The sequence below is a fragment of the Vigna umbellata genome, chromosome 4 (genome assembly GCF_029865625.1).
Source record: "Vigna umbellata cultivar VRB3 chromosome 4, Vumbellata_1.0, whole genome shotgun sequence".
Taxonomy (NCBI): domain Eukaryota; kingdom Viridiplantae; phylum Streptophyta; class Magnoliopsida; order Fabales; family Fabaceae; genus Vigna; species Vigna umbellata.
The window spans coordinates 46,394,785-46,466,873 of record NC_142168.1 but is presented as its reverse complement, the minus strand read 5'-3'; the positions used below and the strand labels follow the sequence as shown (position 1 = coordinate 46,466,873).

The 72,089-nt window shown below is 33.9% G+C and overlaps 2 protein-coding genes and 1 pseudogene across 3 annotated transcripts; 2 read left to right on the top strand and 1 right to left on the bottom strand.

Annotated features, from left to right (window-relative positions):
* Nucleotides 1-15,032: 15,032 nt before the first annotated feature.
* Nucleotides 15,033-15,317, top strand: LOC124844365 (mitogen-activated protein kinase kinase kinase 20-like). Its single transcript, XM_088112925.1, has one exon. It carries the CDS (start codon nucleotides 15,033-15,035, stop codon nucleotides 15,315-15,317), a length of 285 nt encoding a protein of 94 aa, XP_087969051.1.
* A 35,062-nt stretch (nucleotides 15,318-50,379) lies between these two features.
* Nucleotides 50,380-56,001, top strand: LOC148200389 (uncharacterized; annotated as a pseudogene). The gene is made up of 7 exons (XR_015785920.1): nucleotides 50,380-50,434; nucleotides 52,412-52,459; nucleotides 52,567-52,682; nucleotides 52,821-52,934; nucleotides 55,162-55,433; nucleotides 55,512-55,649; nucleotides 55,754-56,001. The product of XR_015785920.1 is annotated as an uncharacterized LOC148200389 (transcript).
* A 10,578-nt stretch (nucleotides 56,002-66,579) lies between these two features.
* LOC124847408 (LOB domain-containing protein 41-like) lies at nucleotides 66,580-68,300 on the bottom strand. Its single transcript, XM_047324895.2, has 2 exons — nucleotides 67,898-68,300; nucleotides 66,580-67,392 (listed from the first exon to the last, which is right to left on the bottom strand). Exons 1-2 carry the CDS (start codon nucleotides 68,085-68,087, stop codon nucleotides 66,755-66,757), a joined length of 828 nt encoding a protein of 275 aa, XP_047180851.1. The 5' UTR covers nucleotides 68,088-68,300; the 3' UTR covers nucleotides 66,580-66,754.
* Between the last annotated feature and the right edge of the window lie 3,789 nt (nucleotides 68,301-72,089).

Here is a 72,089-nt window from a genome sequence, read left to right as displayed (position 1 = left end):
CCATTACCACTCATGATATGCCATTCGCATTGTACAAACCTTCATTCCTTTCATATCCATTTTGATATAAGTTATGTATTTAAAAATTAATGTATATATATAAGTCCATATTCTATCACAAAAACAAAAGTAGGGAAGCGTTGTGCAGGTTGATGAGGTATTTCAACAAACTCATTTTTGAAAGGGATATGACTAGTTTGTTGATGAAAGGTATCGAAGGATACATGTAAGCAAACATTTTTACCAACTTCAAACTTGTACCATTATCTTTCTTTTAGTGCTATCCTTTTTTGATTTAAAAAATTATTCATTTTTATAGGTATTAAATTTTGATTCTAGTAATAATTGAAAGTGGTCCTATCTAATTTAAAATCTTTTTAATTTTAAAAATATTAAGTTTTAGTTATTTCGAAATCCCAAACCTAATATTTCTTTAAAATTAAACAATTTTTTAAATAAAAAAATTAAACTTCAATTATTAACACAACCTAAACCTAATCTCTCTAGTTATTATTTTTCATTATTTATTTACAGTTTCATACTTATTTGTAACAATCTTTATAACATTAGTTTAGGGTTTTAAACTATTATACACTATTTATTCAACCCATATGACTACATATGGTACACAGAAAATGATGAAATATATAATATATTTAATTATAACCAAAATCCATCTTATTAAGACCATAAAAAGTCTGTTAAAAGCCGTTGCAAAAATATAATATAGTCTGTTAAAAGCCGTGCCAGTACTTCGTTTAATTAAAAAACGTACCATCTGAAAATTCCATATATATGCTTAATTAAAATTCTTTTCCAATTAACGTTTTGAGAGATTAATACACATAAACAGAAGGTCAAGATGTTTCATTTTCACCAACTGAAAACTTTTGTCTTTTTCACGTTTTAGACATTCAAAGAGATTATTAACAAATGATTGATTGAGGTCACGGGTAACGAAAATCTATAATACTGCTAAAATTGACAAAGTTACATTGACCAGTTCAAAAGCGTGAATCAAATATAAACAATAATAGTGAGATACCCTTTCAATTTGTCGTTTTTTGTTTGCATAAATAATTATGCCCTCTTACTTAATTCAAAGGGATAAGGACTTTGTCTAATATTTGAGGTGCCATTAGTGTCTCATTTTGACTGCAGTCTGCACAAGAAGATTGTGTATATATATATATATATATATATATATATATATATATATATATATATATAAAGTATTATTAGTATAGTATGCACGGTCTTAATTCCAACTATATATGGGATTCTTTAAGAAATTTTGGTGGTAAAGTTTAAATGTTTAAATTTGTAAAAGCTTTCGGTAGTTTGAGTTAGTAAGAATGTAAAATTACAATAATAATAAATGACGAATCTTAAGTAAACATTTTGAATAAGATTACATATAAAAGTTCCAGAAGTATTAAATATATAAAATGTACTAAAATTAAAATTAGTTTAGAATTCACCTCAGCTAGATAAGATTAAACTCAATAAGGAACTTAAAACTTAACTACATCTAATGCTAACAAATGTAATGTGAAACTATGAAAACGGTAAATAACTATTAGTCTAATAATATCTATTCTAATCTTAATTTTTGAAATTAAAATAAAATTAAACAACTAACAACTAAACTATGCTACTGTCCAAAGTAATTCAAGACTTACTTTAAAACTGATTAAAAAATGGCCTAATTAAGCCATATTCATAAAAAATCAATTAAAAGACTCTCTAAACTAAATATAATATCTAATACAAAAGCAATGCAAATAGCATGAAAATTTTTAAGGGACTTATCGAGCTCTTCTATCATATCAGAACACTCTTTGGTTATGTGTCCTTGAATAATGATAAATGTAACACCCTAATTTCCAATGAGCTTATGGGATAACTTCCATATGAATAACATATACATATAAAAATCTTCTCGTATACTAGTTCAAAATTATACAAAAATTGAAACAATATTTATTTACATAAAAAACTTTCTTTATTTCAATGGAACCTATAACAATAATCACCTAAAAGAAACCTCTCCTAGACTCAAACCATTTTCCCAACTCTTCATTGTCGTGGATCTTTACGTGAACTATCATTTGTTCTCATGATAAAATTATGATCATCAAACACAACAAACAAAAGGGTAAACAACAAAAGGGTAACCTGATGAGTGTATATTTATGTTCTCATTTAACCTTTAATATTATATATTAATATTTTTTTGTACTTTAATATAATATTTTAATTCAGATATGTATAATTGGATTTATTGAACATGAGATACAAAAACATGATAAAAATAATTTTTTAATTGCATAAATGCTCTTTGGATATTTTGAGGTGTGTTATCGTAGGTTCAGCTAAGTTGAGCTCATGGAGGTATGAATATAAATTTTTTAAAGTGTCATGACACCATAAAGATAAATTCAAGAATAGAAAATATTCAAGACCACAAGAAGTTAATCTAAGCATAGCATGAAAAAGTGAAGAAATTTGGCTAAGTCAACAATAGGGAATATTCAACAAAAATTGGATCTTGCGGTTTTCTCTATGTTTTTTACTAAAAGGGTTTTGATAGTTGATAAATGTTTATGATTAAAGATAATTTAGGGAAAATGTATCTTAAGATATTTTATTTGATATTCTTAAATAATTACCTTATTTTACTATATCAATAAATATCAAAAGATAATATTTTCCAAATCTTTTTTAATCTAGCAAATATCTTTTCAAATATTTTTAGATCTCCACAACAATCAAATATATATAATGAAGATATTGGATTATTTAGAAGATAATTAGAGGAGATTACATTATCATAAAGAAGATTACAACAACAAAAAAGCCTGAAACAAAACTCAATCCAATTTATATATAAAGAGACTATGTGAAACACATTACGGGAGCTGAGGAACCTTTTGGCGATTTAAATTTCGCCCCCTCTCTCTTCTCTCATGTTCTCCACCCTCTCTTCTTTTTGTTTTCATGTTATTTCTACATTCCATGGAGTGCTAAGCCTCTAGGGTTGATTGTAGTGTAATTTCTTAATTGGATTATGAGGTTAGATGAATAGTTTTGTTTGTTCTTTTTTATTCTTGTTGTGATTTATTTTTATCTATGTCTTTTGCTTCTTAATCAGTAAAAGTAATAATTTTTAAATTATAGCAATTTTGCATAGTGTCAGATCTACATAACATATCAATCATATGAGGGGCTTTTAATTTTAATTGAGAATCTACTTTGATTAAAGTTAGAAACTTTCATATAATTGAATGTGTTTTTGCTAATAATTGAGAATGTACTTTGATTAATGGTAAAAGCTTTAACAAGAATTAATCAAGACTGTACTTTGGTTAATTAGATTTTTACCTTATATAAGAGGTAAAATAATAGACATGATTAGGCATAATAATATTTAATTGAGAATGTACTTTGGTTAAATTTACTATAATTAATCTACAAAGTTCTTGTTTTTAATTGAAAATGTACTTTGGTTAAGAGTGAAAATGCCAATAAATTAATTGAGAATTTACATTGATTAATGTGAGAATCTAAGAAAATAATTAATTGAACAAAAATCTTTAGATAACTAATGATGAATCCTATTTTGAAAAAGCAATGAAATACACCTATTTTCTTTATCATTGTTTTATTTTTTTAAATCTTTTTATTAATATATTTCTTTCTATCTTTTGTTATTTTGTTCTTTAATCTTTTATTGATCTTTATCTTCTTTATCGTTTTTGTTTTACTAACCTTTTTGTATAATTTTTATAAGAACTAATTTGTTAAGAATAAATTTTGTGTTCCTTAGGAGACGACTTAGGTTTGAATTTACCTTTTCTATTTTGTTGGCTACTATCTTAGCAATACTGAAGTTGCTATAGTTTAGTAGCATTAATTTGATCAGGTTAACGACAACGTTATCACTAGCATTAAAATAAATCAATAATATTAGTCTCAAGCATATTAGGTAACACTATTCCATAATACAAATTAATAACCACTCCAAAGAAAACTAAATACCAGGCCACTTGTGTCCTCTAAACTAACCACTCTAAGAACTCAACATATAAAGCCAAACATCAATCAACATTTGTCCTCCATTCTATTTACTACAAACAAGCCTTAGTTGGTAGGATTCTCAGTATAGAGACATTTGTCCTTTGACCTTGACACTCAAGAACTTAGTATCAAACACCAGCCAATAGACTTCTATGAAAACATGCATCGATCTATCCTTTGACATTTATCCTTTATTGTAGCAAAACTCACATAACTATAATATTGACTCTATTCATGTAAGACCTAGGATAAACAAATAAATTTCAAAAAGGGTGGTAGAAGTGAACGTAATTAATTAATGTAATAAACAATAAACTATACTAAAGTAAAATGTATCACAATTGGTTAAAGTTCTTTGTTATTGCTTGAGGGTCATGTGTTTGATTTTTCTGTGTGCATTAGATGTGATTTATATGTTTTTTTTATTATTTTTGGATGTGTACATTAGATGTGTTTCCTCCAAGATATATGACTCAAGCAAGGTGGAAACTTTCAAATGGGATGGTTATTGTAGAAGCGTGATAGTGGTGGGTTTGATGTAGTGAGATGGTGGCTCTTCCTCTAAGTTATATGACTCAAGCAAGAGAAGAGACAATGGTGGTATTAGGTGTTCTCAAGAGAGGTTGGGTCAACTCAAGAAGAACGGTGGCTAGAGGAAACCTAGAAGGGGTGCTCTAGCCTTCGTGACCTAAGTTGAGTAGTATTATACAAGTTTGGTAACATAACAATAATCAATTCAAATGTGAATTTATATTGGGGGAGAATGATCGTCGATGTCGCACTTGACTCAAATTAATATTGTAGATTAAATGCAGTGACTAGGGAGTGACACCTAGGTCGTCTCTCAAGGACCAATTTTTTGTTCTGTCATAAGATCAAACACGTAGTGAGGGGTTTGAGCAAATTAACCACATATTAAAAACAAGTTGCCCACTAGTTCGATTGCAATGATTCCAATCCCATATTAATAAAAAATTACTCACTTCTCTCTTTCCTAATCCAACACGAATTAACCAACTAAGCGAAGATTAATTGGGTTTTCATAAAAATGAATTAAGCAAACGTAATGTATAAATCTAATCAATTCTGCACTGCATAGATTAATCAACGAAGTGGAGATTAAACACCAATTAGAAAACTAAGTGTGTACCTAATTGCAAGCAAATAACATATTTAATATGATGCAAGGCAAGACAACAGAATCATAATGAATGACCAATAATCTCATGGAAATGTTGCAATCTCACTAATCACCAACCCAATAGATTTAAGAAGGCATTAGAACGACACGGAAACAACTAGACAAATTTGAGAACATTAGAATCAAGAACAACAAAATGTAGAATAACAAAACGAAGTGAAAGAGCAAAATGCAAGAGCAAGACGAAATGAAAACGTAAATTGGAATACAAAATCGAAACTGGAAACGAAATGCAGAGTCAAGAACAATAAACTAAATTAAAAGAGAAAACGAATTAACAATTATGAAGTGCAAAACGAATTAGAATCAAGAACCCAACATAAGCTAAAACAACAAAATGAAATTGGAAAGAAAATGAAATTGTATTCAAACTAGAAAATGGAAAAATGAATAACCTTTAAAAAGGAAAAACTATTCACGTTCCTAAGAGCACAAAAACGGAAAATACAATGAATAAGAGTATAATGAGTCATTGGGCACTCAACCCTAGGTCCAAAGTCAGCCCCCACAATTGGGCTTCTCCTGATTTACCAAAAATTGGCCCAAAGTCATAATGTCTGACCCAATTTTCATTAAAAATGAAATAAAAAACGAAATTAAAATATAATGTTGATGTGGATAATAGAAAATGACATGGCAACTCTCTTGAAGTCTCAATTATAATTCCAAAATTTACCCTGAGAATAAGAATGAGAATAATTAAGCTCAGATGTTAAAATATACTGGCTAAATTTCTCACACTAAGAGGGGGGTGAATTGGTGAAGTATAAAAATTAAAACTTTCAAAATAGTTTTCACCAAAAGAGATGCCTTTATACTTTTCTTGAAACGCAAGTTAAAAGATTTTCAATGCAACGAAAATTTAATCGAATGCATAAAAGGAATAATCGATTGAATGTAACAGAGTAGGGATAAGAAAGATCAAACGCTGAGTTTTTATACTGGTTCAACCAAGCCTACATCTAGTGTCCTTCCAATCACAGGAAACCAATGCACTATAATGATCAAGGTTTTTACAACAAGGTTTTTATAGAGACCTAACGTCAGAAATATAAAACACCTCTCTAACTCTCTAATAAAAATATAGGCAGTATACAAACAGACTAGCAGCAAGAATCCCCTCTCCTGCAGTCCAATCCCTTTGAGGCACCCTCAAAGTCAAGAACGCAACACGTCCTTCTTCCTGTAATCACAAGAGGGAACTCAACCCAATCTTCAGCAGATTGTAGAACCTGATCTTGCATTAGACACCCAAATGTGCAGATAGATCAGGCTTTGAAAACTCAGCAATCTTGCTCTTCAAGAAATCACACCTAGTTGATTACCACGGTCAAACTAGTTTTTTGGAGCTCGTTCTCTTTTTGTAAAGTTTGCACTTTTCTGCAAAAGAATATGAAAATGTTAGAATCACGAAAGTCCCGTACATAAATCAAATTCGCGTCAATATATAGATGAACTCGTATCAGACGCAACATAATCGACTTTACTACTAATGTAGTCGAATACACCAATTCATTTATAACATATAGTAGCAGTCAAAACACTTAATTGAATTCACAATTAATAATAACAGTTAATGCTTGGTCAACATATTTAAAAATATAGTCGTTGTAACAGTTATATCAAGCATTAACAGATTTCAAAATAGTAACAAACTTAATCAAATACATATCGCATGCAATCGATTATGCAACTGTGTTATGCAAAGTTTTGAAAACTTTTCTCTTTGAAAAACTCTCATAGCACACTTGAAAAAGTTTGTTCAAATACACGAGTTATAATCGATTCACCCCATAATGTAATTGATTTCAAACTGTTGTTTTGCCACACATTTTAAAGTTCAAGATTAGTGCTTGTGGTTTTTCATCCAAAAACATGTGTCATGCATTCATGTATAAAATCACATATATAACTCAGTGAAATGCAATGAACAACACACAATCAACACAATCATGTTCTCATTTACTCATATAACATGTAAGCATAGAACATGTAACACAAAATACACATGTGTTATTAATTATGTGTTGTCATCATAAAAAACTCAGATATTATTGAGATTGTGGGTTCAGTTAAAACAGTGCTCCCCTATCAACAATCTCAACATCAGATAATTCAAATTAGTTAAAATATGAATTATTGGTCAAATTAAACTCAAAGAGAAAAACTGAGGAAATATTGGACAATTAAGCACAATTCACTAATTAAATTCAGTGTGGAAAGGTAAGTGAATATGACAAAATATTGATTCATCAAAGACACCTCTTTTTATAGGGTTAAGATTGTAGAAGAAAAACCCTAAAAAGCTCAACTTGGCTAACTTGGAACCAAGGTGAAAATCCTCTCCATTAGGAGGAGGACATGTGGCCACTAACATAGGATAATCCTCTCAATTCCTAGAATGACACAAGACCATTACCTATGGGAAATCCTCTCCATTCATGACATGTGGCCACTCTCTCCCAAAGGTGGGACACCCTTCTCCCTTGCTCACCAAGGTAAAGACAAAAAATTGACCTATTTGGTAAACTCTAGAATGTGGGCCTTTCTTGGGTCAACCTTGGGTGTTGACCTTTGTTGACCCAAGTTTACCAAAACTCTACACTACTTGACCTATTAAGCCCCAAAAAGGAAATTCTATACTACTTGGACCATAATACAAGGCCTAAAATAAACCTAATCTTCTAAGAACTCACTAATAGGCCATGATGATAAGAGCTTAGGACAACCTTCTGAAGTACTTGAAAAACACTGATAGGGGGTTTGAATATTGTTAATGAAAAACGTTTTCGCAACCTTTCTTGAAATATTCTTTTTGAAAGCTTAGATGCTCGACTTGATATACATATATAAATGCTGATAAGTTTGTCGTGCATAGAATCAGGGGGAGTTTCTCCAAATTCTTAGAGTTCATCTTAGGAGTTCATGTTTGCATTCATGTAATCTTTTTTGTGTTTTAATAAGAGTTATTTTTTTTATTTACTTTATTTATTTGTTGTTTATTCGTTCACTTTATCTATTGTATAAATTTATATCTTGGTTTATTCGTTTATCATCTTTACCTCTATACGCAATATTGTTTCTCGATTGTGTCCAGTAACAACATGCAAAAGATAAAAACAATAAAATATGTAAAACACATAACAAGCTAAAGCACAAGACTTAAAACAAAATGATGAACTAAGAATGATTACATTGTTTAAATGTGTATTTGTTAAACATAAAAAAGAGGGATATTGTTAAAGACAAAATCGTCTATGTGTCTAAAAGCTCTCATGTTTTGAAGTTTATAATCAAGTAACATTAAAACGGGATAATAATAAGAAAATAACTTAGGGTGAAAACACAAGACTGAGAGCTTGAACTCCAAACATACACAACCTAAAACCAGAATCCCCAAACATAGAAAAACTTAGGCAAACAATTAGGTCTTAGGAAATAGAAAAACATCTAGGTTAGAACACCAAGACGCATGGCTAAACGCTGTTATGTCTAAAGCGTTTAAGAGAGATTGAGTTAAACACTCAATGGTTATAATACCTAGAATAGATATTTAGCTTCTCTCGAAAACAAAATAGGTCAAGACAATGTCTTTGACAAAACTTATTAAAATACCTAATTGTTAAAATATGAAAGAAAGCTTAAGCAAGTTAAACATTATCTGTCCAAAAAGAGACAAAAGCTAAAGAAGTGTTTACTTGACTAAACGATACCATGAGCTTAACAAGTACCTCATCTTATGAGGAAGTATATATATTTATGCCTGGTATCCTTAAACAAAAGAACTTAATTGTAAAATTCTGTCTAACGGTAGAAAATCAAAAGCACTTTATTATTTTGAACAAGCATTAAATGACATTAAATGCTTAACATTCAAAATCAACAAAAGTGATAAGAAAAGACGTATCTGTTGCATGCACAGTTTACTCTAATCTTGCAGATAAGCTATTCTACGCGCATCCACAGTGCTATAGATCAAATATATAAAGAGATATTCACAGAATGTTTCTCACTTGAAGCAAAGTCTAAAAAGATCGTACAACCTACTTCAAGCAAAGGACTAAAAAAGTATGCCCACTTTAATAAGTTGACTTACCTAACGACTATTGTGCAAAGAAGAAAGAGAACACACAAGTATCAAGGCTACAAGCTCAATCTAACAGAAAAATATCCATGAAGCCTATAAATAGAAGATCTCTCAAGAAGAAAATCAAGAGGATAACTTAAGAGGATAAGAAAATAGAAAATCAAAGCTTATAATGATACATTCATCCTAAAAAGAAGAGAAAGAGCTAAAGAAAAACAATACATCTGAGCCGAAGAAAAGAGAAGAGAAGAGAAAATGAGAAAGAGATACTCTCAAGCTTCATTATAATATTTCTTATTATTGTAAGAGAGAAGAGAGAAACACCTGCCTGCGAGTGTTTAGACTGTTTTGTATTATAATAAAATACTTTATGCAAGAGATATAGTCTAAACTACTTGTAAGAAATCGTTGATTGCAATTCTATAGAGAATTAAAACACTTACAACTAAAATCTATTTGATTTAAGGAATCTTGGCAAGGTTGCTAAGTACCAGGAGTGGTTCAAATACTTAAAGGAAATCTCTGCTAAGGTTGTTGAGTACCAGGAGTGGTGCTAATACTCAAAGGAAATATCGATGGGGTTACTGAGTATCAGGTTTGGTGCTAATACTCAAAGGAAATCTCGGCCGGATTGCTGAGTACAAAGAGTGGTGCTAATACTCATTTGTAATCATGTGAAGATTATAGTGGAACCCTTTGTGAAGGAAACTTGACGTAGCTCAGTCGGAGCAAACCAATATAAAATCTCTTGTGTAATTATCTCTTCTCTTACCTAAAAGATCCTCTTGTGAAAACCTACAGTCGCGCTCTATTTCTAAACATAAGAATCTTCCAAGCAAAACGATCTTTTTCATAAAGAAAGTTCTTAGCAAAACGCTGCAGTATTTACATTCTGAATAGCACTCTCAAATATGTTATTATACAAATGTATTAAGTCGAGCTTACAATCATTTAAAGTAAAATTCCTAAAGCTCGATAATATGCTATATCAGAAGGATTGCTAAAAGCTTTCCATTAACACCAAAAGTTTTTCAAGTACTTCACTGATGTAAACGTTTTTTAGAATATTTCCTTTAAGGGCATGAGCGTTTAACATTTATCTTTTCTTTCTTAACATATTTTAGGCTTATAGAGGATTTGGTCAAAGACATTGTCTCCACACCTTTTTCCTTCTCGAGAGTTTAACTGAATACCCTTGGGTATAGATAGCTTACGCGTTTAGCATAACTCTCTTTCGATGCTTTGACTTGTGGGTTTTTTAACACTGTGCCTGGAAGCTTTTATCCTACTTGTTTTCCTAAATGTTTATCTAAGACTTTTCTATGCTGATCGTTGATTTGGGAATTTTTTTTGTAACGTTGGTTTCTATCTATCCAATTCTTTGGGCTTAGGTACTTTCATATTCTCATCTCGTTTAATTTTATTTCGTTAAACTTCAAAACTTGAGAGCGTTTGGACGTGTAGACGATTTTGTCTTAACACAGAACGTGAAAGACAGAACCCTCCTAGGGAGATTAGGGTGGATCTTCCCCATTTCCATGGAAAGGAAGATGTAGAGGTCTATTTAGATTGTGAGATGAAGGTAGAACAAGTCTTTGAATGTCACCAAGTTAGTAAGAAAATAAAAGTCTCCTTAACCAATCTAAGTTTTCAAGTGAGAGAAAAAAGACTGTCTAACCAGTGGCTACGTGAGATATAAAGACAACCTTAACCTATCTTCAAAAACAACAATAAGGAGCGTGTGCGTGAGAGAAAGATCTAACACTCTCGATGCGTGTGAGAGAAAAAGATCTAATGATTATTCGTAAAATCGTCACTAAAAAGTTTTGATTTATTACAATATTATCACCTTTTCGTTTATTATTACGCCAAAAACAAAAATATTGTTAGTTATTATTATCGGTTTTTACACTAGTGAGTTAATTGAGAAACAAAAATAAATTTAATTGATAAAAATAACACTTATATAACTTTTAGAAAATAAATAGAAATAATATAAAATAAAGTAGTAATTTAAATTTTTAAAATACAATTTTAATTTCATAATGATATATTTTCATTTTAAACATCCAAATTTTATTTACAATGAAACTTGTGTATATGTATCCTTTCATCTCCTTTATATCTATCAACTAAATTATCAACAATACCAACTAAATTAACAAATACAAGCATGAAAAGTATATTTAGTTTAGGTTTAATAGGTTCGGAGGTCCTTATATTTGCGGGTTCGTTTCACTTGGGTCCTCCAATTTTAGAAGTGATCAATTAGGTCCCTAATTTAACAAAATTGAGTCAATAATACCCTTTTCGTTAAATGCAAGGGAATCTGAATGCAAATTAAACAGGTGGCATGCTGAGGCATCATTTTATTTGCAGGTGGCAGAGTTTGAGCTTAATCCGTGACAATTTCTGCAATTTTTAATTTGCATTCAGATTCCCTTGCATTTAACGGAAAGGGTATTATTGACTCAATTTTGTTAAATTAGGGACCTAATTGATCACTTCTAAAATTGGAGGACCCAAGTGAAACGAACCCGCAAATATAGGGACCTCCGAACCTATTAAACCTTTAGTTTATTCATGTGTGTTTCCTAACTCTGTCATAGAAGCTTCAATTTCGATTAACTTAGGAACAGATAAGAACATAAAATATTATATTTATATACGTATATATAAATATATATCTCGGTAATTATGTGGTTGCGTAAAATGACCAGACACAGTGGATTTAGGGTTTCAAAAGTCTTGGTATCGTTGTCAGAACTGAATATTGTGTCCAAATTTTCAACGAGAGGCACATTATATAATGAGATACTGAGAACGCTAGAAGCCCCCAGAGAAAACTTTTGGGACCCTCATGCCTTTAAATTAATTTTGTTTTCCACTTTGATCTGCAGATAAAACTTTTGGGAGTGTTAATGTCTTCACAAGTGCTGCAGATGTTTTACTTTTCAATTTTTATTAAATTACAATTTTGATCTTTCAATTCAATAAATACGAATTTAGTTTCTATATTTCTTTTCATATATATATATATATATATATATATATATATATATGGGGTTTGCTAACGCGTGTACGTCTGTTTTTCAGTTGGTACATTTTAACAATGTGTATCGGATTTTAGTAGACAAAAATACCCTTATATATCATGGATTCTAAGTTTTAAGGTTAAGGGTATTCTAATAATTTTCATTCTCAAAACTTAAAAAAAAAAAAAAAGAAATCCCGCAAATCTTTACTCACCTCTCTCATTCCTCTCAATCCTTTCTCTTTCATCTCTCTCACTCCAACCTTTTCTCTGTCATGTCTACAATTGAAAAAATCAGAAACACTTGTCTTTAAACAATTTGCCTTATTGACATATTCACCTTGAGGCAAAGGTTCATTCAAGATCTCTTCAATTTCACCATCTTCACTAACCTCTCTAATTTTATCATCTGCATATGTTGAATCATCATCTCTAAAAAAACACCCTCCAAGCCAATTACCAATTCTTTCGATGTCATTATGCTTGTGAAAATTAGATAAAATTATATACGACAAAAATTATAAAATGAAAACTCATTATAAAGTCATTTTTTGTAAGAAATTATTTAACAACGAGTGTTTCTTATTTTTTCCAGGCCAATTACCAATTCCTTTGATGTCATTATGCTTGTGAAAATTAGATAAGACAAAAATTATAAAATAAGAACTCATTATAAAATCATTTTTTGTAAGAAATTGTTTAACAGCTAGTATTTCTGATTTTTTCCAAGTCAATTATCATTTCCTTTATGCCTGTAAAAATTGGATAAAATTAGATAAGACAAAAATTATAAGATGAAAACTCATTATAAAATCATTTTTTTGTAAGATTATTTAAGGGCAAGTGTTTCTGATTTTTTCAATTCGGGCTACAGTAGGGATGACAGAGAAAAGATTGGAGTCAGAAAGATGAAAGAGAAAGGGTTGAGAGGAATGAGAGAGGTGAGTAAGGATTTGGGTTTTTTTTTTATTTTGAGAATAAAAATTATTAAAATAACCTTAACCTTAAAACTTAGAATCCATGATATATATATATATATATATATATATATATATATATATATATATATATATATATATATATATATTACATCTTAAAATACAAAAATAAAAAATATTTTTAAATTATTTCAAACATACAAGCTTCCTTCAAGATAAAAGTTGTTTGATAAATTTTTAAAAGAATTACCTTTTTATTATTTAAAAATATTTTTCCTAATGAAAAAAGTTATTTTTCCAAACATTTTCTCATTTCACTTTCTATTTTTTCATAAAGAGGTACAGTAATATAATCGTATTGTTGCATTAATTTTAATTTGAAATTTGGTAGCAAAAATTATGCTCATTACTTGTCTCTAATATAAAAATAAATAAATGTATTAAATTATGCCTATTTACAACCATGACGTTTTTTTAAACTATCTTTAATTAATAACATCTTATTTTGATGATAATATGCAAATAATAACATATGACCTCGAATAAAGAAATTTAAAATATGTTGCTGTGTATATATTTTTGTTCACTAATATTTGTATATAAATAAAAAATTAGAAAAATTAAATAATGTTTTGCATTTAATGTAAAATATTATTTAGCTTTTCTAATTTTTTTTAGTGACGGCAATACATTGGAAAATAAGCTCAGTAGAAGTTCAGAATCAAACGAATTGATTTTAAGCTCTGTATGTATAACTTTTTCTGCCGTATAAAAAAATAATTTTTATTTGAAGAAGAAATCCAAGAAAGGAAACAATAATTCGAAGAAACAAAATCCTTTTTCAAGTAAAGGGACTTTACAAAAGATGATAACTAATATGGAGCAATTAACTATGACCTCGTACTTAATTATGACTCACTTAACAACTAAGGTATATTTAGAGATGACAATTTTATCCGCGGACATGGATATCTGTGGGTAAAATCCGCGGCGGATAATAACTATCTGCGAATATTTACTATCCGCGGGTAACGGGTAATGGTTATTTTAATACCCGCTTCTAAACGGGTCGGGTACGGATAGTATACTACCCGTCCTGAGGGTACCCGCTACCCGTGAAAAATTAAAAAAAAAAAATTTATATATATTTTAATTAAAGTAATTAAAAATAAAATAAAATTATATTTTATTAGATTAAATTTAATTAAAATTAAATTTTAATTTATATTTAATTTATATTATATTATATTATAGGTTTAATGTCTCCTTACGTCCTTATTTTCGCCCAGAATCTCAAATAGGTCCCTTTCTTTTTCAGCCTCTCAATTGAGTCCTTATTTTTGTAAAATTGAATCAAATAAAGACTTTTCGTTAAAGTGATCAAACGACGTTAAAGAAGATGTTAGGTGGCATGCTGATAGTGTGTAATTTTTTATTACGTGGCATTAAAAACGTGAGTGAATTATATTTTTTTTAATTTTTAAATTAAAAAATGAAGTATACATAGTAGAAACACGTTTTTAACAAGGGCAAAGTTGGAAATGAATTAGGGAAGTTGAGGTTTAGGGTTGGGAAGAAACAAAAGTGCGATCTTCTTTCGAACAAGCCACCGAAGGGTCCTTCACCGACAGGGTCAAGAAACATGGTGGAAGCCTCCCGGAGCCTTTCGTTCGACGATACACAAGGTCTATCATGGAAGGGCTCAAACATATTCACGAGCAGGGTTTCGTTCACTGCGACGTGAAGCTTCAGAACGTTCTCGTTTTCGACGGCGAGGTGAAAATCGCGAACTACGAGCTCGCCAAGGAGAAGGGGGAGAAACAAGGGAAGTGCGAGTTCAGGGGAACGCCGTTGTTTATGTCGTCGGAATCGGTGAACGATAATGAATATGAGCCGCCGGCGGATATTTGGGCGTTGGGATGCGCCGTCATGGAGATGGTGACCGGAAAACCCGCGTGGGATGTTAGCAACGGTTGAATATTTGATCATTGATGATTCAGATTGGAGTGCAAGAAGAATTGCCAAAGATTCCAGAAGTCACCAGGGAGGGAGGGAGAGGAAGGAGGATCATCTTTCTCCTGATACTGATCTGATTAAAAATAAACCAGAGGGGGGCTTTTTCATGATTCTTCACTTAAGAAAGGGAATGTTCCCCTACTCCAGAGGCCTTTCGCAATTCGTAATGCGGGAAAACCATCACTCACAACCTTGGGGAAAAATTTTACTCTTAAATCACAATTGTTCATTCCTATAACCCATTCCAATATTGTCTCCCATCCTCCGTTGGCACACCAGGACCTTCATCCTCTACCTGCACTACACAACGAGCCACAAAGAAATAGAAACCAGTCATCAATAAAAGAGGTGAATTTCCATAGCAAAAGGCACATAGAAGACATATTCATGACCTCAGATTCGAAATTTCTCCTCAATTATTCTCCCAATACAGCTTCATGACAGATATTTTAAGTTCACCTTCATCATCCTAACATCGGCCATCTTCACCAAGGTACCATTCATCTTCTTCAAGCAATATTCAATGACCATCCAAACCTTCCCTCCCACTATCCCTAAACCTTAACTTCCCCAATTTCATTTCGATTTCGCAATTCCAGAAGACAATGGGCTTTTCAGTACTTAATTTTATTTCATTTTCAACTTTACCCTTACTTAAAAACGTGTTTCGACTGTGTATACTTCATTTTTTAATTCAAAAATTAAAAAAATATAATTCAATCACGTTTTTAATGCGACCTAATAAAAAATTACACGGTCATCATGCCACCTAACACCCTCTTTTAACGGTGTTTGATTAATTTAACGGAAAGTCTTTATTTGATTCAATTTTACAAAAATAAGGACTCAATTGAGACGCTGAAAAAGAAAGGGACCTATTTGAGATTCTAGGCGAAAATAAGGAGCTAAGGAGACATTAAACCTATATTATATATATATATATATTTTGTAATTTTACTTAAATTTTATTTTAAATATGTATTAAATATTTCTTTTTTATTTTTTACGGGTATCCGCGGGTTTAAAAATACCCGCGGGTATTTTTTAAACAGGTACCCGATGGGTAGCGAGTCAGGTAGTGGGTACGATTTTATCCGGCGGGTCGGGTTGCGGGTAGGCACTACCCGTGCCCGACCCGTTGCCATCCCTAGGTATACTAGTTATGCTTGCAATGCGAAGATATTATAATTTTCCTTTATACACTTCCAAGCTAAGACAAATCAATTGAATAAATCATTTGAGAATGAATTAACTTAGTGTTTAATTATTAATTGAACTGGTGTAACTTGTCTGTTAAGTTTTTTGTTTTAACCATTTGATCTTATAAAATATTTCTTAATTCGTATAGTAATCTAAAAATTTATAAAATGTTATTGTTTATGACGACTATATTTATGTTATTTTTTTTCTAATGGTAATACTAGAATCTCTATTGGTAAAGTTTACAAATTTTAGGATTATTTGGTGTTATTATATTACAACTTTGGAATTTGTTTAAGTTATAAATCAAGTTTTACGATATCTTTTTGGTTTAATACCTATTTCGATCTTTTAGTTTGTTAGTTTTGTTCAAAGTGGACCTCCGTTGTTTAGAGTGGTCCTATGTTTTGTAAACATGGTTCAATTTGGTTCTTTTTGTTGATGGCGTTTAAAACGCTAATGGTGTAATGTCTACCTTATAGCCAATGTTGACTAACTTGTGCAGTTTTACAATATGTGGCAACATAAGCCCAATTGACGTAATAAGGTTAAAAGCTAAAGTTAAATTTAAGCTGAGGAGAGTTAAGGTTTTGAGTTTCATGTCCTTCTCACGATGAAGGACGAGGTTGTTCCAAGGTGTGGAAGACGAATATGGTGGACTAATGGTGCTATTTAGGTTTTTCATATTAAGGGTTTTCTGATTTGGGATTTTAGGGTTTTTTGTGCAGGTTGTGTGATTGAGGTTGAAGAAGGAGGAGATTGAGGTCGCGATTTCGCGATTCGTGACAAAGGTGAAAGTGGAGCAAGGCGTTTCACAGTGGTAGCAATATTGTCGCTTGGTTGTTGTTCTTGAGAAGAGGATGATTGGAATTGGGGTTTTGTGGTGGTTTCTTACAGGTTGAATCGTGCCCATGGAGGTTTGAACGAAGGCTTCTCTCGTTCTTGTAGATCGTGAGGAGAAGGGAATTCGGGGTGGTGGTTCTAAAATGAGGTTACTAGTGGTTGCGATTTGAGTGTGGTTTGTTGTTTCAGATTCATGGTTACATGAGAGAGAGGAATGAAGAAGCTTTCGCGGTCGGGGCGTGGTGGTGGCCCAAAGGAGATGGTGGTTCTGCGGTGGTGGTGGTGGCCCGAACGAAGAAGAAGATGAGAATCGATTAAGAATAACATAAAATAAAATAAGAAGAAAAATATAAAAAGTGAAATAAAAAATTTTAACATGTCAACACACAATTTTGTCCGGATAAATAAACTTCATCACAAAAATAAATAAATAAAAAAAGAATAAAAAAAAAAAAAATAATATTATTTGTTTTATTGTTTGCACCCCCAAATTGAATTTTTAACTCTTAACCCAATGATCCAAAATAATCCTACACTTTTTTACTACCTCACCACTTTTTTTTCTTATCACACCCACTCTCCACGTCACCCTCCACATCACATACATTTTTCATTTACTATTACATTTTTTATATATTTATTTTTATTTAATTTTTTCTAACTTTTCTAATTTTTCCACTTACCTTTATTATATTTTATTTCACCTTATTTTTCCACTCACTTTTTATACTATTTCTTTCACTTATTTTTCACATTAACTTTTAATATTTAATATATTTTATTTCACCTACTTTCTCTACCAACTTTTTATATTATTTTTTTCACTTATTTTCCGCATTAACTTTTACTATTTACTATATTTTATTTCACCTATTTTCTCCACCCACTTTTTATATTATTTCTTTCACTTATTTTCCACATTAACTTTTACTATTTCCTATATTTTATTCCACTTACTTTCTCCACCAACTTTTTATATTATTTCTCTCACTTATTTTCCACTTTAAGTTTTGCTATTTACTATATTTTATTTCACCTACTTTCTCCACCCACTTTTTATATTATTTATCTCACTTATTTTTCACATTAACTTTTACTATTTACTGTATTTTATTTCACTTACTTTCTCCATCCACTTTTATATTATTTCTCTCACTTAATTTCCACATTAACTTTTATTATTTACTATATTTTATTTCACCTATTTTTTCCACCAACTTTTTGATTATTTCTTTTACTTATTTTCCACCTTAACTTTTTCTATTTTTCCACTCATTTTTTTAAAAAATTATATTTTATTTAACACTTTCTCCATCCTTAACTCTATAAATACCCACATTCTCTTCACTCCATTTTACACACACAATTACATAAAATCAATCTATTGTCTCTCACACTAAACCTCTTCATTTCCATTCCAAAACTCTACTTCATTTTTCCCTTACACAATACATCTCTTTTCCATACTCTACCATCATCCAACACTTCAACATCTCTTCCCCTCCATATCAACTTCTTCATATCCTAAAGCTTCCATTTTTCACTTCCATCTTGATCGGACTATCATTGTCTTCTCCATCCAGGTTCTTTTCATTCATCTCCTTTTTTTCTTTAGTTTTAATTATTTTATTAAAGTTTGTTTTTTTGCTTAAGTTTTACATTTTCATAATTGTTTTACTGTTTTTTATTCTACATGTTCATTTATAATTCCTTTTATTTTTTTTATAAAATCTTAAAAATATATTGATTATCATGTCAAGTCTCGGATTTGCTTGATAATTGAATTTTTCATAATAATAATTATTGTCATGTCAAGTCTCGGACTTACTTGATAATTACAATTTTCATAATAATAATTTTGATTGTCAAGTCAAGTCTCGGAGTTGCTTGATAATTATGTTTTTCACAATTATTTTGATTTCGCAGTAACCGACTCTCGAATTCAAAACTCTGATTTTGCAAACCAAGTCTTACTTTTATGGTTTTTCTATAGTTTTCGAGAATAAGCTATGGTGGCGACTCCAAACTCTGATTTTCGAACTCCTTTAAATATTTTAAAAGAGTCTCGCTATCCTTCCCGTCGTTATCCCGGTTGCGACAGATTGTGACTTCATTGGGGACCAATTTTAAGAGAGTAAAGCCATTTAATTAAATATGCACAATTGATGTGGTTTTCATTATGTTTTTCTTTCCCCTTTTCTCATTGAGCTGTATATTATTGTGTTTTGTAATATTTGGAATAATTATATATGTGTCTTTCTATATAAGTGTATTTCGTTTTATAATTGTTGAATATTGAACCCTAGGGTAGAAGACATGTTATATATGCCTGGGATGTTTTTGATTGTTTTGTATGTGTGATTTTGAGTGGTCTTAGGTTTCTCCCTTCACACACTTCACATAATAGGTTGTTACATTTATTTTGATACTAGGACCTATACCCAGGTCTGAGTGAACCTTAAGGAGTGGAGGTCCGACGATTGTCATGTTAGATCTCGGATCTACTTGGCTATTGGAAGACTTCATGTAGAGTTTGCTTCCTCTTGGCATGCCACATCTTTTAGATCGTCTATCGTTGTGATTATGTCCTAAGGTTGACTTAAGCTCTAGAGGCCTATGAGATGATTTAGAGCTATCATTGAATTATCATGTAAAAAGCTCATAGACCAAAACAAGTTTTCCATACCAAGTAGGACACAAAAGGGAGATTAGTTTCAATATTTACTATTCACATTTTTGTTATACTTGAAATTAAAAATTTTCATGATATTAAAAAAATAAAAATAAAAAAGGTATAAAAAACACAATGTTATACTTCAATTCATATTTAATTATTTTTCATTTTGCTTGTTACCAAGTTTCTCATAATTTCTTTAAAAAATAAAAAAATGCAAAAAAAAACTTATTTTAACACTTTGTCAAATTCATAATTTTCTCATTTTTGTAAAAACATTTTGAACATACAATTAATTTTTTATCATTTTCTGCATTGTAATTAAAAAATTTCATAACATGTGCATAAATTTGTTTTCTTGCTTCGGATTGATGTTCAATTTCAGCGACATGTATATTCATTAAAAAAATTTCATTATGACACTAAGAAACATTTTTTTAACCCAATGCCCTTCAAATTCCCGGTTTTTCTGTTCTTAAAAAAAATTCTTCCAAATTTTTAAAAAAATGCCTTTCTAATCTTTAAAAAACAAAAAAAAAATAGAAAATGAAAATTTGTAGGATTTTCATCATTTTTCACTTCAATAAATGCAAGAACCATTTTTGAGTTCATTTTGACCCATTTGCATACGTGTGTGATTTCCGAGTAAGTTACATCAATTTTCCTTGATAGTACATTTCTTCATTCTTAAAAATACAAAAAAAAAGAGAATTTTCTTTAATATACTTGCATCATTTTCACTTCATATTGCATTTCTTCATTCATAAAATTTAAAAATAAAAATAAAAAAGGGGCATAATGTATCACATGTTGAATCAGTTGCTTTCATTGCAAATCATCAAAATAAAGACAAAATTAAAATTAAAAAAAATTAATTATAATAATGGATGTCATAATTTCCTATGGTCAAATGACTAAATCACATTTTCTGACAAAATATGTGTGTGCATTGCTTGCAAACATCCATCCTCCAGCCTTCACTGAAAAAAAGTGTAATCCTCAATCATGCTATTTGAGCCCAAATGATGAACACAAGTTTTACACTGGGGAAGATTTTCCATGTCAAAATTACCCTGTATATCATTTAGGAGATCCTTGAATTTGTTAGGACAAAAAAAATGATGACTTGTGTTGAGGTCATCTAGTTTTGTCTCATAATTAATCTTGTGAAAATAAAGCAATCCAAATTTGAAATGATGTGTGGCCATCTTTCTTCATCCAAAAAAGTAAAAAAAAATATATCCATTGATACCCTATTTGAGTCGAAAAATAAATTCTTTTTCAAAATTTACCCAAACTAGGTTTATCATCACGCTATAAGTTAGCTCATCAACAAACCAAAAAAAAAAACACTTGGTGATCAAAGGAAAATAATCTGCCAACAAAAAAAATCATAAAGTGATGACAAATAAAGACTAAAATAGCAAGTAGTCAAAAAGTTTGACGAATAACTTATACAAGGTGTAGATGATAACTCTTGTTTCAAATAACCCACAAACATTGATTTGAGCCTTTATATTTTTTCTTTCAATACCTTTCAACCCCAGCCACATTATAAGCCCAATAAAAGTCCACACAAATTGAATAATGGCTGTTCATATTTTCATAAAGCTTAATTTTGAGACAAGACAAAATGACTAACAATGCGGTTAAAAAAATGAAAGAATAAAAATTGTCCTCGGAAGAATGGAACTCCCTATTGATTAAGATCATGGAAAAGAAAATCAAACAAATAAGGGCAATCCGTTTAGCCAATCACCTCCATATCTCTTACCGCTTTTTGAACAAAATTCATATCTCATTCAAACTCTTCCTCTGATCCCCAAACTAGGGGCAACCTTTTGGGTTTTAATGACTTTTTCGCCCATTATCCAAAACTAGGGCAACTTTGTGAGTTTCATATGTTTTTACCCATTCAATAAAATTAAGCTAGCTTTACAAGTCTTTCAATAAATTTTCATCTAGACATAAAAAAAAAAACCTCCCCAAAGTTGGGGCACCTTGTTGGTCCTCACATGATCTTGGTTTGCCCTGACTTTTATAAACCCATATCCCCAAAATAGAGACAATTTTCTAAGTCTCAAATGAATTTTTCACTCACACATTCATGACCCAAACCCCAATATTCATTTCCCTCAAACACCAAATTGGGACAGCTTTGTTAGGTATCACATATTTCACATCGACATTCACATGTTACATGTCCATTGAGAAATGTATGAGGAATGATGAGCCCAAATAGTAATCCCAATCTCCTTCAAACCCTTCCAAACATTTCTTTTATACTTTTGACCAGTCTCCAATATCAAGCAAACATACACTAGTATTTCAATATAAAATGTCAAACACACACGCTTCATTTTGAACATTTGACTTTAGAATTTGTGACATTCATTGTAAAAGAAAAAAATGAAGGTCTAAATCTTCATAAAATTTGATGATTTCAAAGAAAACAAATTGACTCACCAAAAACAAAAATGTCAAATAGTTTCACAGTCTTGCATCATGCATAAAAAAAGCGTTAGCATAAAACAAGCATCATATACATATCTTCATAAATTATGAACTTGTTATCAAATCTCCTTCCTTCAAAAAGACAAAAAAAAATCAACATAAAACAAAGTTTTCAATTTAAAATACAAAATTCACATCAATAATTTTTCTTACATATTGGGGTTTCTACACCCTGATCCTTGTACAAAGTTTCAACACCATGTCAAGATTTTCTTATTTCTCATATCCTCATCCATGACAATTCCTTAGAAATTCTCATTGATATTCTTTTTTTCAAAAGCAAAACAAAAAAAAATTCAAAATCAAAACAACCAAGCCATTTTAAATTTCTGCCATTGGTGTCTCGGCCCTCTACAAAGCATTGGTCGAGCCCAATTTTAAATTTCCGCCGTTGGTATCTCGACCCTCTGCAAAGCATTGGTCGAGCCCAATTTTAAATTTCTGCCATTGGTGTCTCGACCCTCTACAAAGCATTGGTCGAACCATATTTTAAATTTTTGTCATTGGTATCTCGACCCTCTGCAAAGCATTGGTCGAGTCCAAATTTCTGTCATTAGTGTCTCGGCCCTCTGCAAAGCATTGGTTGAGCCCAATTTTAAATTTCTTCCATTATTTTCTCGGTCCTCTATAAAGCATAGGCCGAACCCAATCTTAAATTTTTGCCATTGGTATCTCGGCCCTTTACAAAGCATCGATCGAGCCCAATTTAAAATTTTTGTCATTGGTGTCTCGGCCCTCTGCAAAGCATTGGTTGAGCCCGATTTTAAATTTTTGCAATTGGTGTCTCAGCCCTCTACAAAGCATTAGTCGAGCCCAATTTTAAGTTTCTACCATTAGTGTCTTGGCCCTCTGCAAAGCATTGGTTGAACCCAATTTTAAATTTCTGCAATTGGTGTTTTGACCTTCTGTTAGGCAATGGTCGAACCCAATAATCAAACTCAATCTTCATCCTTACTTCATTCATCCATAAGGGTTATGACACCCTTTACGAGGTTGTGACACCTCACTTCATTCATCCATAAGGGTTATGACACCTTCCACGAGGTCGCGACACCTCACTTCATTCATCCATAGGGTTATGACACCCTCCACGAGGTTACAACACCTCACTTCACTCTTCCATAGGGTTATGACACCCTCCACGAGGTTGCGACACCTCAACAAATTCATCGATAGGGTTAGGACACCCTTCACGAGGTTACGACACCTCACTTCACTCTTCCATAGGGTTATGACATCCTCCACGAGGTTACGACACCTCACTTCATTCATTCATAAGGTTACGACACCCTTACCTTTTATTACGATAATATGTAAATAGTAAATTTTTCATATCATCCAGTAAAATCTAAGTAAAGAGGGTCAGCTGTCAACACCCAATTTTGTCCGGATAAATAAACTTCATCACAAAAATAAAAAAAAGAATAAAAAGAAAATAATAATACTATTTGTTTTACTGTTTGCACCCTCAAATTGAATTTTTAACTCTTAACCCAATGACCCAAAATAATCCTACACTTTTTTACTTCCTCACCACTTTTTTCCTTATCACATCCACTCTCCACTTCACCCTCCACATCACCTTCCACATCACATACATTTTTTCAATTACTATTACATTTTGTATATATTTATTTTTATTTAACTTTTTTCTAACATTTCTAATTTTTCCACTTACCTTTCTTTATTATATTTTATTTCACCTTATTTTTCTACCCGCTTTTTATATTATTTCTTTTACTTATTTTCCACATTAACTTTTACTATTTGCTATATTTTATTTCACCTACTTTCTCCACCAATTTTTTATATTATATTTTTCACTTATTTTCCACATTAACTTTTACTATTTAATTTATTTTATTTCACCTACTTTCTCCATCCACTTTTTATATTATTTCTTTCACTTATTTTCCAAATTAAATTTTACAATTTTCTATATTTTATTCCACTTACTTTCTCCACCAACTTTTTATATTATTTCTCTCACTTATTTTCCACTTTAAGTTTTGCTATTTACTATATTTTATTTCACCTACTTTCTCCACCCACTTTTTATATTATTTATCTCACTTATTTTTCACATTATCTTTTACTATTTACTATATTTTATTTCACTTACTTTCTCCACCCACTTTTATATTATTTCTTTCACTTAATTTCCACATTAACTTTTACTATTTACTATATTTTATTTCACCTAATTTCTCCACCAACCTTTTATATTATTTCTTTTACTTATTTTCCAAATTAACTTTTTCTATTTTTCCACTCATTTTTTTAAAAAATTATATTTTATTTAACACCTTCTCCATCCTTAACTCTATAAATACCCACATTCTCTTCCCTCAATTTTACATACTGATCTCCAGAAACGAAACCAAAAACTTGTTGATGGATCGACAAGTGTACCGAATCATACAAGTAATATAAAATGGTAAGACCAAGTATCGTATCCCTGAAGACTCTCGGCACTAAACAGTTGTGTGATAACTCATTTAATTAAGACTTAAATAAAATGAGATTGTTGGTTTCAAATGCAAAGACATAAAATTAAATATGAATGCAAATTGATCAATAGTAGAGTAACACAAAGATGAACGAAGATTGTTTATAAAATGAGATGATTATGTTGTTAGGGTTTGATTTCACCAAGTTTACTCTCATGTATATAAGAATTATTCTTTTTACATTAATATTACCGTCACTCACTAAATTAGTTAGAAGCCGGTCCCTCGACGCAATAAGCCTGCCTTAATTCCTAGTTCGTGCAATTCCTAACATTCCTAGAAAATTAAGTCTGAAGATCAAGAGCTTAAGACGAACAAGTAGTCATACCCTTATCCCTGAGAAATATTACCCTTGGGAGAATTCAACAAGAATCTGAATTGTAAGGAACCTTGATAACAGTTGAAAAACTGTTATTTTCATGCTTAAAATTGATACTAAAAGCAACCTTTAACACTTAGAAACTAGTTTGAAATCATGCTTTTGGGTATATGTTTAGAAATAAGAGAGCTGGACAGGTTTATGCTTGATTTTAGTGTTTTATGCAGGTTTTAAGGTGAAATTGGTGAAAGAAGTGAAGAAGGATAGAGATGGAATCAGAAAAGAGATAAAAAAGTGCAAAAGGAGAAGCCGCAACTGCCGCTCAGCGGCAGTTTACCGCTGAGCGGCACTCAGGCAATCACGGTGGATCCGCTGAGGGGTGAAAAGGTCGTTGAGGGGAGGAAAACAACTCACGCACTTACCGTTGAGTGGTAGTTTATCGCTGAGCGGCACTATTTTGGGCTTGGGCCTAATTTTCTGTATATTTTATAATAGTATATAAGCTTTAGGTCGTCCTAGGGTTTGTATCTTTGGCAGAGACGAAGCAAACACTCTCTTTTCCACCCCTTGAAGGAAGATCTTGGATGCTCAGGCTACCTTCTCCTCTTTCTAGGGTTCTATCTTTCTTTCATTCATTATTGTTCATGTAGTTTCACCATGAATATGGTGAACTAAACCTTGTATTGTTGTTGGGGAATCAATGTAGTCTTGTGAAACTCTCATATATGGAATTTGAGTTTTAACATCTTATATTAAGATACATGCTTTCTTTCATCTTTAGTTAGGGATTTTCCTCTTTGCTTAATACTTGCTTTGTTTAACTCATTCATTGCCATGATTATTGATTTTGTCGATGTGGGAACGTACGGAGAAATCTAGATCCGGGGAATTTCTCCTAATAGCATATTGGTTGCCTTTAAGCTCCTGCACTTCAGAACTAATTATTAGGAATGCTAGGAATTGTATGAACTCGTAATTAAGGATAGGCCTTCTTGCAAGGTGATTTAGAGAGTGACATTAGCAATTGATGAAAAGAATGATGAATTCCTAAAGTATATGAGAGTGAACAAGATGAAATTGATAACCCCAACAACATACTCATCCATTTAATTCATTAAAGTGTTTGTTTTCCTCTTTTCCATTGATCAACATTCATGCATACATGTTTAATTACTGTCTTTTGCATTTAAACCTACAATCAATTGTTTACAAGTCTCAAATAATCAACAAATCATATAACTAACTAGGCCGTGAGTCCTTTGGGAAAACGATACTTGGTCTTACCTAGTTTTATTACTTGATACGATTCAGTCACACTTGCCGATTGTTAAACAAGTTTGTGGCGCCGTTTTTCGGTGTTCATAAATTTTTCATCAAACCTCCCGGCACTCATGCAATTTATAAATCATGCTACTAAATGAGTTAAATAGAGCAAGCATTGAAACAAATGAATTCTCTAATAATTAATGAAAAAACATATAAATTAAGAATCAATTCAAATACATGAGAGTTCACAAGGTTACATCATTCCCCAACAACAAATAGAGTTTAGTTCCCCATGGACATGGAGAAACTCTATGAAATGGAAAAACATGAGATAGTGAAACCTTAAGAGTAGAAGAGGAAGAGTGTGTTGTTGTGTTTCTCCAGCCATAGATACAAAACCTAGAGCGCCTAGGTCCTTTAAATAAAGTTGGAAAAGAGTAGAAATAGGGCCCGGTCCAAAAGAGTCGAAATAGAGCAAAAACTGGGTCGGATCTGCAACGCACGACGCTCGGGCACCCCATTTAGGGCGCTCGGGCGGTGGACGTCGATTTTCGTAGGGCTTGAGCCTTCAATTGGACGCCCGGACTTCGGGGGCCGATGCTCGGGCGACGGACGTCGATTTTTCTGCGCTCAAGCTTCCTGCAAGGCACCCAAGCTTCGTGCGGTTCCCCCTTTTGGTGCTTTTCCAGGCCTTTTTGAGCTCTATCTCCTTACCACTTCATCTCTGCTTCATGTATTAACTCATTTTCTATCAAAACAAAGGGAATTAGTCATAAAATCATCAAATTCAACCTCAACTCTCTTATTCACACAACTTATTGAAAAAGCATGAGTCCAAGCAAGTTTCTAAGTCAAAAAGTGTGTATTTAGTATCAAAATTCCATCACAAATAATGGTATCTTAAACCGTTATTACACACACAATTACATAATATCAATCTCTTCTCTCTCACACTAAACCTCTTCATTTCCATTCCAAAACTTTACTTCATTTTTCCCTTACACAATACATCTCTTCTCCATACTCCACCATCATCCAACACTTCAACATCTCTTCTCCTCCAATGAACTTCTTCATATCCTAAAGCTTCCATTTTCACTTCCATCTTGACCGGACTATCCTTGTCTTCTCCATTCAGGTTCTTATTCATTCATCTCCTTTTTTTTCTTTAGTTTGAATTATGTTTTTAAAGTTTGTTTTTTTGTTTAAGTTTTACATTTTCATAATTATTTTACGGTTTTTTATTCTACATTTTCATTTATAATTCCTTTTATTTTTTTATAAAATCTTAAAAATATATATATTATCATGTCAAGTCTCGGATTTTCTTGATAATTGAATTTTTCATAATAATAATTATTGTCATGTCAACTCTCGGACTTGCTTGATAATTACAATTTTCACAATAATAATTTTGATTGTCATGTCAAGTCTCGGACTTGCTTGATAATTATGTTTTTCATAATTATTTTGATTATCATGTCAAGTCTCGAATTTGCTTGTTAATTAAATCAAAAATTAAAAAAAATATTTTTCTTGCAATTAAATGTAAACATTTGTGTGATTTCTTTTATCGTCTTATTTTCTTTCTCAATCATACCAATTATAATAAAAATAATAAAAAATACAAAACTTTCAAATTCACAAAAATAATTTTAGCTTCCACTTGTTTTGTATTTAACTTGTTGTCCATGTTGTAACATATTTTTACATTATTTAAAAATACCAAAAAAATCATACAATCCCAAAATAAAAAAATATCAACAAATTTCCAAATGAAAAGAAAGCCAGAAATACGTGATCCTTGATCTCCATAAAAAATGGAGATACATAGGAGTAAGGAGCTCCTACACACCAACGAAGGAGCTCGCTCAACCCTTAAAACTCAGTGCCAGAATCCTTATTTACTCGCCTAGCGAGCATATTGTTTGCCCAACCTCTCTTCATAAACCAGCAACACTCCAAATCTGCCAAAAACATCACTTCTGCCAACTTCTAACACTCCTAAAAGTAATTCTACACTACAACCAACATTTCTATATGCATGTAACACAATCTAAACAAATTTTGAATAATTTTACCATTAATTTCTCATATAATTTCAACTCAACTTTCCATTTTATGCACTAGTGGAAAATATACTTTTTATAGCGATTTTTATACCTGTTAAAATCCACTAGGTATAGAAAGTGGCGCGATGGCAGTTTTGTAAATAAGAGAAACTTTTTACACCGGATACAATAAAAACAGCTATAAAAAGTGATGTGGTGGCATTATGGTAATAAAATACAAATATTTTATACCAGTTGCAATCCGAATAGGTATAAAAAAAATCCTTTTTTTATATGTGAACCCTAGAACAGGTATAGATTATTGATCTATACCCGTTAAATATTATAAGTGGTATGAATTATTTTACATATTCAATTTCTTTTTCCGCAATACTTTCTCTTTTATGCAAAAATTCATTTTTATTGCCATTGTTCTCCATTCGGTGAAGATGTTGTTCGGCGTTTGAAGTTGTTCGTCACATCTTTTATCTTACATTCACTCACTCGCAAAGTAGCATCAACATCTTCTTTTCCTTTTTCTCTCTCTCTCTCGCACATCAAAGAGCATTTCTCATTGTGCGCGTCGTCTTCCTCGAGATTTCAGTGGCTCAAGAGCTCATCCTTCACCATCACAAAACATCTTCCTTACCTTCAAGTTAGGGTTTCTTCTGCATTTCCTCATTTCCTCATCTTTGACCGATTGCAACTTCATTTAAACACCATTTCACCTTCGATCTACATCTTTCACTGATTATAATCACATTCTACCAATTATAATATCTTTCCACCCTTTAAAACCCCTTTTCCACCGATCAATCGGTCTATTATAGGGTTCCTTGGTTCCTTTAGAGTTTTGCACTGATTAAACCATCAAGCTCTCTTGAGCGTCTAAGGCAAACATTTTGTATTTTAGTTTCTTTTATGATTTGCTTGGTGGCATAATATCTATGTTTGATTTTCAAACTCAAAAGTAAAAATAATAAATAAACTGTTCAGCAAAATAGTATTTCTGAATGCGTGCGTGATTTATGTTTGTCATTTATAAGATCACACCATGCCAATAACACATTCAACCGATGATTTCATTTAATTAGTTCATTAACATTTGGTGTTGTAAATTCTTCATTTAAAAGAGTGTCTAAGCAAATATGAAGGAACTGATGATCGGAGCACACCACATGTAATAATTACCAGATAAGAAACCTTCCTCGTGTTTACCATAATTTTTAATTTATAAATTCTCATATTTTGTCACTTTCAAGTTACAACGGACATGTGTCGTGGTTGTGTGTCGGTATAATATTCAATATAGTATTTTTTTTATAATAGAGATTAGCAAATTATGCAATAAGAAATATCTTTACTGATTAAGTACAGTTGAAGTTCAATCTGGATTGTTATTGAGATGTAAACCAGTAGTATCCTGTCAATACCTATTTAATTCTAGAGTCTTCAACCTTAAATTAGAGCTTTCTTATGATGGTGTACCTCATCTTAATTTTCCTTAGCCCATGCTTCCTGTTCAAATTGATTCCTAAGATATTATCAGGCTTGTACATTTTATTTTGAAACAAAGTCAGAGTGCATCCCTTTATTTATCTTAGAATATGCTTTGCAAATCTTAATTTTAAATACTTTAGATCATAGCCATGATTCTCGGATCCTTATTTTAATTCTTTTAAACTTTTGAGTGCATGTTTTCTTCCTTCGCCGTGGAGCACTATTTTTAGAGAAACTTGGTACAAAGTCTGCCATTCTAATTTTTATATAACATGGATAGATGATTCTATTTTATAAAATAAGTTTGGGGCAGCTTTTCTTTTATTTTTTTTCAGTCTTGATAGGCTAAACATTCTCAACAAGGCATGGGGGCATGCTTGATAAGAACCATTTTTCTACTTCTCTTTGCTGCAGCCCTTTCACAAGTACTGAATATTAGTGGAAAGACCATCTTACCTTGTTTTGTTATGCTTTTTCTACAAGTTACTAAAGTGTTTTATTTAAGTTAAGAACCTGATAAATTAGTTAACAACCGGATCTATACTAGGAGCCAAATTTGACTCCTTTCAAAAGATGAATTAACCTTTGTCCTTATATGAAATTGGTGGACCAAAATTCTGATGTTGGATGCACTAAATTCTGAACATGACAGCCAAATAATATAAGCCACTGTGGACTTCAATGATTCAATTAAAATCTGTATTCCTAGCATCCAAGTGCTTCTCATGTAGACACTTTCATGTAAATTGGTTTACTATTAGATGGTTAATTTAAATCCTTAAAAGAAGGTACAAAACTTAAAAAAAAACTATCGGTTTTTATGTAAAAATTTCATCTACGTGAAAAAGCCTTGGAACCGTGACACACTTTCTTCTTAAGAGATTCATACCTTACCTTCTTAATCTCTTTTGGCCGTGAACAATCTCACTTAGTACCAAAATTATAAACCAAAATTATAAGGAAAATATTATTTGACACACCTACATTCACTACAAAAAATACGCATATTATCGACGGACTTTTACTGAAGGCCTTTGGGCCTTTGGTAATGATTTGATGATTTTAAATACCAAAGGACTTAGGCCGTCGGTAAGGGGCTCGATGAATTGAGATAAAAATTTGGGATTTCCCCACTTCGTCCAATCCAAAAAACCTATTTGCGCTCTTTCTTCCCTCCCAAAGTCGGTCGGGGTTCTTCCCTAGCAAAGCTGATCTCGTGTTTTTCGTCGGCGAAGGTGCAATAGGGTCATTTGGTCATCGTGGTGAGGTGAGGTGCGTGGGCCATTGACGCTGTGATTTGGACGTTGGTGTCGTGAGCAAAGGCGATTGGTGTTGTGGTTGGTGCTGCGGTTGGGGGATTGTGGTTGAAGACTCTTAGTGGACGACGATTCCTGCACATTCTTTGCCTATCGTGGTGTAGGGAGGCCGTTGTGGAGGTAGGTGTCGAGAATCATCCCTTTCGTGCAAGTCAAATCTCTGATGTTGTTAATGGGTTGTTGTTTATGATGCAGGTCAATTCTTTTGGCGTGTATTTAAGGTTTTTCGTGAAGGTTTGGTCCTTCGGTTGAGGGTTTTTTGTTGAAGGCTGGTGGAAGGGCATTGGTGCATTCTTTGATGCTGCCTTGATGTAGGGAAGTTCTTCTGGTGTAGGGAAGCTCTTGTGGAGGGAGGGTTCGATAATCCCTGTATCATGGAGGTCAGTTAAGGGAAAATTTTGCACCACTAATATGTGCATTTGATTTATGTTTCAGACTTATAGCTGACCCTTTAAAGTGCGTGTAATTTTTGATTGTTATAACTGTTGTTTTATAAAGAAAGTTGGGCTGATCAGTGGTGAACCTTACGTTCTCAATGTATTTCCATTATATTGATTGTTTTGTTTGTTGAAGCATGGATTGGAAGCTGGCAAAGGGTTGTGGAATCTGATGCGTGTTTTGAGTAAATGCTTGTAATAGTGCAATGTGTGTTTTGATGTAGTAGTCATTAGATAGCTATTTGAATTATTTTAAGTCTTAAAGAACCTTACTTCAAGAGCGAACACATGAGGAAGAGTGGTGAGACAGTGTTAATTGGTTGGACAGTTGGTGAGAATTCAGTTTCCTTTTACTTTACTTGGTTGCATACTTTATTTTCTTGAGTGATTGAGAGGGGAAGGGAAGTGTGGTCAGGTCCTTCAAAAATTGAAAACAATATCTATCTGTAGGAGACAGAGACAGACACCCATTTAAGAAATAGGGTTAGTGAGAAAAAGAGAAAACATGTACATAACAAATCTTGAACATCTAAAAAGATATTAGGATTTGAAAGTATTGACTTACACACACCCTCCATAAACTGATGCAATGTCAACTGTGCAAGTCTTGTTACAGAATAACAAGAATTTGTATACACAAAAATAACTCACAAGCTACATGTACATTGTAAGGAACGACTTAAGAATATAGGAGAGAAGCATTGAATTGGAACAAGCCTTATTGAAGTGTTGCAATGTCCGTGGTGTTTGTGCTTCGCAGATAAAAACATTTCTATATTGAACAAGACTTGAACACTAATCATTTCTCTCCACCTTTTTTTCCTATCACATTGTATCAACTATCATAGCTATATTTCTCTTTGTAGATGTTGATGGATGATTTTTTATTATTGTATTTTAGGAAAACAACAATGATGAGAATATAAGTGTAGGGCATAGTTCTTTAATCTCTTGGTTTCTCTCATCTCCCTCTTTTTATCATGTGTTTTGCTCTTATTCCCTCTCTTTTTTCTGTTTCTTTCTCTTTCAATCAATATCCTACATTAGTGATATGTAGAGCCTACTTTTCTCGTCACTAGACCAGAACCTATAGGTATGTAAACACAACTACACAAAATGAAAGAATGCTTCGTTCAAATTTAACAAAGGCTTGAAAAGGTTGATACACTATTAGGCATGGGGGAGGACATTTCAGATTAGCTTTAGAGGTTTATAGTCTTAGGCTTCGTTCAATTTCAATTTTTGTTGTGGTGTATTTTCCACATGTGTTGTTATTAGCCTTACACTGCTATTTCTTTCTCCTACAAATCTGAGTGAACTTGTTTTGACACAAAATTAGAATATATGTGGGCTAGCTAATCTCACATTCAAGTTTAGTTGGAACAATATAAATGTGTATGTTTGAATCTTGTGGAATAACTTTTGTTGGTCTAATCAAATCATAGTCAATTGTTTACATTTAAACTAGTTAGTTTCACTATTAAATTTGTGCTATAAACATTAACTTGAGTAAGTACTAGGTGCATACCATATAAGCAATGATTTGTTGAAGCAAAAGCTTGATTGCACCTTGAGAAAACTCCCAAAACTCCCAAAAAGATTGAACGTCTTTAAGTGTGATTGTAGTATCTTTCTCAAGTCTTATTTGCTGATTCTAAGTCCATTTCAGTGTCCAAAATTCATTTGACTCTTTGTAACCAAAAATAGGTTGATGGAGTTGTTTAATTTGGCACATAAATAGGGTTGAATAAGTGAATTTAATAAATACTACTGTTTAGCATCAATTAAATGTGCTCACAAGTTTATTTCATTGATTTAAACATGTTAATGGCAAAGAATTTCGAGTTTTAACAGCCTTGTGTGTTTTCACCCTCCAAACCACCTATTTTAGACCCTTTTTTTTATAACAAGTTATTGGTTTAGTTGCCTAATTCTATTATCTGTATGGTGCATCTGTGTTTGCGTGAATTTGCAGTAAAAGTTTGGTTCATTTGTCATATATGAAATAAAGAATTCAAAATCAACATTCAAATCATTCTAAAAAGCTAAAGACCAATGTAAGTTAAAATATGAAATCTGATGCACCATAATCTGATTTTCTCCTAGGCATCTTGTCAAACAGTTTTAACACATTTGATAAGTTCATTCTGTTTTCGATTTAATTGCAACTTGTTTTGGTTTCTTGCTTTCTTAATCCACTCTAAAGCAATTCTTAGGATTCTTTGGAGTGCTTCCCTGATTGCTAGCCCATTTAATTGCTTAATTTTGAGTTTTTGGCCATGTTGCCTGCAACCTGTTTGATAAAAGGATTTGTTGTCTTGTCAGTCTGATTGTATTTCCGGTAGCATATATGAAATATTGAGGTCATTTTCACTCCACTAGCAAGTTTCTTTTGGATGATATACACTCAATCTCACCATCACTCAACTGTTAGGCTTGTATCTTAAAATTTGGCTACAGGAGTTGCCAATTTTCACATTTTTGCTTGCTGGACATCCCCTTTGAATACACAAATTCTACTCCTTGTCCACTTCCAAAGATGCCACCTTAGTTGGAAAAGATTTCTAAAACTGGACTGCACCACAAAGTGTTCACAACACTACAATTTGACACAAAAATTAGCACCAAACCAAATCAAAAAATGCACTAGAAATGGTCACTGGACAACACCAAAATTTGACTTGAATTTGACAATTTTAAGAGGCCAAAAAGCTTAAAAGCAATAAAAATAGGTGTAGGATAGAAGTAGGCACTCAAATGGATTCTAAGAAAGTTTCTAGAACATATGAAGAAAGAAAGAAAAACTGAAAATGCAGGTTGAAAAAATGTTAGCATGAAACTGTTTGATAAAATCAGAAAGTGTTTGATGAAATGCCTCAAACAAACCCATATTTTTGTTTTTAATTTTTGATTGGGTGTAGTTAAGAATCTCGTTTTAACAATTTTCTTTTCTTCTTTTAACTATTTGATTCAATTTTTTATGTATGTCCTTGCCACTTGTAATGGTTATAGCAGTTTAAACAAGTTCAAATTAATGTATTAAAGCTGTTAGAACAATTTATTTGAAGTTAGAATGAGATATATGCAAATTAGTATTTCAAACCATCCATTTTGAGTAAATTATGGAAGTGCCAAGGTGACTCTGAATTGTAGCTCTCTTTTGGGACTAATTAGAGTTTAAACAAGTTTATTTTGATGAATTAAAACTTTTAAAGGGTTATCAAAGTGTCATAATAGGTTGTGCACGAAATCACTTCCAAAACCACCAATTCTAGGTCTTTTTCCTGGTGCAGAGTTGTAAATTGGGAACTGTTTTGGTATTTTGTCAATAAAAATAACTTTTGGATTGTAGCAAGAGTTGGTTCATTGTTTAAAAATGGTGGTGGTGGTGGTGAAGATAGGCCACGGTTTTGAGCTAGGTGGTGAACATGAAGTGTATAATGTAGGTCTATCTTTCTTGTGGTGGTATATTAGTTGCACCATGCTCTATCTTATTTTGATGTTATAATGGAATTAACCTTTTAATTCTAGCTTAGTTCAGTAGAGTTACACTTTCTTGAGTCAATTAAATTGTTGTCCAACCTTTGCTTCTCTGTAAATCTGATTTTGGGGGTATAATGGTGTAATTTGCTACATAAATTGGCTATAACAAGGGTGATTTTCGAATTTTGTTTGTTTTTATGCTATTGGAAAGCTTGAACAAGCTTAAATTGGTGTTCTAAAGTTGATAACACTGTTCATTTGGAGATATTTTAGCTTATATCCAGATTTGGTCTTTAAACCATCACTTTTTGAGTTAAAATGGAAGTGGAGTGGTGATTTCGAATTGCAAGCTGTTTATAACTCCTTTGAGAGTTTAAACATAATTAAAATAATCAAATAAAGTTGTTTGAACTTTCAGTAGAGTGTTTAAAACACTTCCATATGTTTTTGGGTATCAAACCACCAAATGAAGAACTTTTTCTCGTGCATTATTCATTTTAAGCTACTGTTTGATTATAATATGTAAGATTATTATATGTTGGCATTTAAAGATTATTATATGTTGCAAATGTAGGTTTTTGGAGGAAGACGCAGTGTTCAATTATTAGAAGTTGGTGCCAAATTTTGAGGTGTTGCAAATTAGGAGAAGTTAAGCATCTGAAAAAAGTATGTAGTCAATGATATTTAATTGTATTTTTCAAAGTCCTGTTATTGCTGCCTGAATGTGCATTCATTGTAAACCTTGTTGGGTATGTGCTGATTTTAGCATTGTAGATAACCTTATTGGAATATTTTGAACTGTGGACTTGTATTTGATTTAAATTATGATTTGTATGGTCAAAAACTACATAACAAACCTATAATCTGAGCCTTAGGTTCATCTTTATGCTCCAAACTTGATCTCACTCTCTCCCTTTCTATCCAACATCCAAGCACATTTAAAGTAAGTCTTAATGTTTGACCAAAAAACACATAATACTAAAGTATCCTAAGAAACTACAAAGACATTGTTCTAAAAAGTTTAGAACAGTAAAACCTAGCTAGTAAAAAAATGACAATACCAAAAGTACCTAAAACTCAAAATATGACTACCTAGAACCTAAAACTAGTAAGTAGAATAGGATAAAAGTGATAATAATGAAAGTTGTTTTGAAATACTTACTGAAACTGCCAAATAACTATCTAAACAAGTTTTAAAAGATAAAAGAAAGATAAATATGAAGTGACAATTCCAAAATAACAACAAAAGCAAAATTTGAGTATTGATCACCTAAAAAAGTCTACTAAAGAGGTGAGAAATTGGCAATTCACCTAAAGTAAACTAACAATAAGTAATGTTAATATCCTTAGAAGTCTAAAGTAGTGAAATGAAGGTAGAAAACTACTCAAATTAGAACAACTACCTTAAACTCAATGTTTGAGTACTTAGAATCTAAAAAAGTCTACTAAAACCTCAAAAGGTCTACTACAAATGTAGTAGAATGGTCACATTTTTGCAAACTATACTAAACTAGCCTAAGAAACTACAAAGGAACTGTCCTAACAAGTTTAGAATGGTAAAACAATGCTAATTAGAAACTCACACTACAAAAACAACCTACAACTCAAAATATGACATCCTAGAACCTAAAACTAGTTACTAGAATAGGTTAAAAGTGATCATAATGCATAGTGTATTAAACTATTAACGAAAGCAGTCAAAAAATTATGTACAAAAGTTTTAAAACATAAAAGAAAGATTAAAATGAGGGCACAATTCGAAAATACAAAGACATACAATATTTGACTATTGAGGACCTAAAATTACACTATTTAAAACCTAAAAAGTGTACTAAATAGGTGACAATTTCGAATTTGAAGTAAAGAAACCTAAGAATGTGTAATGTTATTATCCGAACAAGTTTAAAGTACTTAAATAAGTGTAAGAAAGATGTCAAATTAGATCAAGTACCTAAATCTCAAAATTTGGCTACTTAAACCAAAAAAGTGTACTAAATAGGTGAGAAAATGGGAATTCACCTAAAGTAACCTAAGAATGTGTAATGTTGTTATCCTATCAAGTTTAAAGTACTTAAATGAAGATACGAAAGATATCAAATTGGAAGAAGGACCTAAATCTCAAAATTTGGCTACTTGAAACCTAATAAAGTGTACGAAATAGGTGAGAAAATGGGAATTTACCTAAAGTAACCTAAGAGTGTGTATTCTACACATCCTAACAAGTTTAAAGTTGTTAAATGAAAGATCTGAAACATGTCAACATAGATGAAGTAGCTAAATCTCAAAGTTTGCCCACTTGAAACCTAAAAAAGTAGATGAAGTAGCTAAAAATCACTACTCAAACCACAAAAAAGGTGTACTACAATTGCAACTATTCAAAATATACACTAATTTTAAGTAATGTTAACATCCTAACAAGTGTAGACTACTGGAATGAAGGTAGGAAACTTGTCCTAAGCAAAGAATTATCTCAAACTCAAAGTTTGAGTATTTAGGTTCTAAAAAGTGTACTTAAAAGGTGACAAATTGCCAATTTACCTAAACTAGCGTAGTTTTAAGTAACGTAAACATCCTAACAAGTCTAAAGTATTGAAATCAAGTTAGGAGAGTAGTAAAATGCAAAGAATAACCTAAAACTCAAATTTTGAGTATTTAGGTTGTAAAAAGTGTACTGAAATGGTGAGAAATTGCTAATTTACCTAAACTACACTAATTTTACTTAATGTATATATATTGTATGTTGATGTATATATTGTATGTTCTTGTATATTGTATGTTCATTTATTAGGCTACAACTTGATTAAGTTAATTAGTCATTTAAAATCCTACGGTACTACACACATTCTCAATTGAAAGAGAAAGGTAAAAGTAGTATAAACACTTAGAACCTACAAAATATTTGGAAGTAATCTATACAAAGATAACTTCAGTAATAATAAGTTGTCTCCCCCAAATTTAATACACAGGCCCTTAGGATGTTTAAGGCATTTCAATACTGAGGACTTCTCTTTGCATGCCCTTATTGTATGCCTATGACAATAGTGGTCGAATTGCTTTCCATGTTCGACTTAAGTAGTAATACGTTGATTACTTATGTCACATGGAGTGTTGTTGTTTTGGCTAAGTTTATCTTTGTCTGACTTGTCACAGAACATGGCCCATTTTCCCAACCACTGTGGATGGATGTACGACCATTGTTATAGCGGAAGGAGAAGTTTGAAGGAAGCTTTTGTCATTGGAGTTGAAGATTTTGTGGAGACGGCTCGACGTTATCAATTTTGAAAGATGAAATTCTAAAACTTCACCTATACCAAAAAGGGTTTATGCCTAATTACACGATTTGGACATTTCATGGTGAAAAAATTCCTTCCACCTCCACTGCAGCTGAAATGCGGCTTGCATCAAGTTCGAATACTATTGTACATACATCTGAGATAGATCAATTTGCCTATATGTAAGAGATGGTCGAAAATGCTCTTCGTCCACACGTTGAACAAGAAGCATACGATAGTCCTGATGAAGAGTCTCCAAATGAAACCACTCAGAGGTTTTACAATTTACTGACAGAGGCAAATCAACCTGTATTTGAAGGTTCATCTGAGTCAAAATTGTCAGTATGCATTAGACTAATGGCTGGTAAATCTAATTGGAACGTTCCCAATCAAGAATTGGACTTCTTCACAAAATTGATGTTAGATCTGACACCACCAAACAATTCTATGCCGAAGAATTATTATCCAGCCAAAAGATGTGTTTCAAAGCTGGGATTGGAAGCCAAGAAGATTGATTGTTGTGTTAATGGATGTATGTTATTTTATGACAATGACAGTGGCAAAAATGATGCATTGTTGGTTGAATGCAAGTTTTGTGGCTCACCACGATATCATACGATGCATGCAGGACGGAGGAAAAAAAGACCAATTCCCTTAAAGTCCATGGTCTACTTGCCTTTAATTCCAAGATTACAAAGAATGTTTACTTCAATGCAAACATCACAACACATGACATGACACGATGGTAACAAAACTGAAGGAGTTTTGCGTCATCCTTCTGATGGTGAAGCTTGGAAGCACTTCAATCGAAAACATCCATCATTTGCTAGTGAACCGCGTAATGTGAGACTTGGTTTATGCTCTGATGGGTTTACACCGTACATTCAGGCGTCTGCATCACCATATTCATGTTGGTCGGTGATAGTTACCCCATACAATCTACCACCTAAGATGTGTATGACAAAGTCTTACATGTTTTTAACGTGTATAATACCAGGTCCATCTAATCCCAAATCAGCGATTGATGTATATTTGGAGCCTTTCATTGATGATTTGAAGAAGCTATGGAATGGTGTTTGGGCGTATGATGTTTCAAGGAAGCAAAATTTCATTATGAGGGCAGCTTTGTTGTGGAATATTAACGACTTCCCAGCCTATGGCATGGTATCTGGTTGGAGCACGCATGGTCGATTAGCTTGTCCACATTGCATGGACCATACAAAGTCATTCCAATTAAGATATGGTCGGAAAAGTAGTTGGTTTGACTACCATCGATGGTTTTTGTCCATTGATCACCCTTTTAGAAGAAACAAAAAGGCATTTCGCAAAGGAGAAGTTGAAACAAATATGCCCCCGCCGAAGTTGACTGGATCACACGTTTGGAGAAGAGTGAAAGACTTGCCAAAAGTCACTGAATGTGGTTAGAATAGGATAGAAGGGTTTGGGGAGTGGCATAATTGGACTAAAAGAAGCATATTTTGGGATCTTCCCTATTGGACAGACAACTTGCTAAGACATAACCTCGATGTCATGCACATAGAAAAAAATTTCTTCAACAATGTCTTCAACACAGTTATGAATGTTATTGGGAAGACAAAAAATAATGACAAAGCAAGAAAAGATTTACCTTTGTATTGTGGGCAAAAAGACTTAGAGTTGAAGGTGCAAGCTAACGGCCGATTGTTCAAACCAAAAGCAAATTACACCCTATCAAAAGACGAGGCAAGAATAGTTTGTGGATGGATCAAGGAGCTTAGAATGCTAGATGGATATTCTTCTAACTTGTCCAGATGTGCCAATGTTCAAAACATCACTATTCAAGGGTTGAAGAGTCATGATTGTCATGTATTCATGGAGACTTTCATCTCTATTGCGTTTAGTTGTTTGCCAATGCACGTGTTAAATCCACTAATGGAAATCAATAACTTCTTTAAAGATTTGTGTTGCACGACACTAAAGGAAAATTCCCTAAGAAAGATGGAAGAAAATATTCCAATTATTCTCTACAAATTAGAAAGAATATTCCCTCCTGCATTCTTTGATTCAATGGAGCATCTTCCAATTCATCTTGCATATCAATCTTGGCTTGGGGGACCGGTGCAATATAGGTGGATGTATCCCTTTGAAAGCTTTATGGGAGAATCCAAACTTTTAGTTAAAAATAAAGCTAGAGTAGAAGGATCAATTTGTGCAACTTACTTGCACAGAGAGACAACGTATTTCTGTTCACATTATTTCAAAAAGTTCATGTTGTCCCCTACTAATGTCATAAATGAAATGCAATGACAAGATGAACCATGTGAAGGTAAATTGTCAGTTTTTCGACAATCAGGCCGTCATCCAGGGAAAGAATTTACTCATTGGTTAACTAATGCTGAATTTAACTCTGCTCATGTCCATGTCTTAATCAATTGCAGTGAAGTTAAGTCGTACCTTGAGTATGTCATCATCCAACTCTTACCTTTGCAATGCTTAAATTGTTATACACTAATTCATTTCAATTGTACCACCTCATTTCTTGTGGCTGAACAAGTCGCAGAAGGAAATGCTTCTGCTAGAATACACTCAGAGTTTCCTCAGTGGTTCAAAAATCAGGTCCGTACTTTTTCCCATGTCTTAAGCAAGGTTAATTTGACTCTTGCTTTGAAATTTTGTTGGTATCTTTGTAGGTTTTTAATTAGGCATTAACTCCCACGGTTCAAGAGTTAAGACATCTCTCCAATTGGCCAATGAGATGTGTGAAAGAATGGCACACTTACTTCAACAATGGTTACAAATTCCATACACATGAATGATCTAAAGGAAAGAAAACAAAAAAGTGTGGTGTGTATGTCAAGGGCCTTATAGAGTGTTCTTATGATGATTTCTACGACATCATTCATAAAATATATGAGCTAGAGTACAACACCACTACTTCTCCAAACAAAGTAGTACTTTTTTATTGTGAATGGTTTGATCCTTCTAGAGCTGGTACTAGAGTGGATCCTAGGTTTAACATTGTCGAACTCCACCTGAGATTAAGATATCGACCGTTTGATCCTTTCATTCTACCAACTAATATCAGACAAGTTTATTATGTGTCATATCCACCATTCCGTAATATTGACAAACGTGGTTGGGTTGTTGCAATACAAACCAAGCCTAGAGGTCGCATTGATTCAAATGAGGTTGAGGAAGATGTCGCCTACCAACTTGGCCAAATGTCACAAGCATTGCATGACCCTGATGGTGATGGAGATGAATTAGAAGCACCAATACAAGGAGGACAAGAAGAAGAAGAAGAAGAAGAAGAAGAAGAAGAAGATGATGATGATGATGATGATAATGAAGAAGATGATGATGAAGAAGAAGAAAATGATGATGATCAAGAAGAAGAAGAAGATGATGACGATGATTGAATGTTAGACATCTATTGTAGCAAATTTAACATGCATTTCAAAAACATTCCAATTAAGTTATACAAAATACCATCTTAAAAGTTGTATGCAATTATTTTACATTCACTTTAATTTGTATTGATCCTTCCTATTACAGTTTTTTACTCTTTCACTTTATTTGTAACTATTTCAATGCAGTCATGAGAGGAGAAGGTTCAGAACATCCTGATAAGGGAAAGGGGCACTAGTAGAAAAAGACCTTTCTATAACGAACCTATTATGACGGATAAAAATTATCCATTATAATAGGACATATTATAACGTAGTTTTGTAAATCAGTTATAATATAAAATGCGGTGGCAAACTTGTAAATAAGTTTAAGACATATTATAACGTAGTTTTGAAAATCAGTTATAATATAAAATGCGGTGACAAACTTGTAAATAAGTTTAAGACATATTATAACGTAATTTTAAAAATCAGTTATAATATAAAATGCGGTGACAAACTTGTAAATAAATGCAAAACCTATTATTGACTTATTATAACGGAATTTTAAAAATAAGATATAATATCTCTTCCTCGCTTATTTTTCACATTTTCCTCTCCCTAGATTTCATTTTACTTTGCCTCTCACTCTCATTCTTCTCTTCTGTTCGTCTCATCCCTCTCACTCGCATTTCTCGGTACTCCTCACTCGCATTTCTCCGTCTTTAAAATTAGGGCAGGAAGGGGGCATTATTGTGGTTGGTTTTCACTCGCATTGAAGTAGTACGAAGGTATGATTGTGCACTGTTTTGCATTTTTTCGTTGATTGATTTCCCTTTTTGGGTTTGTCTTTGGTCCTACTGGTTTTTTGTTTAACAGGTATCGTCGTTGTTGTTGTAGGATTGCGATTTTGGCATCCTTGTGTAGGTCAAAACCTTAGTACCGGTTCCATCTTGGTGATTATCGCGATTCCTATTTTTCTGTGTGAGGTGCGTTTTGGAGTGCTGCAGGTAACGTGGTCCCTTAAATTTTTGGTTCCGATTGCTGTGTGTGGCGTTCTCATTTGAGAAAGTTTGATTATTTTTCAGTGGGCATTGAAATTTGGGGTTTTAGGGTTGATGTTGGGAGAAATTGTGGGGTTTAGGGTTTGTTGTTCTGTGTTGGGACGCTTTTCAATTTTTTTGATTTTGTTGAGGAACTGAACATGTTAGCCTGTGATGATATTTTGCCTTTGATGATCTTTCGAAGAAACCAGAAACTTAAAGACCTCCGATATTTTAGTTGTGTGGAGTAGAACCTTGGTAAGTAGTAGTTTAGGAAGACATATATCGTGTTCTTTGTTTATTGTACAAAATCATGAGTAACCACTTCTTTGGATACATGAATCTGTTGCTTTGGTGTCTATTAAAAGAGTGGAGGAGTAACCTTTGATTCTTTCAATTTTGGTTTTGTCCTGCCTAATTAGGTTGGTTTTTATTGGAGACCTTTGAAGCCTCTAGTTTTGAAGGAAATATTGATCTTTGTGGTGAACAACTCAACAAAAGTTGTCCTGGAGACTATTCAACAGCAAAGGCAGAAGCATGAACAGAAAAGGATGGAGATGACTCTGATTTCTATGAAGCATTGTACATAAGCATGGGTATAGGATTCTTTGTAGGATTTTGGGCCTTATTAGGACCAATTCTAATTTGGAAACCTTGGAGACTTGCTTACCTGAGGTTCTTGAACTGAAATGTTTTCAGAAATCTGTGTGCCAATTTTAGTTCTTCAATTGTTATTCCCAAATCAATTTTTTTACTGCTAAAATGCTCATTTTTGTTCAATTGCTAGGCTGCAGGCTTTGGCACAGAGCATCAACTACATACTACCCTGAACAACCCACCTTCATTGTCTTGAGGCATGAGAAAAGATTCAAGTTAGAAAACCTGCACCCTTCAACTGAGTACTTTTGCAAGGCTTTTCAAAATGGACTTGTGAAGCACACAGCTGCTATTCAACAGCAGTTTGATTCTACTTATTCTCCTCTGGCCTTGACGTTGAGGGTATGTATAGAATGGTTATTTTGAAAATAGCTATGATGAATTTTACCTTCAATGGGTTTTTCTTCCTATATACATTTTTTTCCTTTTCTGTTACTTGGGATTCTACTTTTTATCTCCATTTGCAAAGATATTGTTACACTTTTGTTTTAATTAGTTTTTATGATATATGGTTGAATAATCTGTTTGTTCTTTTGAGAAGTGTGTAACACATTTCTATTTGCTAAGTTCTTTCTTAAAGAGTAATCTGAAAAAATTATGATTATTTTTTGGAACTGTGTTTTAATTTTCTCAGTCCTTATTACAAGGAAAATATCCAGTTACTCTTATGTCAGTGACAAAATTGTTTTAACCTAGTTTAATAGGTTAGATTATGCATTGTATTACCTCTCTGGCCTATGTGTAGGCTGATCATTAATTTTTTTTGTATATATCTTTTATGCAAAGGGTTCCTATAAATGAATGAAAATAATCTCAAGTACTTTTTTTCGTTTTTCTCTCTCAAGTTAGATATACATGTCCACCAGATGTTTGAATCTTGTCTTATTATTGGAAATGAGAAGCTAATTAATTATGAACAAGATTCTATCGTGCCGTGCAGTGGGCGATCTTCACTACCTTGTAACATATATTAGTGGCCTTTCCTCTCTCTATGCCTTAAACGTCTGGTTTGTCATGTAACATGTATTTTAATTCTTGTAATTCATTTTTATATCTTCATTGTGATATTTTGATTCTTGATTAGATATTGACCTATTCATCCCCGATTCATAGAAGTATATTTCAAATTTTGAATTCATACCACTCAAATTGATTATGATGATAAAAGTAAACACATGAGCATTATGTATAATAAGAATTTGCAAGGATGGCATGAAGAATAAAGTTGAATTAATGTGAACTAACAAATAGTTTATTTATTGGAAAAAAAATGGGAAATTACTCTCATAATTTTACTATTTATATCAATTAATTTTATTTTAATTTTACATTTGTTTTGCAGGTGGCTGGTTGTTGACCTTTTTTGTTGTGTTCCTATTTCAAATTTCAAGTAAAAGACTCTTCATATTACAAGATGTTGTATCAGTTGCTGGTTTAAATGTATTTTCATAATGTGTTTCATTACAATTTTAATTCTATTATTTTATTTGTAGATCTTTATTTTAAGTGTTAGTAGAAATTTGGCTACAATTCAATAGTGTATGTACATTAATGTAATATTTGGATTTAATATATAGTTTCATATATAAATGGTATTAAATTATTAGATGATTTAATGTTTGAAATGAATTCTATTTTGTTAATATCATTAAATTTGTTTATTTGAAGTTATATTGATTATAAATTGATTGAATGTATTATTATAATTTTATTGGATGTCAAATGTAATAATCAATTTTTTTTTAAAAAAAACATATTATGACGTACTAAACAATGTACGTTATGATAAGTTCACATATTATAATGCACAAAAATATATACGTAATAATAGATCATATATTATAACGTACAAAAACTTCTACGTCATTATACCTCCCACCTTTTATAACGCACAAATGAAAATTTGTCATAATAAATTGCGCATATTATGACGGACTTTAGAAACTATGATATAATATGTTCAACATATTATAACGTAATTTTCTGCTACGTTATAAAATGCGCAGACTTACTATATCGCCCAGAACTATGTCCCCAGTAACTACGTTATAAAAAGTCATTTTTGTACGTTATAAAATGTCATTTTTCCACTAGTGGGGGTAGCAAGTCCTAAAAAGAGGCAACGACAGGCACCAAAGTATGTACTTAAGGTGCCTGCTACACTACCTATGACTGTTGCCCCCAGTCCATCATCTGTCGGCCCTTCTCCTACCCTAGACGTACAACTCCTCCTACCCCTGTAGTATACCCTCCTCCTACCCCTTCAGTACACCCTCCTCCTACCCTTGTGATGGACGAGCGTCCAAGGAGATGACGAATGTGCGTGTCGCGAGCTCCTTCGAAGCTTCCTCCAGAGATGAACGCAGCGGAAAGTAAACGAAGCTCTAAATTGAGAGTTGACTGGAAGGAAAACTGAGAGAATCAAAATCGATTGCAGAAAACCCTAAAATCATGAACGAACCCTAGAAAAGAAGGAAAACTCAAAATGAACCGATTAATCGGTTCAAACTCAAGATTGACCGGTGGAAAAGGGTTAGGTCGAAGTAAAAGAGGGTTCAATCGGTGGAAAATGGAAAGCGATGTGAAGAGAGGTGTTTAAACGGTCAAAATATGAACAAATGGTGGGAAGAGGCTGTGGTGAGGGAGAAACGAGAATGACGAAGTGAATCTGTGAGGATAGAAGACTCACCGTGAAGAACAATGGCTGGCGACGAGGGCTCGAGAGAGAAATGTTCTCGTGAAAGAAGAAACACAAAAAAATGAAGACGCGCAAGGTGCAGTGTGGTGTGGTTGAAGCGCTGAAGATGTGGCAGCGAATGAAGAGGTGGAGGAAAGGAACGCTGACGCGTGGCCAAGAGGTGTTGACGCACGGTGGAATGGAAAACGAAAGTGAGAGAGGTGCTTGGAAGGTGGCTAAAGGGAGTCTTTGGACTCTCTAGCCTATGACTTTCAAGAGAGAATAGTTTCTAATTCAGAAAACTCAATTCTCATTAATCTCAAAAGTGCTAATACAAGAGAGGAGCTAGGTATTTACAGTAACCCATGCTCCTTACAAGCTAAAATACATGCACAATAAAATGTGAAAACTACAAAAAGAAGACACTGAGAAAACACATCAGGCAGGATTCCATCACCTTGCAGCAAACATTCTTCCTCCTCCTACCCTCACTCCTCCTCCTATGATTATTACCCCCACTCCTCCCCCTATGATTATTACCCCTACTGCTTCCCCTGACCCTACTTTTATACCTTCCTCATCTTTTATACCGCCTTTTGAGACTACCACACCATCTGCTGATCCAGATTCGGCTAATGATGGTGATGGTGTTGACCCGCCTCTCCATGATCGACCATGGATTGAGCCAGATGGTAAAGGGTAAGACTTTAATCCCTTTTTTAACCATTTTGATGTTTAAAGTTTGTCTTACTTCAAATGCCTTTTATTTCTTTATATGCAGGTTTATTCCATCCAGGGTTGCTTCCTAGGTCATCGCACGATCAATTAAGCAACAGTTTTTAAGTCCATGGCCTACTTGGAGAGCAATACCTAACGACGACAGAAAGTCATTCTGGCAGCGTTTTCAGGTGAACAACCCATTAAACTAATTGTCATTCTTATTTTAGTATGTTCATTAATCAATGTTTGTTTTGTTTAATGTTATAGATGAAGGTGCAGTGGAAACCTGAACATGAAACTCAAATACAAAGAAATTTCCACATGAAAGCATCTTATCGGCTGTCAGAGATGTTTAGGGATGCCCGCAATGTAGGGGAGCACCCTTACTGGTTGGGCGAGCACATTTGGAACTCTTTACTCGCTCATTGGAATTCAGTAGAGTTTCGCAATAAGTGTGCTACAGCCCAGAGTAACAAAGCTTCTGAAAAGGGTGGCACCTTGCATACTGGTGGGTCGATCACGGTTCATGAGCATGCCATTCGTATGGTAAATTTTCAATACTTTTGTGCAAACTATACAACATCAAGACCAGGTACTCTAAAGCACCAACCTTCTTCTTCCACTACTACTGCTGAAGACACCATCGAGCGCTTGACACAGCTACTACAACAACGTGACCAGGAAAATCTTGAATTGAGAGAAAATTACATTGACTTGAGAACCGAGTTTACAAACTTCAAGTCACTGCTCATGAAAGCGCTGCCTGATACTTCAGACATTCATTCCACTGTCCCTCCGACCCAACCACGACCCTCTCCATCACCCGCTGTTCCTCAGCAGCCCACATCAGTCCAGCCCACACCAGTCTGGCCCACACTAGTCCAGCGCACATCAATCCAGCCATCTACAGAGCAACAGGATGATGAGGATCATTCTGATGATGACTATGTAGATTTTTAGTTTTATTTTGTTAATGAACATAGTTGTTAGACCATTTTTTATTTTACATTAGGATTTTGTTGCATTACATTTGCTAGATGAACATATTGTTTTATGTTTAATGTTTGATTTTCAAATACAAATGATGTTATTATATGGTTGTTTACTTCATTAATGATTGGATGTTTTTGTATATTATGGAGGTCTGTCTGTGGTTTGAAAATGTTATACAGGTTTGTCTATGCTGTGAACATATTATGCACGTTTGTGTGGTTGGATAACAAATACAAACATCAGTAACTTCTGCATGGTTTTTACCGAAGCCTGTACCGAGGGCTTCTACCCTTCGGTAATAACCGAGGGCTTTAGGCCTTCGGTAATTACCGTTACCGGAGGCTTTTGCCCCTCGATAATTACCGAAGGGCAGAAGCCCTCGGTAAATGTTAGCGACAAGAGAATTACCGACGATGCTTTGGCCATCGATAAGCCTTCGGAAACAGCTCATTACCGACGGTTTTTGGCAGTTACCGAAGGATTGTAGCCTTTGGTAATGCCCTTATTTTTTGTAGTTTTTTTACATTCATTTGATACTATCCTTACCTATTTTTTCTCCTTTTTTTGAAAAAATACAAAATTTTACACTTGTATGACTATTTTACCTTTATATTTTGTGTCAAATGAATGTAAAAGTGTGTTATGATACCATTTCTCAAATTATAATGAAATTACAATGATAATAGTTTTGGTCCCAAATATTACTTAGACAATAACGTTGTTCCATAAATTTACTTTAAAAATACTAGTAATTGTCTTTTTAAACTTTCTCCTCCATATTGATAATTGCTAAAGTCTAAGTCTAAATAATATACTTTTTATATTGTCATATAATTTAACATTGGTATATGTTCTAAATTGTTTGATTTTATAATAATATTAAAAGTCCTATTTAAGAAACTTATAAGTGATTTCTTAACAGTACACAAAATATGATGATAAGCCATGCTCTTTTCGTAACTTTAAATCTATGGTGACTTTATTAGGCTCTTTTTGTAAGACATGCTCGAATTTATTTTATTTGTTTTTTCTAAGGTAAACCATGTATTAATCAATGGAATATAGAGGGCATTTCTACTCATGGCATTAGTAAGTGATAAAACAACATAATAATTTTGAGACATTACGCATACAGGAGTATTTCATTTTCTTATAGAAATGTATTCTTATAGAAAGAGAATTTCTTGAACTGAAAATTGCAGATAATACACTAGTGCAAAACCAGGATTCTAATATGCGCTTCGGTTTTCACACAACCGAAGCATAAGAAAACGCGGTAACATTTTTGTAATTTCAATGATTTTATAGGCCTCGGTTCAAGGGGAACCGAGGCATAATAACCTTATAGGCCTCAGTTTAAGGGGAGTCGAGGCATAAAAGCCTGCAAAATCCTATGTGTCCCCATTAAATTTTTTATTTTTTTCAAACACTTTAGGCATCGGTTAAGCAGATAACCAAGTCAGTATCTCTTGATATTTTCTCGTGCATGAGCGTCTTCCTCTCCCATCTCCCATTTCCATTTTCTTTTTCTTGTTTCTCTCTCTTCTCTACGCTTCAACCTTAAAGCGCTTCTGCTGCAGCCACAACACAGCAACCACCACCAGGACGCCCGCTCAGGCCTTGGAATCGACCTTAACGAGATCCCTTTGCCTTCCTCCTTGATCACCGAAACCCTACCAGACTCCGTCACCGACGTCGTCCTCACTTATCACGAGAACCCCAGGCCACCGCCGGGAGCCCCCACTACCCTTCAAAGCAGTGGCCTCGCTCCTTGCGCTGCCTGCTCTAAGCCCTGCCCTGTCACCGCCGAGAGCCACCACCACCTCGTCGTGTGCGACGGCTGCAAGCGCGACTTCCACCTTGCCTGCGAGTGCGTCGCCTCTGGAGTAAAGAGCAAGCAGTGGCCGTTGGGAGTGAAGCAGCTTCTCGATAACCGCTCCTAGGGTTCTAATCCAGATCCCCATCCCCAATTTTAGTGTTGCATGGTGAAAAATCTTAGATCTATATTGCTTCAGTTGTTATCCATTTTCTTTCCTTTTTTTGGTCTTTCCAATCATTTGGATAATTTTTTTGTTGTATAATAACTTGATTAGGGTCAGGGTTCGAATTTGATCATCAACAAATTTGGCCAAAACAATCTGGGGCAAGGTTTTCATGCTTTGGTGATTCATACTTGGTTTGCGATGGCGACCAATTCTGGCACCAAATACGTCTCAATGAATCTAAACAAGTCCAATGGTCAGCATTCCACCTCCCTTGAATTCGTCCGACCGTAGCGCCTAGGAGCCGTGGTGGTTCCGTCACGGCCACGCAGTTCACACAAGGTTGGGCTCAAGCTTTCCGTTCCGGCATAGATCCCATCACCATTGCATTAATTTAGCATTTTCTTTCATGTTTCTTTTATTAATTTCACTTCTTATGCAGATGTTTTTTCCTGTTTGATTTGTCTAGTAGTGAGACACTTTTATTTCCACTTTAGAGCAATTGGGTGAATTTATTCCGTTTCCTAATTGAGAGAAGAGATTGAGGGTTTTTCCCGAGTTTAATTGATATATATTTGAATGGAAGTGAAGAAATTGACACCTGCTTAATAGTGTTGTACCTAGCCGTCCTAAAGTTAAATGCCTTCTAATTCTCAAGCTTTCCGTTCCGCCATAGATCCCATCACCATTGCATTAATTCAGCATTTTCTTTCCTATTTCTTTTATTAATTTCACTTCTTATGCAGATGTTTTTTCCTATCTAATTTGTTTGGTAGTAAGACACTTTTATTTCCATTTTAGAGCAATTGGGTGGATTTGTTTCCTTTCCTAATTGAGAGAAGAGATTGAAGATTTTTCCCGAGTTTAATTGATATGTATTTGAATGGAAGTGAAGAAATTGACACCTGCTTAACAGTGTTGTACCTAGCCGTCCTAGATTTAAATTCCTTCTAATTCACAGGCTTCATGTGAGAGACAAAGTAAGATTGAGAAGCATGTTCTTGAGTGAAAATCCAATCTAGATATACTTATGAAGGTTTTTTTATATTTTTGTATTGTGAGTAATCTCTTGTTTTTAGGTTTTTTGTTCTGTAATTCTGATTAAAATGTGCTTGTGTAGATTTGGGTGATCAAAGTTCAAATTTGAAAAGACTTTCATGAGATAAATCGCCTGAGTCTGAGATAAATTAAGGTAAATGTGTGGTTTATGTTATATGCAGTTTAATCTTTTATAGTTTTTTTTTTTGCTTTGATGACTATGGATTTTTTGGCTAAATCTGTTGAAAGTCTACTATTGGACTAGACCCACTAAACCCACTTGTTTTTATCTATGGTTTTCTTCTTTTTCTTTTTCTTTTTCTTTTGAAACAGAGAATTCAATTGATTTTATTTTCAAGATCGAAAGATTTAACAAAATGGTTGCAATTGAAAAGGTCATGATCTTAATTTTTCACTCCAGAATATATCCCTTAGAAGATATAGTGGTCTTTTGGTGGAGCAGAGATATACTGTTATTTCCTTTGGACTTCCTACAGGAAGCTAAAATCATAGAATAGATACATAAAACGTGTATTTGGTTTCTGCCTCGTGTTGAAACTGTAGAATGTGTGTGAAAAACATGTAAAAGTTAACCGTCGAGGAAGTTTCCAACAACTTTGTAGAATGATATCTGAAAGAAAAAAACCCTTTTACTACCTCGGTTCAACTCTAAATTGAGGCACAAGACACCCCTCTACTGCCTTAGTTCACCAACAACTGAGGCCAAAAGTCTGGCAAAAAAAAAGGTAAAAAAGGAACACCCTCTACTACCTCGGTTGCATTTGAACCGAGGCAAAAGCATACACCTTTTTCCTTGGTTCTCCTTTTTGCCTCGGTTCTGAACCGAGGCAAAAAGTGGTAGACTTTTTACCTCGCTTGTATATACCTCGATTGCAGAACCGATGCGTATAGGAAAAAATAACCGTTGTGATATTTGGAGTTGTGAACAAGTCTCAGGGCTCTTCAATATCTACTAAAGTTGATGAGTTGCCTTCTACTTTCCCTCCAAATATACAGCCACAGCCCTTTAACTCCAAACATGTTACATGGAAGAGAGCTTGCCAAAGACTATCTGGGGAGTACACATCTGAAGAAACAACAAGCATAACTAGGCACATTGTAAGTCCCTATATTAAAACCATATGATCTCCCATATGTGATTAACCTCAAAACGCTTCTCTCATTATTGATGCAGACTACGAGTTGTTTAGTGATGATGCCCTACATTGCTTGGTGGCATTAGGTAATTTATCTTATTACATTGTCTATATGGACTTGTTTATTAAATTATATTCCTTGATATATTTTACAAATATTATTTGGATAACTTGGGTAAAATGTATACATTAGGGTCAACTATATACCATGAAACCATTACAGATGATATGATGAGGGTGGTGGTTGTAGACGTACGAGATGCTACAGCTCGAGTCCTTGTGCCCACTCAGGAGGTTTAGACAATGGGATAGGTCCCTGGAAATTTTATCCTTTGGCCCGTTAAATTATCAAGAGCAATTGTAAAGGAAGTAATTGTTTTAATTACGCACTTTGTTGTTTTTATCGGTAATACTAATCTTTTGTAAGTTTTTAAATATGTATACCAGGTTGAAGCTGTCAGAACCATTAAATTCCCCATCTTAGTGGGAAACGTGTGTCTACAAGAGGGGAATGAGACTCAGGAAGTGGAAGACAGGTGGCTGCAGGAGAGTGGACGATCGGTTTGCTGAGGGAATATATAATCTAAAATTTTAAAAGCTGGTTCCATTTTCTGCATGCAATCTTCTCCTCCAAACCTTCTGAACTCGTTTCTCCTCCTTCTCTCTAACTTCTCTCTAAAATTATCATCTTTTCCTCCATTAATTCTCACATTTTCTTCCATCTGATCATCCATCAGAGTGTATGTAAGGTTGTTGGTGGCAAGGATCCTCCTTTCAACCGATCGTTTAGTGGTTTGAAGTGGTAGGTTCTTTTACTTCTAAGAAAATCTAGTTTTTGGGTACGTGCAAGTTTAGTTTCTGGTTGCATGTAGTTGTCTTCTTCTTTTTCTTCAAATCTGATCATATTTTCGGTCTTTGGGTTGGTTCGTTTCTTTAAACAGTGAATCTTAGCGTTTGAGTGTTGGTCGTGGTGCAAAGTTTGTATTGTGAGCGATCGGTTTGTTAAGAGGTAAGGGAAGCTATTAAATTTAATTATGCATGTGATGATGTTGTGTATGTATGGAATGAGTTGATTGATGATTTGTATATGAGTGTATGAAATGTATGTTTCTGGGTTGTTGGTGGTTCTGTATAAGTCTATAAGGATTTTGCAAAAATTATGCAGAAAAGTTGGATGTTCGGTCTCAACCGTTCGGTCATGTTCAGTTAATAAGTTATCAATAGAGTTATCATTTTAGCCTTACCAGTGTATCACCGTTCGGTTCATAGGAAGTGATTAATATTTCAAGTGTTGATGGTTATATACCTTTATAATTAGTTTTATTGGATTAGGTATTTTGGTTTGTGATAGCTCATATATTATTATTAGTAGACTTTATACTTAGACTAGGCTTAAAATACGTTCGTTTATGATCAGATACAAGTTTATGTGTATTTCAGCTAAAATGTCCTAACGTTCGGTTTCCTTAAAAGTACTAGGTTTGATGAATAGTTTGTAGGAGTAATCATAAGTGTTCGGTATAAGCTCTAGACGTTCGGTTTTGTCAAATAGTGAAATATCGTTCGGTCTTACACCAAGGGTCAATAGTTATAAGTGTTTAGTATAAGCTCTAAGGCTTCGGTTTTATCAGATAATGAAATAGCGTTCGTTATTGCGTTGAGAATAGTGAAATACGTTCATTCTTGTGTGGAGGATAGTTAACTATGATTCGGTCTTATATTAAGTATTTGGTTTGATTAGAGTGTTCTATTCTTAAAAATGTGTTCGACTCATGTCAAAGTTCTAACTATTAAATAAACGTTCGGTCATATTCGTCTATTGTTTTGATCCTTTCCATTTGGTTGTAATTAAGGGTGGTGTTATTTGAGCGTTCGGTCTTCTTATGTAAAATGTTTTTTGATCTTTAAATGGTGATGTTATGGCTTGGTGCTGGTTGCTTATTACAACAATGATCTATTATGTATGGGAAATATTATTGGTATTCAAGTAAAAGTTTATGTTTCAAGTAATGTGGAAGAGAATTCCGGGGAGGAATGTCTTAGTGTAAGGATAATGTTGTGGTAAAGTATGAATACGGATAGTAAAATTCATGGAGTTCATCTTGATATTCTGATGATTACCAGTTCTCAAGTAGAGATGGGTAAGTCATTGTCTGAGAATAGCAGGAGGTCCTAGCCCATAGGTTCTTGGGTGAGTTATAACGGACTAACCTCAGGTGGCAGCTGATGGTTTTCCAGTTACTACACCACCCGAGTGCACGAACGGCCTCAAGCTACGTATTCATACAATCCGGATGGTCAAGTCAAGTGTCAGTTGTGCAATGAATCATGATATTCAAGTTATGTATGATATTTCCGTTGGCTCTTGTATGCTGTAGCGTTCGGTTTGTAATGATTTATAGTTTTATTACATGTATGGATGCATGCTCAATTGAATTATAGTAGCTTACCCTTATTTTCTGTTTTTATCCATGTTGTCGTTCGGTTTTCTATTGCAATGATCATCCTTGTTGGATGTGAGCAGAAGGGGAAGATCTTACGTTGGAACAGGAGCTGGACGGTGAGACTCCTGCTGAATAGGAGATGATTGTTCGGTCATATAGTGTAGATAGTTTTGGTGAACCGACCGTTCACTATTTTGTTCTGTAAATATAATCGTTCGGTTATTTCGGTAGTAGTATAGGAAGCTCTTGTAAAGTTCAAAAATTTTATGGTTATTTTTGTAATAACTGTAAGTTGGACTTTATTATTGTAGTAACTGTTCTATCATATTATTAAATGTTGACACCTGTATATAGTTATGTGCTATATTTTTGGGATGTTACAGAAGCACAAGGGCAGGATGAATGAATTGCTACAACAACCGCCACATCAAACAATTCTGGACCAACTTGGTGTGTTGGCAGTGAAGATCTCCCTTTCTCCTATAGAGTTACAAATGCCTCTTGAAGTCACAAATAGAACATCTTCGCTCTCTTTCTTCATATGTCAGAGGCATATTTTTGAAATTCTTTCTGGCATTGATATGTTATGTATATCAATACTACAACTTTGGTTGTTGTAAGTAAATTTCTACAATAATGAAGTTTAAATATATTCAATATTATATTCTAACATTATTCATTTTCAATGTTTAAGGTATTTACATCGATTGAGCATTGAAAGGAAGAATGATCAAATTTATGGTTTTATTGACCCTGTTGCCATTCAAGGAGTTGGGTGTAAAGGTGAAGAGGTCCAAAAGTACCCATTAGAGGCTTCTGAAAACGGAAAAAAGTAAGTGTACTTAGCACCTTATTTGCTACAGTAAGTATATAATTTTTATTAATAAAATTCTATTTATGTAAATGTTATTTAACACTTATTGTTTGAATCTGTAGGGGTCACCGACAATTGTTACTAATTCTTCCTCAACAGTTTCTTATGGTTCTCTCGTGTTCACTGCACAAAAAACCTCACACTTTGATAATTAAAAGTACACTAATGTCATAAGTTTTTTAATAATTTATTTGTTGTGTACACATAACTGATTTTAATAAGTTCCTTAGGACTCATTTCAATGTACATTTAACTTTATAAAGTGGTTGAGGCCTATTCAAGGTGATGAGTCATTATTTTGTACTATTCACTTAACTTTTCGCACCAAATTGTGTTAGTGAATTATGTCTAATTCTCCATTATTGTCTCATTTTCACTATTTGGGTTTAATTTGACTAATAATTCTTATTTTAATTAGTTTAAATTATTTGGGCTTAATTATTCTAATTATTATTTGCAAGAAAATTTTGGAAACATATTTTGGGACAACAAGGTGTGACCACATCAAAAATTGTGTTTAATTTCATTTTGTAGTTTTAATTATTTTAGTTTTGGGTCAAACTTTATGACTTTGGACCCATTTTAGGTCAATTTTAGGAGAAGCCCATACTAAGGGCATTTTCGTAATTTGGGGGCTATAAACCCCAAATAAAATTTCACTTTCTTCCTCCATCTCATTTGGACGTTCTTCTTCTTAGGTTTTGAGGAGCATTGGGTGTTCTTCTTCTTCCCCCTTTTTGGGGGTTTTAGGTTTTGTTCTCTTTCCCTTTCTTGTAATGAATGATTTACGTTTTGAATTGCAATTTCAATTTCATTTCTCGCTTTCATTTTAGATTCTAGTTTCATTTCTTGCTTCACTTTCCAGCTTCCATTTCCATTCCATCGTTGAATTCATGTTCTACTCCGTTTGCCATTTGATTTTTGCATTCCAGCTTTGATTTTCGTTGTGCATTTCCGTCCAATATTGTTTTTCGCTTTGGGTTTTCATTCTGCGTTTTAGCCAAGTTGTTCCTTTTACTACATTGACTGTAATATTGTTCAGTCACTGTTCACCCTATTCGGCTTGTTCTCGTTTGTTTTCTTGTTTCTGATGTGTTGTAGTGTTTTCATTTTGATCTAATTAGCTTTTTATTACTGTAATATCATTCGACTTTCTCCTGTATGAACTCGTTCGACTTAATTGCAACTCAGTTTTTCATTCTAGTTTCCATTCTCTTGCTCATTTTCATTCCCTTACTGATAATTTGTACCATTCAGTTTAACTACTATTACGTCCGATTTTAACTCTTCCGTCCGGTTTTTCTTTTCTCCCTTACACCGGCTTTACTTCCTTGTATCGACCGACTTCTTACACACTTCGTTGTTAGAAACGTTCGGTCCTTTTTGGTACAGTCCGAATTCACTATAGTATAGTTCGGTTCACTTTCATTGTGTTCAGTTTCTAGCTTTTCCTTCATGCTTTTCTTTGCTCTCCCTCATACCGGCTTTACTACTTTGTACCGTTCGGCTTCTAACACACTACAAAATTAGAACCGTTCGGTTTCACTTTAGTATAGTTCGGTTCACTTTCATTCCGTTCGGTTTCTAGTTTTTCCTTCCTACTTTTCTTTCCTCTCCCTCATACCGGCTTTACTACTTTGTACCATTCAGCTTCTAACACACTGCACTGTTAGAACCGTTTGGTTATTGTTAGTACAGTTCGGCATCACTAATAATACCGTTCGGCCTAAATGTTTTCAATTATGTTTGGTTGTGTTAATTTCGTTTTAATGTTAGCATAAGTGTGCTTAGTTGGTCATTAGCAAAATTGCATTGTTCCATGAGATTTATGAGTTGAAAGTTGTTTAGGCTACTCTGATTTGACTCAACATTCAATATGTTTTGTGCTTGCGATTGGGCATACGCTTAGTTGCCTAATCAGTCTTTAATCTTCGCTTAGTTGATTGGACTGCATGGTGCAGAATTGATTGAACTTGTGCATTGCATTTGCTTAGTATGCAATTATGAAAACATGGTTAGTCTTCGCTTAGTTGGTTAACTTGTGTTGGATTAGGAGTTAAAGTAGTGTTTATTGTTGCTAATTTGTGATTGGAAGCATTGCAATTGAGCTAGTAACCAACCATTTTTAATAACTGTGTAATTTGTAGTTCTTGTTGATTTAATTTTATTTAGCACAAATCTTCACAAGCCCCCCAATTCGTGTATGAACCTTTGACAGAGTAAGTTGGTCCTTGAGAGACGACCAAGGAGTCACTACCTAGTTTATACTGCATTTAATTGCATATTAATTTGAGTCGGGTACGACCTCGATCAAATTTTGGCGCCGTTGTTGGGGATCGACAGTTCGGTCTTTGGTTCTTTGTTGTGTTAGTGTGTGTTATGTGTGGGCTTTTGTGTGTGCGTGTTGCGTATGTTGTGTTTTATTTTTTTCATAATTTTGAGCATTTCCCTTCTACCTTCCCCCTTCCTTCTACATGTCTACCCATTTTAGTTATGTGCATAGTTCTTATTCTGCCAGTCCCTCTGATTATGATTCCCTTTCTGCATCTAATTCTACTTTTGATTCTGATTTCTATTGTGATGATTTCCATGCTGAGAACAATATGGCTCATCCTCCAAATCATGAGAGTGTTGTTTGGGAGGCGGTTCCACCTACTAAGGATAATGCTCATTGCGTTCTCAACACTGGACTGATACATTTGTTGCCTAAGTTTCATGGTTTTGCAGGTGAATGCCCACATAAACATTTGGAGGAGTTCCTTATCATTTGCTCTACAATGAGACCTCCACATGTCCAAGATGATCACATTTTCTTAAGGGAATTTCCGCATTCACTAAAGGAAGTAGCAAAGGATTGGCTTTATTGTCTACCTCCAAGATCCATCACTGCTTGGGAAGATCTTAAGCGACTATTCTTAGATGAATGCTTCCCTGCTCAGCATCATTTTTATCAGTATGGTCATAGCACTAATCCTGGATGGAATGATCCTAACCTGGGATGGTATGGTACTCCACAGCAACATCAATATCAAGAAGTCCCATCTTAGAATACTTGTATGCCTCCACCAGTCCAGTAATAGCAGAATCAACAACATGATGCTCCTACCAAAATAGCTTCTCAACCTTCTACTTCTGAGCCTACATTGGAGAGTTGTTGAAGCAAATGACCATGCAGAACATTCAGTTCCAACAAGAGACCAAAGCGTCAATTTAAAGTTTGACCAATCAGATGGGGCAGATGGCCACTCAGTTCACTCACGAACAGTCTCAACATTCCGAGCGATTACCATTTCAGACTGTTCAGATTCCGGAAGATGTCAGTGCCATAAACATAGGAAATGGGAACCAAAGTCATGTGTTTCTTGTGCCACCTACTTTCCCACATTCATATGTCACTACTCTTGCACCTAAGGAGGTTGATGAAGATATTGATAAAGATTTTGAGGATCAGGCATGTATGAGCAACACTTTTGAGCCAGGTAGACCATCTTCATCTTCCATTAGTAGTTATGATTTGTTGATGTCTCCTATTCAAAAAACCTACAGGGAAGATAAGGTAAACATACCTAAGATTGATTCTGTTGTTGATGATCATGTTGTTGATAGGTATGTTATTAATGATTATATTGTTGATGAGTATGCTTGTAATTTTAACTCTCTCCATGATGAGAACCACTTTTTGCCATCCTATCTAAATACTGCATATCCATGCATTGAACATGAATCTGAGTCTGTTATTGTTGATATTGCTTCTAAATCTATATGTGATTCATGTTCTGAGAGTATTTCTAATGTTCAGTCTAATACATTGGGATTGGGTGTTATACCTCTGCATATCAATTCTTTGGAGCCATATTGCACTAACCCTATTGCAGGAGGTGCACATGAATTTGACCAAAAAACACCCACAGTTGAAAACAAAGGTGCATGCATACACAAAAGGTTGAAGACCAATAAGCACCGGCTGAACCCGCTCTTCAACAACCCTTCCTTCTTAGATCCAACTGTGGAAGACATTTCCATGCTCAATCAGATTTGGCAGATGAAGCAGTTCCTCAAAACTTCCTTCTTGGATCCAATGGTGGAAAATATTTCTCTGCTAGTTCAAATTTGGCATCTTCCACCATGACTTAGGGGAGTTTTCTTTTCCTTTCTCCCTTGCCCACTTTTATTGCACTTGTCCATGATTTGTTGACTCTTCTGATTGCTGATCTTATGCTTATGACAAATTGAGGACAGTGTGTAGTTAAAGTGTGGTCTATTTATTGGGGGAGATTTTTCTTTGTTTAGGCTTTTGTTTGTTTAGATTTTTCTTGTTATAGGTTTCTTTTGTTTTGTTTTAAGCTTGTGTATGTGTACAGTTTTGCATGTTTCTCTTGATTTCTGGATTTTGTTCAGGTTGTAGGCTTGTCCTTCACTTCATTGATACTTATGGTTTGAAATCCTTGCTTTTCTCTGAATCGAAAAATGATTATGATGCTCGAGAGGTTGGTTTGATTGTGACAGAAATACCCTGTGGGAGAATTTGAGCCCTTTGATGTTCTTTCTTGTGTGTGATATAACTCTTGATTGCTTGCACATATGCCTTGGCTTGACTCTTGTTGATAATTCTTGATTGATATGCATGTTTTGAAGTGATAAAGGAAATTTTGTTCTTGAGCCTCTCTAGCAAAATAAGCTTACCCGGTTGTAATCTGTTGATAACCCCTTTGAGCCTAAGCTTTCCCTGGTTCTTTGTTTTCAAGCTCATTAATTAGCCTTAAGTGAAAAATCATGATTACCTTAACCTTAAGGAATTTTGGAGCTTTGGAATTGTTTTGGGAACAAGTGTGGTCTTCCTGGGGATTCTTGTGAATTGGCTAGTTGGTTCCTCTTCTTGTTTGTTTTTGTAGATATGTTGTGTATCTTGTCTCTTACAATTGTGTTCTAAAAAAACAAGAGAAAAGAAAAGAGACAAGACAAGAAAAGAAAGGAAAATACAAAAAAAATCAGAAAAATAAAAAAAATTGAATACTAGAGTCAGGAAGAGGATTGAATTAGAGGTTTTTAGTGTGATTCGATTGTATTTTCACTTGTTCCCCATTGCTCCTTTATTCTTTTTGGTTTGCAGCTAGTTATCCACATTTTATCCTCCCTTTTCCTTGGTCCATTACAACCATGAAAAAACCTTTTGATTTGAACATGCATAACTTTTGAGTGTTGTTATTAAAGGCTTGCTAAGTCTGTTTGTGTTTGCTTTCTTGAGTGCATTGAGTTGACATTGTTTACCTTAGACACTTGAGAGAAACAATGATAGTGCATCTGTGAGATTCTATTATTTTTTATTCACCTCTTGAGTTGAGTGATTATTTTGCCATGTCTGGAATTGCTTGGATGAATACCATGAGTATCTGCTTTCTTTGATTATTTCTATGTTAGATGTGTCTACTCCTTTTCTTTCTCTAGATTCAATGAGAATTGTGTAAATCTTTTTTGGTGTTTGCATGTCTTTTTGTGTTTTTGTGTATGAAGTTGTGTCATTCTCTAAATGTCTTTTGAAGTGTTCCTTGTTCTGCATCTTGATTTTTCTAGTGCAAAAGACTAAGTGTGGTTTATTTTGATGAGTCACTATTTTATACTATTCACTTAGCTTTTCATATCAAAATTGTGTTAGTAAATTGTGTTTAATTCTCCATTATTGTCTCATTTTCACTATTTGGGCTTAATTTAACAAATAATTCTTATTTTAATTAATTTTAATTATTTGGGCATAATTATTTCAATTATTATTTGCAGGACAATTTTGGAAACATATTTTGGGACAACAAGAGTGTGACTACGTCAAGAATTGTGTTTAATTTCATTTTGTAATTTTAATTATTTTAGTTTTGGGTCAAACTTTATGACTTTGGGCCCATTTTAGGTCAATTTTAGGAGAAGTTCATACTAAGGGTATTTTCGTAATTTGGGGGCTATAAACCCTGAATCAGATTTCAGTTGCTGATAATCTGTATCGTTCTGTTTCACTACTATTACGTCCGATTTTAACTCTTCCGTCCGATTTTTCTTTTCTCCCTTACATCGGCTTTACTTCCTTGTACCGATCGGCTTCTAACACACTTTGCTGTTAGAATCGTACGGTCCTTGTTGGTACAACCCGACTTCACTACTATTATGTCTGATTTCTTCTATCTGGTTTTTCTTTTCTTCTCTCCCTTACACCGACTTACTTTTATTGCGTTCGGTTTCATTGTAGTATAGTTCGGTTCACTTTCATTGCGTTCAGTTTCTAGCTTTTCCTTCCTGCTTTTCTTTCCTCTCCCTCATACCGGCTTTACTACTTTGTACCGTGCAGCTTCTAACACACTACACTGTTACAATCGTTCGATTACTATTAGTACCGTTCAACTTCACTAATAATATCGTTCAACCTAAATGTTTTCAATTCTGTTTGGTTGCGTTAATTTCGTTTTAATGTTAGCTTAAGTGTGCTTGATTGGTCATTAGAAAAATTGCATTGTTCCATGAGATTTCTGAGTTGAAAGTTGTTTAGGCTGCTCTGATTTGGCTCAACATTCAATCTGTTTTGTGCTTGCGATTGGGTATACGCTTAGTTGCCTAATTGGTGTTTAATCTTTGCTTAGTTGGTTGGACTACATGGTGCATAGTTGATTGAACTTGTGCATTGCATTCACTTATTTTGCAATTATGATCACATGGTTAGTCTTCGCTTAGTTGGTTAACTTGTGTTGGATTAGGAGTTAGAGTAGTGTTTATTGTTGCTAATTTGTGATTGGAAACATTGTAATTGAGCTAGTGGCCAACCATTTTTAATAACTGTTTAATTTGCAATTCTTGTTGATTTAATTTTATGGCTTAAATGTTTACTTCATCCCCAGGTTAAGAGGTGAATTTATGTTTAGTACCCGGTTATAAAATTGAATCTATTGAGTCCAAAAGTTGTAAAAGTTGTATAAATAAAGTCCCCTCCATTAAATTAGGATAAACGGAGTTAAGTTCGTGCTGACGTGGCTATAAAATCTAACTTTTTTTCTTCTCTCTCATCTGATTTTTCTGCAACGTTCAGCTTTTTCTCTTTCTATATTAATGATTTTCATAATTTTCATAAACGGACATTTTTTATTCTTTTTGTCTTTTTGCAGTTTGGTGGTGACAAGGGAGAAGTGGTCCTGGGTGGTGGTGATGAGGAAGTAGAAGTGGAGGAGGAGGAATAGGGAGAGGATGGGAATGGAGAGAGTTGTGTTGTGGGAAGTGGACCACCACAAGCCACCACTACAACCTATCACCACCGTTGATCAACTTCACCGCCATCAAACCCTATTTCGCCTCACCACCATCAACACAGACCTGCAATAAGAAAAACCCCAATGGCGAAGCCACTGCGAAGCTGTCACCACCGACCCACCCCTTCTCCATCATTCTCGCGCAACAACCTCCATTGTGAAACCTTCACCAAACTAAATCGCGCCGTTGTTCAAACCAGACGCACCACCCCCAATCTTTTGTGCGAACCAGATGCATCATCAAACCTGCAAGAAGAGATACCAAACAATCCAGATCCAAAATCACACAACCAGCAAAATTGCACCTCGCGCCTCGCATCTTCATCTCTATTTTCAGGAGCCTCTCCAAGAAGCTGGTGACCCCCTTGGGTGGTCTGGAGCACAAGATGATGTGGTAGGGACCCAAGATTGGATGAAGTCAGCAATGACGCAATCTGGTGGGTGTTGTTCTAGGAAACTAGTGATGGGGACGCGGAGGAGCATGTTGGCGCGGTAGAACTTTCCGGCACTTTCAGCGTCATTGGCGGCGGACATGAGTTGTACACCGTTCGGGAAGCCGGCTTCTCATGACAGCCCAGGAGAAACCCTTTCTCCCTTTCAACTTTGATCCTTTTATGGAGGGTCTGAAATTTTGATTTAGAAGGGATTGCAATATGGGCATGGGTATTGGAATTGAAAATTTGTGATGAATTGGTTGAATTAATGGCTGAGGTTGAATGTTTCAGGAAGAAGGAAGGCTCTTTGGGTGATAAAGATACGAATGAGAATAAAACAAACCTTGATTGAGGAGAGAAAAAGAGAGAGAGAGAGAGAGAGAGAGAGAGAAAAAAAAGATGGCACCAAGAGCAGAGGAAAGAGAAAAAAATGCAGTCAGGTCAGCACGGACTTAACTCTGTTTATGCTAGATGGGACTTTATTTATAAAATTTTTACAACTTTGGGACTCAATAGATTCAATTTTAAAATCGGGTACTAAACAGAAATTCACCTCTTAACATGGGGACGAAGTAAGCATTTAAGCCTAATTTTATTTAGCACAAATCTTCACAACAACAACCCCCCTCCCCCCTCCCCCCCCCCCCAATTCGTGTTTGAACCTTTGACAGAGTAAGTTGGTCCTTGAGAGACGACCTAGTAGTCACTTCCTAGTTTATACTGCATTTAATTGCATATTAATTTGAGTCAGGTACGACCTCCATCAAATTTAGGCGCCGTTGCAAGGGACTGACGATTCAGTCTTAGGTTCTTTGTTGTGTTAGTGTGTGTTGTGTGTGTGTTTGTGTGTGTGTGTGTTGTGTGTGTGTTTGTGTGTGTGTGTTGCGTGTTTAATTGTGTTATGTTTTGTTTGTTTCATAATTTTGAGCATTTCCCTTCTACCTTCCCCCTTCCTTCTACATGTCTACCCATTTTGGTTATGTGCATAGTGCTTATTCTGCCAGTGCCTCTGATTATGATTCCCCTTTTGCATCTAATTCTACTTTTGATTCTGATTTCTATTGTGATGATTTCTATGTTGAGAACAATATGGTTCATCCTCCAACTCATGAGAGTGCTCTTTGGGAGCCGGTTCCACCTACTAAGGATGATGTTCATTGCATTCTCAACACTAGACTGATACATTTGTTGCCTAAGTTTCCTGGTTTTGCAGGTGAATGCCCACATAAACATTTGGAGGAGTTCCTTATCATTTGCTCTACAATGAAACCTCCACATGTCCAGGATGATCACATTTTCTTAAGGGCATTTCCGCATTCACTAAAGGAAGTAACAAAGGATCGACTTTATTGTCTAACTCTAGGATCCATCACTGCTTGGGAAGATCTTAAGCGACTGTTCTTAGATGAATTCTTCCATGCTCAGCATCAATTTGACTTGTAGTGGTCACGTCAACCCGGAAGCTTTGAGTGCGAATATTATGTCATGAGACACATGTAGAAAATTATATCCGCAAATGTCGTTAACTCATGGAAATTGGTAACGTGAACATTTTATAACTAAGATCTTAAGACATTAATATTATAACTTGACTCAAACTATTCGTTGTGTAGATATTTGATGACGCATCTCCAATGGAGTAACATGTCATAAAGGATGTTCGGGAACAATGGACTGCATTTCTTTTACCCATTTGTAAATGATTAGATGTTTCGATATTACATTTTGAGATAAATATATTTAGGAACTTTCTTAGGTAAATATTATATTTCGATGTGTTAATAGAAACAATATTGTTTATTTTGTTCATTATTGATTATTTAGACTGTATTTTGGGATTGAATTTTATGTAGATCTGGATATGGATAGTAACACATACAAATAAAATATTCTAAAAAAACGTTGCTTTTTTTATAGGTTAAAGTCGTAACACGTATAAAAAGTCTTCTTTTTTACACTGGTTATAGCATCCCCAGGTATAAACGTGAGACTATTTTATTCTTGTTCTAGCACCGTCAGATATAAAAGTGAGTTTTTTTCTAACAACGAAGGGGACTTTTTATACCTGTTCCCAGAATATCAAGTGTAAATATTAAAATTTTATACCTGTTATAGATAGAACTGGTATAAAAAGTTAAATTTTTTATACCAGTACTAGAACTAGTTTAAAAAATAAAACTTTATATGCCCTTGTTTCTATATATTCTGCTCGTAGGACCTCCATGGGAGTTGGATGAGTGGTTCACCTGTGAATGAAGAAGGGAGAGAAGCCTCACGTGAAGAGAATAAGGAGGTTGCCACGTTGGATTGACACGTTTCAAAAAAGAGAAAGATGACATGACACACCGTTAGCCACCTAAGAAAAAATCTAACGTCGTTAGTTATGGAGTACTAAATCCATACTTTCTAAAAGGAGAAGGATGAAAATGTATTAAAGTTTTGGAGAGGGACAAAAACTAAAATGGCATGATAGTTTGAGGACCAAAAACATATTTAACCCTATATTATATTTGAAAAAAGACTAAAAGATTCTTATGGCAAGGGGAAGGAATGAGTCTTCCCTCTAACTAACCAACTACATTCAATGTAGAAGAGCCTTTTTTAATGTTGATATCTTCCAAACCCTTCCAAACCAAATTTAGGCATAAAATCTTTTAGAACATGTTCTATTATTGTGCTAGCTCTCTCTTAAAGCTACCAAACCTTTTAAACAAAACTAAACAAAGTGTCTTAGCCAAAGGGTTAATGAAATTTTTACATAACATATTCGATTATATAACAACATAAATAAACGTTCAGTTCAAAAGATATACAATTATCACTCTCATTTGTCCAAAAATGTTTACGCATCAATATATGAATCCTCAAAAATAAGAAAACAATTGTTTAAAACTACAATTCCATCTTAATCTAATAAATTTTAAAAGAGTCAATAACTGAAACGAAATTGTGTTTTTAAATATAACTTATCTTTTCCATTAATATCTAACTTTTCCATCAAATATGAGTAAGATTTCACTAATATTATATTTTCTCAATATATCTCGTCTAAAAACACACAATCTTGCGTCTAGGGTTGTCATTGTGAAGGAAAGGACGTGTTTGGATGGGAAAATATACGTATTGTTGGAATGTAAAAGTGAACAATGCACATTAAGTATTTAAGAGAAATAAAAAAGAAACTTTCCTCCATTTATCACATTAACCATTTTGTACAACAACTCATTCACAAATATTAAATCGAAAAGAAAGAAAAAGAAAAAAAACTTCTAAACTTATCATTTCACCTACAAGATTTAATTGAAAAAGTGGTTTTTCTCAAAAAATACTAAGCGAGCCATTATTTTCAAGCCGAGGACTCAAGTCCTAACTCCATTAAGTCACAGCTACTTTTCACTTCTATTCTTCTCTTCTTCATTGGAACCATGTGATGCTCACGTGAAACCGGTTCAAACCCAAGCCTCAATTCCAAACCAATTTCATCATTAGTTGCACCGAATCGATCACTCGTCTTTGTCTCACCAAATAGGTTGCAAGTTTCCACCGACACCACACTTTCACTCTCTTTACTCTCTCCTTCCACGATGGCTGCAGCTTCCGACAAGTGGCTCAGTCCCGATTCATGACTCGTAGTCTGGTTCGTCTCCGCTTCAACCGGAACAAACCCGGTCACCGTCGGGGCTTTCGGTTTGATAAGAACGTCGCCGCCGGTTCGCTTAACCCGGATTCGAGTCTTGGCCTTTTGAGTCCGATTCGCCGTTTTCTCGTCTTTTGACACGTGTCGAATGTCGCATGCCTTCAGAGGTGGGGCCCGCCCATTCGCCGCCACTTCCGATGTGATTGGTGTGATCGGCTCGCCTTTCAAAACGGCTTCCACGGCGGCTTGACACAGCTGCCAGCTCCCCGACCATAACAAACCCACTGACCCGTAAATTGGGTTCACAATTCGACCACATGCCTCGTACAACAACGAACGAAAAATCGCTGCAAACAAAAAACTCCATAATCTATTACACGCTTCTAAATAACTGCATGCAAGATCATTTGTGCCTAAAATTGTTTTTCTTTAACATTTAAAAACAATTTAGACGAAAAGTCAGTTTAAATTCCAGTTTTCTTTTAATTTAAAAAATTCACCTTAATCCTTGCTAAATATATTGACTTTATCAATTTATTGTCACAGGACCGATTAACCCAAAGAAAATAGAAAATAAAAGAAAAAAACACAGTAAAAATGTAACCTTTACTGACAAAATTCCTTTCTCAAAAAAGAAAAATTAAGTGTAGTGTTAAGCAATTGCATGTAAGATTTTTCATTAGATTTCTTTAGTAAACGGTGTTGAAACTTCTATCAATCGAATTTTTGAACAAACACCACACAAAAAATTTGTAAAGAGATTAGATTTGAGTTTTGGTCAAAAGAACTTAGACATGCAACAAGAAAATTAAAGAATTAAAAGAAAAATCAATTGTAATTCAGAATTCGAACCTGGTCGAAGGTTTTGAGGACCAGCGTTGATGAGATTCATGAGGCCAGCACGACCATAGAACTTAGCAAGAAAAACGGTGGCATTAGCCTGCGATTCTGGGTTCTTGATCCATTCCAAACACGGTCTTATTGTACAATCTTCGCTGCACCCTTTTCGCAACACACGACACCCATTACAACTCATTCGCATTTTCTCACAGCCCTAAATTTTTTTTCTATACCCTCTGAACCCCGATTGAAGTTTGTAAGAGAAATTAAGGAGAAGAAAGTGAGAGAAAATTGGATTTTTTTTATTGGAATTGGGATTGTGAGAAAAAGAGGGAACTTTATAGTGTTGGGGTTCCGGCGCTGCTGGGTTTTTCACATGTTGTGGGTTTCTCAAGAATTGTTTTTTCTTTTGTTTTATTCTTACATTTATTATTTATCATTTTCCTAACATGACATAAGATGAAACATGGTTTTGAGGTTTTTATTTTTTTCCACATTCAAGGGGGTGGTGGAACTTCGAACCACTTTTCTAGTTTGAAGCGAAGCATAATGATTCCACTTTTTCCCATTTGTACAGGACGACTACACCCACTCTCATCTCTCGCGCGTGTTTTATACTTCCTGTCGACGTGGCGTCGAACTTCATTCGCACGCCACCCATGATCATGATCATGCATTGCTACGATAGAATTTTCCAAATAAAAAAATTGAGAACGATCTATTTTCTTGTCTATTACTATTACTATTTCTAAGTGTCACATGTGACTAAGATGTAATTAATAGTGTTAATATATATGAAAGAAATATTATATTTTATTAAGAGAATAAATCGTTTTGTTTTTTTATGTATTTTAGAAAATGTTTCACAATAAGTTCTCTTGTTTTTTCTTTAGATGTTTTCTTTCATGCGTTGAGATAAAAGGATATGTAGGAGATGTATTAAGTGTAGATATTTGTGGTGTCTCTAAAAACACTTGTATACTCAAAGTCAAGTCAAGTATGTACATAAAATAGTAATAAATATTAAAATAAATATGTAAAAATTATTTTGTAAATATATTATTTATAATGGTTTTATGAGATTTTATGTAATTGGACCTAGGTCATCTAAGTAGTCACCTTTCTTAAACGGTATAGAGTTTTGTTAATTTATCTTATGCCTTAATCTCTTTATCAATTATATTTTATGTTTTTTACTAAAGTTATGATATGTTATCACTAGTAAAAAATCGGGTTTTTACAGCGCACATTATGCCACGGTTCAACGAAAACCGCAGCATAATGGTGCGCGGTGGCAGTTTTGTAAATAAAACGAACATATATGCCGCGGTTCTACTGGGAACCGCGGCATATACCCCAGTCAACCATTGCCTTTGACGCCACGTATGAATAAAAAATTAAATAACAGAGTATATGCCGCGGTTCTCTGCACAACCGCGGCATATACCCATGCCAATTTATTGCAGGTGCTGACTAGGGTCAGAGAATTCGAAAAGTTACAGGGGGTATATGCCGCGGTTCTCTGGGGAACCGCGGCATATACCCCTGTAACGTCTCAACTTCTCTGCCAGTCAGAGAATTTCAGAAGTTACAGGGGGTATATGCCGCGGTTCCCCAGAGAACCGCGACATATACCCCCTGTAACTTTCTGAAATTCTCTGAAAGGCAGTTGGGGAGACAGTTGTGTTGAACACGTTTCAGGGGTATATGCCGCGGTTCTACGAGGCAGCCGCGGCATATTCTCCTATCTGAAATTAATTTAATGTTTATTTGAAATATTTCGAGGTATATGCCGCGGTTGCCCGCTGAACCGCGACATATAGTTTGAAAATAATTTCAAAAATGCCATTTCTGATAATTTTTTAAATTAGTATATGCCGCGGTTGGATGTTAAACCGCGGCATATAACCCTTTTATACCGCGGTTAAGTAGTGAACCGCGGTAGATTCCCCAGTCAGAGTTAAAAAACAAAACGTTGGAACAGTGTCGTCTTCTTCATCGCGCAGCGCTGGTTTTCGCGTTTTTCTTCTCCTGCGACAGCCATCATCTCAGGTACGCGTTTTTGCACCGTTTAAACTTGAAATTATTCGGTCCTTTCTCATTTGTGTCGCGTTTGAAACAGTTTTAGCCGATCAAAATCGTTTGAAACTCGTCATTCCCTCTCCGCTGCGACTTTGCACCAAGCGTTTCCGCCGTTCCTCTTCCAGGTATTTATGCCCTTTTGCATTTTTAACGTGATTTCTTCATTAGTTTTTGGATAATGCTATAGTTTTGGTAATGTATAAAGTTTCTATAGTTTTGGTAATGTATGGTATAATTTTTGTTTTAATTTTGATAATGCATGAAATTGTTATAGTTTTGGTAATGTATGGTATGGTTTTTGCTATAGTTTTGGTAATGTGTGTTGTAGTTCTTGTATTATTTAAGGTTTAGAATATTATTCACTAAGTTTCAATGATATGTATGAAATTGCAAGTTTGATTTTTAGTAGCTTATCGTTTTATGTAATATTTAGGAATATGGATCGAAATTGGATTAATTTACCACGTATACAATAGCTCTTAGATTTAGATTTAAACAATGCATTTGATTAGATAGAATTTTCTTAGACTCTCTACTTTATTTGATGTTGAAATACATTTGAACATGTGTTTGTTATGTTGAAATTGAATTTCTGTAAATGTTTTTATATGCAGGTCTGTTTTTGTGGTAGTGGATATCACAAAAACAGACCTGCAATTTTAAAAAACTGCAGGGGAATATGCCGCGGTTCTAACCACAACCGCGGCATATAGTGCTTCGTTTTTTTTTAAAAACAAGACATATGGCCGCGGTTTTGACACTAACCGCGGCATACTCGTCGGCCTATATGCCGCGGTTGAACCGCGGCATATAGTGCATTTTTTAATTTTTTTTTTAATTTTTTTTTAAAAAAAAAATGAATTTAGGCAGCGGTTCCCTAGACAACCGCGGCATATTCCGCAGCCTATATACCGCGGTTCGAACCGCGGCATAAAGTGTCTGACTTACTACCGCGGCTGAATATGCCGCGGTTCAAGAACCGCGACGTATAGTGAAAATCAACCGCGGTAAAAGCCCCTCGCTGCACTAGTGTATTGTCCTAATTGAGATGTTTATGTCAACATGGCTTTATCTTAAAGTTATTAAGCTATAATGACCAAAATATCTATGTCAACATGATGTCTCTCAATGTTGTTGAGGTCACATCGACCTTATATGATGCACATTTAAAACTTTTATAAATAATAATTAGAATTCAGTATTAATATCATGTGTTGTTTTACTTCTATAAAAGTCTTTATTAAAAATATAAAATAAATTCATGTAACATTATAAATAATTGATAAAAATTGTTTTGGTATAGGATGATTTAAAAATTGAGATTAAAAGTAATATCAATATATTTTTCTCTTTTAACTTTGTAGGGTGTTAAAGATGAAAATGTTATAGATTTTTGTACTTTAAAGTGTACAATAGTTTGGATGCAATAATTGTTTATCAATATGTTATTTCAATGGCCTTTGGGTTAAAATATTAACACCGTTTCTCGGAATAGAAAAGAGGTTCCAAAGACAAACCTTGTTCCCTTATACCTCTACTAGATTTGTTCTAATACGTTTAATAATATCATATCATTTCAGAGTTAAGGGCAATACCAACTTAAATACATCTTCCTCCCTTAAGCCTTTGAGACACTTATACACCTTTGAAAACAAAACCATGACAAAGTTCAGAGTTTCAAACCTACTATAAGAAAAGAAATGTCTTATATCTTAAGCCAAGAGGGGGGAATGAATTGGATTAAATAATGATATTTTCAAAATCTTTATTAATTTTTTGCTTTCTTGAAATCAATAAATAAATAGTAATCAACAAGTAGAGAAAGGTCAACACAAATAATCTATATTGGTTCGACTATCACAAGCCTACATTCAGTCTTCCTTCAACAACCTTAGTTGAAGGGAATCCACTATAATTGATTGAGTATACTAAATACATAGTCAACCCTCTCAATGCACTCCTCTCGCCACTCAAAATCAATATAGCAATACAAAAGATGAACAACATCACTCTCTTATAAACTAAGAGCAATCATAACCCTTAACCCCTAGCCAACCCGCACAGGTACACAATATTCTTTATGAAGAACCTGATCTCTAAGACACACTCCTTAGGTGCAAAT

Bases quoted from the DNA above. Each gene is read 5' to 3' on its own strand.
- LOC124847408 (XM_047324895.2), bottom strand. From the start codon at position 68,087: ATGCGAATGAGTTGTAATGGGTGTCGTGTGTTGCGAAAAGGGTGCAGC. The intron at 67,393-67,897 runs GTTCGAATTCTG...TTTTGTTTGCAG, and splicing joins TCCTCAAAACCTTCGACCAG to CGATTTTTCGTTCGTTGTTG.
- LOC124844365 (XM_088112925.1), top strand. From the start codon at position 15,033: ATGGAAGGGCTCAAACATATTCACGAGCAGGGTTTCGTTCACTGCGAC.